This window comes from Musca vetustissima, unplaced genomic scaffold, assembly GCF_032173495.1.
Source record: "Musca vetustissima isolate MV318-11 ecotype Yass unplaced genomic scaffold, APGP_CSIRO_Mvet_v1 utg17853, whole genome shotgun sequence".
In the NCBI taxonomy this organism is placed as follows: domain Eukaryota; kingdom Metazoa; phylum Arthropoda; class Insecta; order Diptera; family Muscidae; genus Musca; species Musca vetustissima.
Window position 1 is genome coordinate 45,822 of NW_026874124.1, and position 72,089 is coordinate 117,910.

General features: G+C 33.9%; 3 protein-coding genes across 3 annotated transcripts in view; 1 reads left to right on the top strand and 2 right to left on the bottom strand.

Annotated features, from left to right (window-relative positions):
• Positions 1 to 19,789: 19,789 nt before the first annotated feature.
• Positions 19,790 to 29,261, top strand: LOC133330953 (uncharacterized). The gene is made up of 3 exons (XM_061539354.1): positions 19,790 to 19,853; positions 28,656 to 28,785; positions 28,877 to 29,261. Exons 1-3 carry the CDS (start codon positions 19,793 to 19,795, stop codon positions 29,259 to 29,261), a joined length of 576 nt encoding a protein of 191 aa, XP_061395338.1. The 5' UTR covers positions 19,790 to 19,792.
• Positions 29,262 to 30,600: 1,339 nt separating this feature from the next.
• Positions 30,601 to 51,225, bottom strand: LOC133330993 (CAD protein). The gene is made up of 7 exons (XM_061539399.1): positions 50,240 to 51,225; positions 47,188 to 50,177; positions 47,020 to 47,124; positions 34,132 to 34,271; positions 32,202 to 34,062; positions 31,749 to 32,132; positions 30,601 to 30,811 (listed from the first exon to the last, which is right to left on the bottom strand). Exons 1-7 carry the CDS (start codon positions 51,219 to 51,221, stop codon positions 30,611 to 30,613), a joined length of 6,663 nt encoding a protein of 2,220 aa, XP_061395383.1. The 5' UTR covers positions 51,222 to 51,225; the 3' UTR covers positions 30,601 to 30,610.
• A 10,090-nt stretch (positions 51,226 to 61,315) lies between these two features.
• LOC133330964 (uncharacterized) overlaps positions 61,316 to 72,089 on the bottom strand; it is an 11,601-nt gene continuing 827 nt past the window's right edge. The window contains exons 2-10 of the mRNA XM_061539365.1: positions 70,751 to 70,870; positions 70,128 to 70,208; positions 66,786 to 66,894; positions 66,603 to 66,726; positions 63,978 to 64,113; positions 63,653 to 63,700; positions 62,846 to 63,110; positions 61,512 to 61,972; positions 61,316 to 61,449 (exon numbers count right to left, since the gene is read on the bottom strand). Coding sequence (XP_061395349.1) covers positions 61,331 to 61,449; positions 61,512 to 61,972; positions 62,846 to 63,110; positions 63,653 to 63,700; positions 63,978 to 64,113; positions 66,603 to 66,726; positions 66,786 to 66,894; positions 70,128 to 70,208; positions 70,751 to 70,870 — 1,463 coding nt within the window. The 3' untranslated portion in view covers positions 61,316 to 61,330. The remainder of the gene's footprint in view (positions 61,450 to 61,511; positions 61,973 to 62,845; positions 63,111 to 63,652; positions 63,701 to 63,977; positions 64,114 to 66,602; positions 66,727 to 66,785; positions 66,895 to 70,127; positions 70,209 to 70,750; positions 70,871 to 72,089) is intronic.

The window sequence follows — 72,089 nt, forward strand, 5'->3', positions numbered from 1 at the left end:
TCAAAATCTTAAAATATAAGTGACTGGTCACAGCTAGTTTTCTCTGTAAATCTGTAACAGCCAAGTTGCAATTTATTGTCTAAGGTCAATAATAAAATCCCCAAAAAAAACTTCTAGATTTTAGAAATCAATATTTTTGTTGTGACAGCATTGATTTGTTTTCAATATTTATTGTCAATGTCAGTCACACAGACACCACACCAAAGGCAAGCAAACAAAAAGTGTTCTAGTTTTCAGTGAATTCTATGAATTGAAATCAAACAAACAAAAAATTATTTGAAATCAATTAACTGTTGTTGTTTTTCCAGAAAAATTAAACAAAAACACATTTATAAATGTTTTTTTCAGATTAAATTCTAATTCTAATTTGTTGTTATTTTTTTAGTTATTACAGAGTAATGTTTGAAATAACTTAATTAAAGAAAATAATGTTGTTAATAATGGTTATTGTTTTTATGTTTTCCAAAGAAAAAGTTAATTTTGTTATCGGAATTGTTGTCAGGCTTTTATGTGAAATTAACAACAACAACAGCACGGGAATTTCATTACAAGTGTTTTCTTTTTTTTATTATATGACGTCGTTCAATTTTATTATTTTTTTTTTGTGCAAAAATGTTCTCATTCCCAATTAAGTTATAAATTTAGGCTTCTGTGCAATTTCGAAATTGAAACGATAATCTTTTTAATTACTTAATGACAAGTGTTTAACAACACTGTGTCGGTATCATCATCACAACACAGGCACAGTGTTTAAAAAGGCGTGGATTTTTAAAGAATAATTTTTCAAGGCTTACAAGAGGCGTGGATTTTTTAAAGAATATTTTTTCCAGCCTACAAGAGGCGTGGATTTTTTAAAGAATATTTTTCCAAGGCTTCCAAGAGGCGTGTATTTTTTAATGAATATTTTTTTAAGGCTTCCAAGAGTCTTGAATTTTTTAATGAATATTTTTCCAAGGCTTCCAAGAGGCGTGGATTTTTTAAAGAATATTTTTCCAAGGCTTCCAAGAGACGTGTATTTTTTAATGAATATTTTTTCAAGGCTTACAAGAGGCGTGGATTTTTTAATGAATATTTTTTTAAGGCTTCCAAGAGGCGTGGATTTTTTAAAAAATATTTTTTTCAAGCAATACAAGAGGCGTAGATTTTTTAAAGAATATTTTCAAGGCTTACAAAAGGCGTGGATTTTTTAAAGAATATTTTCAAGGCTTACAAAAGGCGTGGATTTTTTAAAGAATATTTTTTCAAGATATAAAAGAGGCGTGGATTTTTTAAAGAATATTTTTTCAAGGCTTCCAAGAGGCGTGGATTTTTTAAATAATATTTTTTCAAGGCTTCCAAGAGGCGTGGATTTTTTTAAAGAATATTTTTCCAAGGCTGCCAAGAGACGTGGATTTTTTTAAAGAATCTTTTCCAAGGCATTAATTTTTGTTCCCAGCGGGGATCAACAAAATTTATCAATATTGATATTTTTTTTTTCTACAAATAAATACATATATTCATTTTTGATCATTTGACGTTCGTAAAATATTTAAAATAGAGAATGTCACTATTCGAAAAATCATTATACTAAAAGCCAGTTATGTTTCACAGAATCCCAAGCTATTAATCTAAAAATGAAACTGGTTTAATTTTTTATCCCAATACAGAAATATCAATTTTATAACTTTCAAATTTCTATGTTATTTTTGGCTCTTGTATTTTCTACCATCCATTCAATTCTTATTTTTGAAGCTATGGAACAAGTACCTTTATAAAAATAAAACCCCCGCTTTATCATTGGCCTCAGTCTATATCAGCATCGTCATCATCTCCGCCATTATTTTTAATTTTGCGAATTGCTTTTTCAATCCACAAATCAGAACAAGTCTTTAAAAAAATAAAATTTACTTACTTAAAAAGAGCCATCTTGAGACCTTTGTATTCGCTGGTCAGGATCATAGAGATTATTAAATTCGCTATTTTGTTTTGTCTAATTCATAAAAAAATTAATTCGATGACAATTAATTTTAATTTATGACAGCCCCGGGCCGGCACAAGTCGGCATCTCACAGAGATGAAAATATTTTTGTTTTTGTTGTAGTTTTTTTTTCAAAATATTTCTTAAGTGTCGTTTAGAGCAGAATTGTAGCAATTTGATAAGTGGTGGCGTCAAGAAGAAAATTCGCCTTTTTGTTGTTATCGTTATAATTGTTGTTTGTTTTAATTTAGTTAGAAATGTTTTAGAATTCCATTTTATTTTGTAATTAAGATTTAACTATTAGTCAAGTTTAGTTTTGATGTAATAAATTGTAATAATTAGAACACAATGTCTGGTAATTTTGTTGAAGGAAAAAAATAATAGATAATATTAATTAAAAAATAAGAAATATCACGACTCTTCTGTGTGATACAAAATTTATAAATGTTAATTTTTGGTGATGATGAGCTCAGCAGCAATTTCTTAAATGGTTCTATGTTTAAAATAGGGTCCGATATGTCAAAAAATTGGGTAAAAATATGGTCTTCCGTTGAAATTATCAAATATGTGGTGCACTATCCAATATTTGGGAATTCCAAATTACATCCTAGACACGTTCAAAATACCGAAAATGAGACAAATATCAAAAATGGGAGTGTATAAAAAAGTGTATTGAAAATTTCGAAAATACCAAAACGTGAACCTACTTACTTAGCTGGCTTGTGACAGAACTTTCGTTCCATAAGCCGAGCTTAAAAATGATTTCCAGGCGCTTCGGTCTTTTGCGCAGTTTTTCCAATTTGAAAGACCATTTTCGACAATGTTGTCTTCGACTTGATCTTCCCATCGTATTCGTGGCCTTTTCCTTCTGCGTGAACCATCAACTGGTTCGCTGATAGTTCATCGATTCTCACAACATGATCTAGCCAACAATGCCGATGTCCGAGAAAAGCTGGTACAACTCATGGTTCATTCGACGGCGATATTCACCATCAACGCAGATCGGCCCATAGATCATTCGGTGAATTTTTCTCTCAAACATTTATCTCTCCAAGAGCTGCCTCATTTGCTTGCGCAAGTACCCAGACACCTGCTGATTTATTATTCATCAGATCCATATAACAACACGGGTAGTATCAGCGTCTTGTATAGTGCGAGATTAGTCTGGCGGGAGGTGGTATTGTTTCTAAACTGCTTACTTAGACCACAGTTGCATCGGTTGGCCATCACAATCCTTCTCCGTATGTCAAAACTGATGTCATTAGTTTTGTTTATGGCGGTGCCAAGGTATATAAAATCTTTAACTACCTCGAAGCTGTAGTTCTCAAGTCCCACCGTTTGTCCGAGTCTACTGGACGTCTTGCACGTTGATACTATTAGCTTGGTTTTCTCGCCATTTACTGTCAGACCCACTTTAGCAGATTTTATATACCAATTTATATACAATCTTTGACTACCTCGAAGCTGTAGTTCTCAAGTTCCAAAGTTTGTCCGAGTCTATTGGTCGTTTTGCGCGTTGATACCATCAGCTTGGTTTTCTCGCCATTTACTGCCAGATCCACTTTGGCAGACTCCTTCTCAATTTGTTCAAAGGTGGCTGTTACCGCTCGCAAAGTTCGACCCATTATGTCGATGTCATCGGCGTAGGCGAGTAACATGTGTATTTTGTGTACAGAGTGTCATTTCTTTTCACCTTTGCGTCTCGTATGACCTTTTCCAGCAGGTTGTTAAATAGGTCACAAGACAAACTGTCACTTTATCTGAATCCTCGTTCGGTATTATAGGGCTTTAACTGCTGATCTTGTGCCAGTTAAAGTTATCCTGCAATGCCGTATTAATTTTGCAGGAATGCCGAACGTAGACAAGGCTTTTCACACCTCTGAACGGATAGGGCTGTCAAATGCGACTTTATTGTCGACGAATAGGTGGAATGTGTCAATGTGTTTTTCGTGGGTCTTTTCCAGGATTTGGCGCAGTGTGAACATCTGGTCAATGGTTGATTTGCCAGGTCTGAACCCACATTGGTATGGTACAATAATGTCATTGACCATTGGCTTAAGTCTTTCACACAGTACGCTGGATAGCACTTTATATGCGATGGGAAGGAGACATATTTCGCTATAGTTGGCACATATCATGTTGTCTTCTTTTTTTGTGCACAGGACACATGATGCTGAGGTTCCAATCATTGGGCATGTAATCTTCTAGCCCAATTGTACTAATCAGCTGGTGCATGCTCCTTACATCGGCACCTGCTGCTTTATTTTTCTTCAGTCGATTGATTGCTATTCTGACCTCATCTTGCTAGGTGGTATACACTCTATACCGTCATCTATTATGGTTCTGGGGTATTCTCTTCACCGCTACTATTTCATACCAGAAGCTTTTCAAAATGCTCCTTCCAGATCCTCAACACGTTGTCTGTATCTGTCACCAGGTTTCCTTCTTTATCTCTACAGGAGGATGTGCCTGCACCAAATCCTTCGGTTTGGTGTTTTACCCGTTGGTAAAATTTTCGGACTTCATTCTGACTCCTGTACATCTAGACTTTCTCAACCTCACGTTTTTCTTGCTCCGCAGGGTTGCCCTATATGCTGCTTTTTTATATCAGTAGCATTACGACACTCCTGATCGTACCACGGATTTCTTGATGGTGGTCTTTGGTACCCAGGTTCTGTTTTGTTACAGTTTGTAGGGAGTGGGCAATTCTTCTATATTATTATCGGGACAAAGAGTGCTTTCGTTAAGCAGTTGGATAAGTTGAGCGGAGTAGGCCTCGGCTACCTGTTGTGTTTGCAGTTTTTTTAAGTCGAGTTTCCGTGTTGTGTTAGATCGCACCTTTGCTGCAACATTGAGACGAGTGCGAACCTTGACTGCTACAAGATAATGGTCCGAATCGATATTCGCTTCTCGGATCGATCGAACGTCTAATACACTGGATGAATGCCTTCCGTCTATCACAACATGATCAATTTGATTTCTCGTTGCTTGATCAGGAGAAATCCAGGTGGTCTTGTGTATATAGAGATGCTTGAATCTGGTGCTGCTAACTACCTTGTTTTTTGCTGCAGCGAAGTCAATCAACCTCATGCCGTTGTCGGATGTTTCTTCATGGAGGTTGAATTTTCCGACGGTGGGCCAAAGGTATTTTCCCTTTCAATTTTTGCTTTGAAATCTCCTAGATGAATTTTAATGTCATGGCCAGGACAGCGGTCATATGCTGTTTCTAGGCCCTCGTAAAATATATCTTTGGTCTGCTCATCTTTATCTTCGGTAGAAGAACTTCGCTTTTATACGGATTATAGCAATTCGCTCATCTACTGGAGTGAATCTGGAGATGATGTCTTTTATTATCCTATTAACCATAAATCCGCAGCCAAATTCACGTCTCGTTTCATGGCAGCTATAATACAGGGCGTAATCGTCTAATTTACTTACACCAGTCCCTTTCCATCGCATTTCCGCATCGCATTGAGATGAAAGAGGGGCCAAGATAAGCTTGGACTTTGCCATGTTAAAGTCAATCTGAGCCGTTGCTTGGTATCTATCATCCACTACGTTACCCTGTGACAAACATCACATTAGGCTCAATTCAGTTATGCCAAATTTCGTGCAGATCGAAAAATATATAGGGACTTTGGTCCACCATGATTAACTTAAATCGGTCGAAGATATATATGGGAGCTATATCTAAATCTGAACCGATTTTCACGAAACTTGGCAGACATCACTCTAGGCTCAATTCAGTACGTAATGCCAAATTTCGTGCAGATCGAAAGATGTGTAGGGACTTTGGTGCCCCATTTACATTAAATCGGATGAAAATATATATGGGAGCTATATCTTGGCCGATTTTCACGAAACTTAGCAGACATTATTCTAGGCTCAATTCAGTACCTTATGTCAAATTTCATGCAAATCAAAAGATATATAGGGACTTTGGTGCTCTATTTACCTTAAATCGGACGAAAATATATATGGGAGCTATATCTAAATCTAAACCGAACCCAATTTCAATAGGGTTCATCCTTGGGCCAAACAAATGAGCTGTGCCAAATTTCATCCAAATCGGACCATAAATGCGACCTGTACTTAGTTTTCAATTTAACATCAACAGACGGACAGACGGACATGCATAAATCGACTCAGATAGTGATTCTATGCATAAAAAAGGAATCTCGATTATTTTTGCCTGTTACAAACCTATGCACAAAGACATAATACCCTTTACCACAGTGTGGTGAAGGGTACAAATACCTGCTTAATAGTGAACTGAATCCGGTGATTTAACCAAAAGACCCCACTCCCCCGACATTAATCCCAAAAATGCGGGCCCAAAGATTTTTAGTTATATAGCAAATCTACCATATATTATGGCTCATAACGAACTTTTTACTTATAATTAAATGAAGTAAAAATGTTCACAATAGAATTCAAAGTTGCAGCGTCTAAGCGCTGCTGCAACAGCACAGCACCCAACTAGCCGATCTCAGCTTAGAATAAAGATGCTTAAATAAGCATTGACATTGTCATTCATAAAATACACCGGTAACAATAGACACATATACGTCTTGTGCGGAGAAGCCTCAGGCAAAATAAACTCGGTTATCAAAAAAAAAAAAAAAAAAAAAACTATAACAATAACAACTACACCAGACGACAAAAAAACATGTTCGACTCACGTTTTAAGTGACAAAAGACAAGCTGTCTGTTGTTGAACTAACAAAAGAAGAATAAGAGATCATCTTAATTAATAAATAAATCAGACTCAGTCGGAGTCACCCACCCAAACACCTACCCTTCGATTCTTCGAAGCACCGATTCAAAAGCTGTTAAAGATTGTAATCAAATTAAATAAAAAAGTGTGAGACTTTGTGAAATTTTTCCCTTGGCGAAATTTTCCTATTGTGGAGGTAATTTTTTTTCTGTGTTAAATTTTTATTATTGTTGTTGCTGGTGACGCAAATAAAAGACATTTTGTTAAACTGCAAAAGAAGAGATTAAAGATGTTAAGGCAATTATTCTATTAAATCATTCGATTTTTTATGCAATTTTTTTTAATGTGTTGAAAAATATAAACATTAAAGAAAAGAGAAGCAAATAACCTAGACTGTAGCAAAAAATCATCATCACCATCAAGACCACCTTACCAGCGACCAATAACCAACCATTGCCAGCCAATCTACCGACCGACTGCGACGGCCTTCTGATAACGTTTCAAATGTACCAAGACGCCGGCGCTCAGTCTGAAAAATTTTCAACGCCAATGTCTCTAGCAAAAACCATGTTCTGTTGTCTAGGCAACGTTGGCATCTCTGCCGGCGTAGCAGTCGCCAACGATCTTCGCCTCTTCGTGTATGCGCTCAGTTAACTACCATTTGCCGAAGTCATAGTTGACTGTGCAGTAGACTTCAATGGTGTTCACTATAATATTTTCAACTTCATGTCGCCGCAGCGAGGCGACAGAGAGCCACTGAATTTTTTAGTTCAGTTCAGTTATTTTTTAAAAAGATTTTCAAAATCGATTTGAAATTTCAGTCGTCTATTTGTTGGCCAGAGTTAAAGTTCGTATCTTTTGTTTCAAAAAAGGAAACTAAGAGAAAAGTGTGAGAAAATTATTTGTGAAAATATATTTTTATTTAAATAATAAAAAAGATACAAAACAAATTAAAAGTGAAAACAATAAATTGAAAGTAGTTTAAAGAACTAAATAAAAAGATAAAAACTATATAATTAAAAAAATAATAATAAACAAACAACTCGAAAAAGGTAAATAAAAATTATATAGATAAAATAATATAAAACTAATAAAATAAATATCAATAAAACAAATATTGAATTACAAAGGTTCTATAGACATAATAAAAAATTGTTAGAATACAAATAAAAAATATTAAAAATAAAAAAAAATATAAAAAAAAATAAAAAAAAAAATTTTGAAATATTGGAATAAAAAACATAACAATTTACGATTTTTTAAAGAACATCAAAATACTAATTAAAAGTATAATAAAAAGGAATCGAAAAAAATTAATAAATTGGAACAAAGTAAATAAGAAAAAATTAGAACTATATATATATATATATATATATATATATACAAATATAAAATATAATAAAATAACAAATAGACATTTAAAAATAAAATAATTAAAAAAACATTCTATAATAATTTTATTAATTATATCAAAAATTTAAAATTCTGCAAACATATAGCGACACTACTGAAGACACACATAAATTAATAAAAGAAAAAATTAAAAATTGGAAAAAATAAACATTATTAAAAATTGTGTTTTAGTAAATAATAGAAAATATAAGATTTATTTTTATATAAAAGAACATCAAAGTATGAAACGAAAATATATTAAAATGAATGAAAAAAGAAAATAAATTGGAACAAAGTAAATAAAATTATAGAAATTAAAAAAAATAAATAAACACAACATACATACACAACATAAAAAAAATTAAAATTGAAGAAAAAAATTTAAATAATTTTATGAAATATTAGAAAATAATAACAAAAATAGTAAAATAAATATATAAAATAAATAGTTTTTTTTATTAAAGTTCATCCACGTTTTAAATAAAAATATAAAAATTAATCAAAAAATAAATAAATTGGACAAAATAAATAAAATTATAAAAAATAATAAAATAAAAGAAAAAAACAATATATAATAATAAAATAATTAAAAAAGCAATTTACAAGAATTTTTTATTATTTGAAATATTTAAAATTCTGCAGACATAAAGAAATTAAAAATGAGAAAAAACATGTTTAAAAATGTGTTTTAATTAAAACAATAACAAAAATATTAAAATAAATACAAATACAATAATTAGATTAATTTGTCTTTAAAACAACATTAAAGTAGTAAATGAAAATATTATAAAAATGAATAAAAAACAGAAAACAAAATTGGAACAAACTAAATAAAAACCAGTAAGGAAAGTAGTAAAGTCGGACGTAGCCAGTGTTGCCAATTTAGCACTTTTAGTGCTAGATTTAGCACTTTTTAAACTCGTTTAGCACCAAAAAATTGATCTAGCACCTAGCATCTTTTTTAGCATTTTTTTTTCTGGATATTTTCAAAATTGTCCGTCTATTTGGAATTATACCAAAAAATTTGCCATTTTTCGATTCCACATAGACCTATTGATTTTTTTTTTATGTTTCAAGCTATGAGCTTTATTTTTAATATTAAAGTGGCAGTAAATCAGTTAACAAGTACAAAAACCCGACCCGGCCGAACTTGTTGTAAATACCACCCTGCATCAGGTAATGTTTATTAAAATTTTCTTAAAACATGGTTCGGTACCCCATATGGTGACTGTGACATTGTCTAGTGTTAGGTTGTGTATTTGGGAAAATGAAAAAAAAATCATGAGGACGGACATTTTATATGGAGTATATGATCAAATATAGAAATTGTCCGCATAAATATTTTCTACCCTAACAGAGCCCAGAGAATACGGCTAAACCCCTAAAAATACCGAAAATAGGTCGGTAGTTTAAGTCAGCCTTTAGAAAACGCGCAATGTGATATTACAAAATTAACAAAATGTTAAAAAATGTCCCCGACCGCTCTCTGGGGGCTACCCCGAAACATGGCCCAATATTGATAATTCTTGTTATGGAGATTTCTAGCCTAATGAAAATCCAAAACATCAAATTGAAACCACTTCGGTTGAATAACGTGCCTAAAACCTGGATCCATATTGATAATGTTCGGTAGACAGTTTTAACATACATGTTTCTTTGGACCAAATCCGTTTCAGAAAATTTGGAGTCGATTTACGCATGTCCGTCCGATCGTACGTTGTCCGTCTGTCTCGCTGGTGTGCACGATAACTCTCGAAGGGAATAATCGATTTCATCCAAACTTTGCAAACTTTCAAACTTTCAAAATCAGTTTAACTTCGAAGATGGTGAATATCGGTCCACTCCTACTGGTAACTTCCCCCCAAAATCGTTAAAATTATGCTAAAAATCAATTTCATAAAAACAGGCAAACGTACCATCCGATTTCAACGAAACTTTGTACAACCTATTATATTTACCAAGCCTAGATTAAGTATGAAGATGGGACCCATTGGTCCATTCCTTCTGGTACCTACCCCACAGAGGGTCAACATTTTCTATATTAGTAAATCCAATATCAGGCTAATGGAATTTGAACGATTTGAACCACACTTTGTTCAACCTATTATCTTTCTCAAGCCAAGGTCAAGTAGGAAGATCCGAAACCTCTTTGATAAAAACATATTTCTTATATAAAGCTAATAATAAAATCTGTCCGAAGACCTCCGCAAACCATAGGCTGGGGGTATATATCTGTCGGCAACACCGACTGACACTTTTTTACTTGTTTCCAATGAAAATCCAAAATATCAAAGTATAGCTAATTCGGTTGGGGCTACCCTAAAAAGGACACATATATCCCGTCATCCTAGGAATATACCAATATCATCCTAGGAATATTAGCAATGTGCAGAATTTCAAAGATGTGTCTTCAATATTGCGTGCTATATGCACATGGCTATATAGATATAGAATTTTATTCTGATTATGAATAAGTAGGATATCAGGTGAATATTCCAGATTTTGCATGTACATTTTAATAAATACAGATTTCATTATTAGCTATAAGCGAAATTTCTTCTAAAAACTTTTTAGCAATTTTATTTGGCACGTTTTTAAATTTTTTAGCACTCTCTAGCAATTTTTTAAGCAAAATCTAGCATTTTTTTATTGACTAAGATTTGGCAACACTGGACGTAGCCGACTATATGATACCCTTTACCACTTTGGGTATATTCAAGATATGTATCCTCAAAGACCGAGCATTTTTGGTTGGAATGGTACTAGAAGGAGTTGACCAATGGATCCCAAGTTCGGACTTGATCTAGGGTTGGTAAAGATAATAGGTTGTGGAAATTTCATGTTATTAAAAAATTATTTCTAACACATTTTTCAAAACGGACATTCCATTAGCTTGAAATTGGTACTATAAATATTGAAAATTTTGAGCCACTGTGGGGAAGGTACCACAAAGAGTGGACCAGTGGGTCCCATCTTCTTACTTGATCTATGCTTGGTAAAGATAATAGTTTTTACAAAGTTTCGTTAAAATCGGATAGTCTGTTTGCATGTTATTATAAAATTAATTTTTAGCAAAATTTTGACCATCTTGTGGAGGAGGTACCAGAAGGAGTGGACTGATATTCCCCAAACTTAAACTAAGTTTTGAAGAAATATTACGATGTGCAAAGTTTGGGTGAAATCGATTATTCCCTTTGAGAGTTATCGTGCGCACAGACAGACGGACGGGCGTACATGAGCTATTCGACTCCACATTTTTTTGTAACGGGATCTAAACCAATATATTCACCGTATCAAAGTGTATACCCTCAGGGTATAAAAAATACACTTTATTTTCAGTTCTAAAAAAATATATATAGAGAAGACATTTTCTTCGCACATATATTTCTATGCAAAATTTTACAGACCAATAATCATGGAATTTTTGCAATGTTTTATTTTCCTCAATTGTCACATAGGTATTAGTTATAAATTTTAGAAGAAAAAAAAAACTGCAAATTAAACTACATTTTCGTTTGTTTTCACTCCTGGTGACACATTGTTGACTAGCATCCACATCGTCAAGCAGAATTTGTGTTTTTCGTTTTTTTTTTTTTTTTGCAAATATCCAGAATAATTAGAAATGTTTATTGACTCTATCAAAGTGCATTTAAATGTTTTAAATATTGAATTCTTTAATTTGCAACTAAATCAATATGTTTATGTTTCGAGTTTGTCACTTTGTTTTTTCATTTTGCAAAATTTATTTTTGTAGACAGAAAAAAACATTTCTCTTGACGCAAACGTATTTGATGACTGTTTATGTTCTCAATTCTAAAAAAAATATATGTATATCAATTGGTTTATTTAAACATCTTTCACATTCAGATATGTTTTTAAGCTGATCTATATTTGTTTACATAAGATGAGTTTTATAAGTTCATAAAGGAAAAATTGAATCTCTTAAAAATAATATATACACGCCTTTTGCAGTGGTTCTTTAAAAAATCCACGCCTTTTGTAGTGGTTCTTTAAAAAATCCACGCCTTTTGTAGTGGTCCTTGAAAAAATCCACGCCTTTTGTAGTGGTCCTTGAAAAAATATTCTTTAAAAAATCCACGCCTTTTGTAGTGGTCCTTGAAAAAATATTCTTTAAAAAATCCACGCCTTTTGTAGTGGTCCTTGAAAAAATATTCTTTAAAAAATCCACGCCTTTTGTAGTGGTCCTTGAAAAAATATTCTTTAAAAAATCCACGCCTTTTGTAGTGGTCCTTGAAAAAATATTCTTTAAAAAATCCACGCCTTTTGTAGTGGTCCTTGAAAAAATATTCTTTAAAAAATCCACGCCTTTTGTAGTGGTCCTTGAAAAAATATTCTTTAAAAAATCCACGCCTTTTGTAGTGGTCCTTGAAAAAATATTCTTTAAAAAATCCACGCCTTTTGTAGTGGTCCTTGAAAAAATATTCTTTAAAAAATCCACGCCTTTTGTAGTGGTCCTTGAAAAAATATTCTTTAAAAAATCCACGCCTTTTGTAGTGGTCCTTGAAAAAATATTCTTTAAAAAATCCACGCCTTTTGTAGTGGTCCTTGAAAAAATATTCTTTAAAAAATCCACGCCTTTTGTAGTGGTCCTTGAAAAAATATTCTTTAAAAAATCCACGCCTTTTGTAGTGGTCCTTGAAAAAATATTCTTTAAAAAATCCAGACCTTTTGTAAGGCATGAAAAAATATTCTTTAAAAAATTCACGCCTCTTGTATTGCTTGAAAAAATTATTCTTTAAAAAAGCCACGCCACTTGTATTGCTTTAAAAAATGTTCTTTATAAAATCCACGCCTCTTGTATTGCTTGAATAAATTATTCTTTAAAAAATTCACGCCTTTTCTGAACCTAGAAAAAATAATGAAGTGGTCCTTGAAAAATTTTTTCCCCACAATTCCTAAAATTTCTCTGAAATAACTTTTCATCACTATTATTTTTACGACTTTCCAAATAACAACACTTAAACACAAACTATCCATTTTGTAATTTTTATGACCTGGCCAATTAAATCAGTTCAAATTGTCATTATTTTTTATTTAAAGCTGCTACTGCTTGCCACCTAAAAACAACTCATAAATAATTTATTGAGGAAAAAAATATCTGAATAAAAAAAATTAAATGGTAATTAATTAATAAAAATGTAACAACAATAAACCAATTCGCAAGTCGTTCGTTCATTCATTCATTTATTGTAGGGTAATTATGGCGAGTTTATAAAAAAGGCGTTTAATACAAATTTACATAGCCTAGGAGGAATAAGAAAAATCGAATCTATAAAAATGCATGGAAATATCGTATAATTCACAGTAGATTAAAATTGTAAATCAATAATAGTTGTCCAATAGATCAATGAAAAGGGGTTTTGAGAAAAAAAAAATAATTACAATTAAAAAAGTGATCTATTTTGTTTTTCAAATTCTTAAGAATTTGTAAATATTTAGAGGAATAAAATTTACATTTATTTTTTTTCGTTATTGCAAAATATTTACACATCTAAAAACCATATAATTTTCTAATAAATAAAATGAGTATAAATCGTGGGCTATAAATTTAGTTGTGTACACAACATCTCATTACAAGTCAATCAATGTCATTGCCTTGTAATGAGCTAATAAATAAATTTTTGTAACTATATAAATTCACAAATCAGCCTAATTATTAACCCCTTATTTTTATATCATCTTGAGGTGAAAATGGAATAAAATAAGTTGCGAGGACAGATTACAAATTCTTGATGGTTTTTCTAAAGTAAAATATATTTTGAACGAAGTTGTCATTGAAAATTTCTACTGTCCAATTTAATATTTAAATAAAATTGTCATTTCATGGCCCACTGTAAAGTGAAATAATTGTAGTAGCCTTCTTGATAAGACATCTCAACAATTATGGACTTTCTTAATAATGATGATCACACACCTAGCGATGGAGGCGTGTAAACAAACTGCAAACAAGACTGGCTGACCACCGACCGACTGGCTGAGTGATTTGTTTTGCAAATCTCGTGCCATGGAAACAGTTTGTGGTCTATTTAATTGCAATAAGTGGATCGGCACAAATACTTGAAAATATTAAATAAAAGTGTCTGGCTTGATGACAATCTAATACCATACATAAATTCAGAGGGTTCTCAGAATACATAGGGAATCCGAAAGATTAAAAAAAGAATACGAATAGACAGATTCGTCATAGAACAATATGGTAATATTTTTGCGACATAATGAATCTAGAATATATAATTTAAAGTATTTAAAAGAGTTTTCCGCAAGCAGTTCTCAGTTCGTATGGGTTTAAATCTAATACATGACGCCTCTATTTAACACTTTGAGCCCCGATTTTTTCCACAATCTTAGAACAAATTTCTGTTCACAGATTTAATGCAACTATCCTTAATAGGATATGCACAAAGTTTGATATCGCTACATCCTTGCATTCCGGAGTACATTCTTTCGGAAAAATTAAAGCCCAATATCAAGAAAATGAAATGAAAAATCGACATAAAAATCATTTTAAATTATTCTCTATATTCATTTATACAAGAATCAAAAATAATTCTGATGGCAGAATTCGTAAAATTTGAATACGAAGCGATTTAAATAATTTGGACTGTATACACAAATTAGTACTGTACACAAATTTATACTCTTCTCTATATTGAAAAGCTTATAACTTTACCAACATTTTGAATTTTTGTATTTTTCTTTGGATTTGTGTCGTCTATAATCAAGTCTTGACATATAATATCCAAATATTATATATCTATTAGCTGCATTTTAAATATAAGCTCTGAAACATTTTGTTGACTGTGGGCAACATTGAGCCACAAAGGGTTATTATTTTTTTTTTAAATCCACGCCAATTAAATATCTTCCTCTGTTCGACCTTGACAAATATTTTTAACAAATCAACACTTGGGATGGGCCCAAAAAGTTGTTCCTAATATAAACCACCAACTTCCTTCAACCAACTGTTTTGAAAAAAAAAATTTTTCAGGACGTCAAAAAACAGCTTAAAAATTATGCCTAGAAAAATATTTCCACAAAAATAACTATAATAGAGTAAATATGAGAGATGAAGCAAAATGGTGACAAATTACATCTAAGTTCAGACAATAACTGACGTACGATACATAGACACGAACCATGTATACTGAGTTGTAGATGTCACCCTGGCGGTTATTGTAATGACCATGAAAAAAATCCACGCTTGTTATAGACAAATATTTTTTACATGCATTTGAAGGCTTAAGGGGAGCTTATAAATTATGCAGCTAGTAGATATATGTATATTCTTTTGGTTTCATATGTCAAGACCTGATCATAAACGATACATATCAAAAGAAAAATCTAAAAAAATCAAATTTTTGATATAGAGAATAGGGCAATAATATGTACAGTACGAATTTAGGCATGCAGTCCAAATTATTTGCACCGCTTCGTGTTCTCCGTCGATTTAGTTTTTGGTTTTCTTGATATTGGTCTTTTATTTTTTCAGAAAGAATGTACTGTATCTGCCGATATCAAATATTGTTCACATCCTGTTCTGTGCTTACGGTAAAACATTCGGGACTCAAAGGGTTAAAGAAAAAGAAAATAAACTGACAATATGTTGTTTGTTGTTGTCTTGTTGTAATTAAAGAAAATTGTTTCTTTTCGACGGCAGGCATGATTACCGATCACTGCAACATCTGAATCACAAATTTCCAACGTAATTAGAAAGAGTTTTCATTAATTGGCTCATCTATTCCACAAAGGGTCAAAGGTCACATTTTGAAGAAAATTAAATCTCGTATTAATCCCAAGGAGTCTAGTTTGATCTAAACTCTACAAATCGGAATATTTTAACAATCCTATATTAAGCTCGATCGGTCCACTCTTTCTGCTACTTTCCTATAATATTTTTATAACAAGTAAAAAGACAGTCAATCTTCTACGAAGAACATTTTTACACACCAAGAACTTGGAATGCCAAATTACAGCCAGCCACATAGTTTGGAAAATACATTCAATTGCAGAAAATGTGGCGAAACCTCATATGGGGGCTATGTTTAAACGTGGTCCTATATTTTGAATTTCTAAAAAAGGTGGCGAAACTACAATTCCCTCACCTCGTGGATGATAATGCAATACCCTCATGCCTTATTGAAAAATCGGGTGTAACTTCGAGATCCTTTGGAACTTTATGGAGTCTGCCGATCGAACTTCGACAGTGAATTAAACACTTGTCTATTTTACTATAATTTCGATTAGAACTTTTAAATATTATTTGAGACTTAAGGGAACCCCCCCCCCCCCCATTCTCGATTTTTTCCAAGATTTGCAATGGGCTGGTAAATGAATACAAACGCTTGTTAAGGTTTGTAACTTTGCACATATATAATTGAAGATTTAAAAGAGAAGAAAAATAATTTACAAAAAAATTTTGTTGTTGTTTTTTGTAATTAAAGAAAAGTCCTTATTTATGATGGCGGGCATGATAACTCCTCACTGGAACATCGAAATCCGAAAATTCCAACGGTGTTAGAAAGAGTACATGTCTGGCTCTCGTATGAACTAGGATTATTGACTTCGCTCTAAAATTAACAAAATGGCGGACCTTTGAAAAAATATGTTTGAAAAATCGCCGAATTTTGACCAAAAACCAAGTTAAAAAATAAGGAAGATCTTCACCGATTGGCTTTATCCTAGTTCATACGAGAGCTATACACTCCCAGAGAAACGTTGCAAAATTTATAACCGATTGTATTATTAGTTTTTGAGTTATCGTGCCCGCCATTCGCAAAAAAATGTTTAGAGAAAAACGCGTTTAAAGTTTGAGAAGCCCTTCAGCCGTCACTTGATGCTGACACAATAAATCGGCTATATCTTCAAGAGTTCTTGAGATTTTCACTTGAAATTTTGTAGAGACATTCTTTAAACAGTGTAGATTCAAATTATATCAACAAAAATTTTGACCCCGAGAATGGGGGGGTCCCCTTAAAACACTTTAAAACCTGAGTGTGTGAGCGGATCAGTATAGTTGGACATAGCCGACAAACTACCACTGAACTTTAAATTTCTGCAAGCCTGGACAATATTTTGTGATATTTGCCTCAACTCTTTTTACCCCGCCATTTTCAAATTTTGCCATTTTTCACACAAAAGTGTGGGTTCCCTTTCATCCATTAAAAGGGGTCATATTTGTTCCTTGGTCGGGTCACAATTGTGATTTCTAGAGCGAACAGAAGACCAGATAAAAATAAAGATTTTGGTTCATTAATCCCCTAGATATTGACCTATCATTACCAAAATTGTAGGGATTTTTATTGGCCCGAACCGAACATTTCGTTACAGTTTGTCCATAACTGTGTAATTTTTTTATACTATTTAATTTTTTATGAAATAAAATTTTAATATTTATATACATATTTAAAACGGTATAATGTAGGGTATACCAATATTTTTGAATTGTTTATTAATACTTATGTCTACTTAACAGCCAATAAGTTCTCCTCCCGCCTCATTCCAAAATTATCATGTTGTTTATTTTACTTTCTTTTTTTTACCCGTCCCAGTGATTATTAGAAAGTGATAAGCGGGCAATATTGTTGTGATTTTTGTGAAAATTTGATTTTTTACTTCAAAACAAATCATTATTACAGACAGGTACCTCTAATAGACAATATTTTTTATTTAAAGTTTTTTTTTCACAATGTGGTTAGCAACTACAATATTTTCGTATTTATTTGTTATTAATATATAAAAAAATTGTTATTGTTTATTTAAGTCGGTAGGGTCTTTGTTTTTCAATCGAATAAAAAAAACATTTGTTTTTGAAATACAGACGAAATGGGTTCTATTGATTGGGGAGAGAAGATTGGTCAATTTTGTCTGAATTAATAACACCTGTTGCTCTTTATCCATATAAGTCTCATATAGGTTTATTCACAAAAACTATTTCAAACAAATCACAATGCCAGATTTTTTTTTAAATCCTTCCATATTTATTTCAGTAATATATGTTAAATGTTTGTAGGGGGTTACATGCGGAATTATAAACTTAATATACCATTTATACAATATCAATTTAATATGTATCGATTTTCAAAACCATTTCTTTACACCGAAACCGCAAACTAAACCAGGCCCTTATCGAACACAAAAAACCAAACGTCATAGAGAAACCTGCCCGCTCAATTGCATCAGAAATAATATTCCTTATAAAAAAGTGTTTAAATTCTTTATAAAACAAACTTGTTTATGACATATTTAATTTTGTATTAAATTAGCTTTTTACTTTAAATGTTTTACATTAATTATTTATAAATTTAATATGGAGCAAAAAAAAAGTGTGATACCAAAATAAATTCTTGAATATATTAAATTTTTTTCACAAAGAAGGATGGGTGTTCAAGGCAACAACGTAGATTAATAAATAATCCGCTTCACATTGGATTAAATAATAACAAAAAAATAATCTTCAAAAAATCCATGGACTTTTTTGTAAGCCTTGAAAAAATATTCTTTAAAAAATCTACGCCTCTTCTTTAAGCCTTGAAAAAATATTCTTTAAAAAATCTACGCCTCTTCTTTAAGCCTTGAAAAAATATTCTTTTAAAAATCTACGCCTCTTCTTTAAGCCTTGAAAAAATATTCTTTAAAAAATCCACGCCTCTTCTTTAAGCCTTGAAAAAATATTCTTAAAAAAATCCACGCCTCTTCTTAAAGACTTAAAAAAATATTCTTTAAAAAAACCACGCCTCTTCTTTAAGCCTTGAAAAAATATTCTTTAAAAAATCAACGCCTCTTCTTTAAGCCTTGAAAAAATATTCTTTAAAAAATCCACGCCTCTTCTTTAAGCCTTGAAAAAATATTCTTTAAAAAATCCACGCCTCTTCTTTAAGCCTTGAAAAAATATTCTTTAAAAAATCCACGCCTCTTGTATTGCTTGAAAAAATATTCTTTAAAAAATCCACGCCTCTTGTATTGTTTGAAAAATATTCTTTAAAAAATCCACGCCTCTTGTATTGCTTGAAAAAATATTCTTTAAAAAATCCACGCCTCTTGTATTGCTTGAAAAAATATTCTTTAACAAATCCACGCCTCTTGTATTGCTTGAAAAAATATTCTTTAAAAAATCCATGCCTCTTATAACCCTTGAAAATTTTTCTCTTAAAAATCCACCTCTCTTATAACCCTTGAAATAATATTCTTTAAAAATCCATGCCTATTGGTGGGCCCTTTGGTAACCCTTTTAAAATATTCTTCAATATTTATTAAACCCTAATATTGCACAGAAATTCCATACGTCATCTTTTTATTAAAAAAATATTATTATATATGTATATATGATTCTAAGAGATGATTTAAATCCCTTATCTCATCTACAGGTTAGTGATGCAAATTATTTACAATATTACACTTGTTGATACGATCTGAAAAAATAACAACAACATCAACTAATCCAAAGCAAATATTGTTTTCTTTTTGTTGCAGTGCTACCATCCACCTCTGCCCACCCCACCCAACAGCCAGCCACACACACCATGAGTAGTAGTCCAAGTCTGGCTTTTAAAACCATCAACCCAGTATAAAATTTCAATTAGAAGACATTAAACTGTGCAACCATTAACAACGCCTCCATTGAGGAAGATCCAGAACAGAATACTGTGTGATACCAGAAATAACTAAAAAGTGATCCCATACCACCACAACCAGCACACCTTTGGACTATGGACACTTCATCATATGTAAAATCATCGAATGCCAAACGTTTCGTCATCGAAGATTCGAGTAAGTAGAAAAAAATAAAAATTCTTAAAAAATTCCCTCTCCGGTATGCAATTCCCTCTCAGTCTCTTAATTTGTATTCATCCCATTTGATCAGCATTTTTATGGGGAATAATTCGATTTTGAATTTTTTTCCACTTGACATTTTAATTACCATCTTTACCTGGCCTTCCTTCCATACAAAATCACCTCCGAAGTGAGTGAGAAAAAAAATCGATGTGATAATAATGGCCAATTAATTGAATTATTTATTTATTTTTGAATATATTTCCATTAGAATTTTCTAATAAGGCGACATGCCAATGCGAAAAAAAATCGTCACTTGTTCTGCAAATGCGTTTTTGATATGACGAGACGTTATTATCGATATGGTTATTTAATGCAAATTAAATATTTGTATATACATATATATTTTTTTTTCTAATATGGAAAATGTTCTGGAAATATTTTCTCGTCTTAGAAGTCTATTTAATATTTTCTATTGACTTGAAAAAAATGCTCCAAGTTTATACTTAAACCTTAGGGAAATAGGGTTCCATTATGAAATATTTGTTAAAAAATCCAATATGCGCTAAATCTAGTCCTAGTAAAAATATTCATTAAAATGCTCTGACTTATTGTACCTCTTGAAATATATTCCATAAAAAATCCACACCTATTAATGGATTATCTAAAAACACATTATTTATTTTATCCACGCCTTAGGGACTACCAATTGGCTATAAAATTCGTTTAAAAACTCCACGCCTTAGGGCCTACCAATAGGCTATAAAATTCGTTTAAAAACTCCACGCCTTAGGGCCTACCAATAGGCTATAAAATTCGTTTAAAAACTCCACGCCTTAGGGCCTACCAATAGGCTATAAACGATACCCTACACAACTACCAAAGCCTGGGCAACATTTCGTGATATTAGCACCCGATTAGAGCTATACAGCACCTCTTCCTTACACTGACATATTTTCCGAATATTACTAATATTCAGTACAGCCCTTCTAATTACTTATCCAGATCCTTCCCTTCACCGTGGGTTGTATTGTGATGTTCGGCTTATAATTGTGGCCTATAGATCGACTCGAAATAATACAAAAAAATAAGATTTTAGTCCACATCATCCTAAAAATTTTATCTGATCATCGCCGAAAATTATATGCGACCGTAACTGGAACCTGATGGAAAATTTCAAAGCGATCAGCGCTATATTCCCACCACCTAGTGTGGTAATGGGTTTAAGTGGTGTTTTGATAAAGATTATCAAAACAGGTATGCCTATTCTTTGGCCTGATACCCATCTCGCGATGTTTGGACCATAATTGTGACCTCTGGAGCGACTAGAAAAACCGACAAAAATTAAATATTTTGTCCATGTCTTCCCTAAATATTAACCGATCTTTACCAATAACAATAGGGGTCTTCATTGGCCAGAACACATCCTACATGCAAAATTTCATGAAGATTGGTCCATAACTGTGGCCTTTGTCGTGTTTACAAATTATAATGGAAAGACGGACACTCATGTCTAGATCGACTCAGCTAGTCGAGATATGACGATTGGTTCACATAAAGGGGGTCTAAAACCAATACTTCACGCCGTTACAAACTCTTGGGGCTGCACAAAGCTGTAACACCCTAACAACGTAGTTGTGTAGGGTATAAATATTTTAAAAATTCCTGGAAATTATTTTCTTAAAAAACCAAAGCCTATACTGTTTCAAAAAATATTTGTAAACATTGCAAGTAGTCCTGGAAATCATTATTCAAATACGCTTAAATCCTTTTATTTTTCAAAAAAATACTTTTGATTTGAAATCATGGTCATGAATTCAGGTTTTTCATAAATTCTGCATTCATGGCTCGAATAATCATTGAATAACATATATTTTATGATTCCATGCTTATGGCTTCGAAATATATTCCGAAAACCCTCGTTTAGGGTTATGGAAGTCCCGGGTACATATCTTTAATTTCGAGAATTTCTATTGTTGCTAATGAAACTATGTATGTCTGAATATTTCATTATTACACATATTATTTCTATGACAGCTTTGATCACGCCATATTTGTTTTTTTCAACTGAGTTTTTTATTTTTTCATATATTTTTATTAGTCTTATCTTAAAATAGGGAAATGACTTTCACATTTTTAGGTGAACTCTGGGTCATGAATCTAGCCCCTCCCTCTAATATATATAGGCATAATAACAGAAACAGTTAACAAAAAAATGTCGCAAGGGCATTACTTTCAAATATTATCCTATTGCGTATTTTTTTTAATTTATTAAAATTATTAAATTAATTAATTATTAAATTAAATTATTTTTCAACACAGAATTTAAAAAGTTAGAAAATAAAAATATATTTAACATTTCTTTACATTTTAATATTTTATATAGAAAACTAGAAAAATATAAAATTTATTTAATTTGGGAATGTGTATCTTTAAAAAATCGATTTTTAATTCGATTTTTAAATATTACAGTTATAATTTGGAATTCGAATTATTTAGGATCAAAATAACTATACCACATTCGTATTCACACTTTTTGTAAATTTTATATTTAAATTATGAATATTTATTTCCATATTTTTTTAAACCCAAATCGACTCACTACCCACTTGACGACGTTACATAGTTACCAAGTAGATCAACGCAAGCCCGTGGGGGCTAATTACGGAAATATATAGTTTACTGACTGAATGATTGACAGTTTTGTAATGAGATTACTGGCTGACATACTTAGTTACGTGAGTATGATGTCAACGTTTTAGGAAATGGAAAAAACAATATATATATTTTTGAAAATAACATGACAATCGGAAGCCAACATTTTCATCATCATCACCGACTGATAATAAATAGACGCAGAACGAAAAAAAAGTGAATGAACGAAATTTTATGGGGAAAAAACCAACGATCTGATGATTAATTGCAATTCGGCATAGAAGTTGCGCCATTACATTTAAATGAACTCTGCGCCTTTAGTGTTTTCTTGAAAAAATCTTTAAAAAATCCACCTTTATTCTAGACTTTGTTGGTCTTTGAAAAAGTATTCTTTAAAAAATCCACTCCTATTTTTACCCTTGAAGTTAACGTCTTTTGATGATCCTTGAAAAATAAAAATCCCCGCCTTTTTATGATCCTTGAAAAATATTCTTTGAAAATCCTAGCCTTTTGTTGATACTTAAAAAAATCTACTCCTTGGAAAAATATGCTTAAAAATCCCGCCTATTGTAACAATTGGAAAAATATGCTTTAAAAGATCCAAGCCTATGTTGAACCCTTGGAAAATATGCTTTAAAAGATCCAAGTCTATGTTGAACCCTTGAAAAAATATTCTTTAAAAGATCCACGCCTATATTGAACCCTTGAAAAAATATTCTTTAAAAAATCCACGCCTATTTTGAAACCTTGAAAAAAGATTCTTTGAAAAATCCACGCTTATTTTGAAACCTTGAAAAAAAGATTCTTTGAAAAATCCACGCCTATTGTTATTACTTACTTAGCTGCCTTGTGACAGAACTTTCGTTCCATAAGCCGAACTTAAAAAAGATTTCCAGGCGCGTCGGTCTTTTGCGCAGTTTTTCCCACTTTAAAGGCCATTTTCGGCAATGTTGTCTACGACTTGATCTTTCCATCGTATTCATGGCCTTCCCCTTCTGCGTGAACCATCAGCTGGTTCGCGTTTAGATGTCTTCTGGGCTGGGGCATCTTCATCCATTCTCACAACATGACGTAGCCAACGTAGTCGCTGCAGCTCAATACATCTAACAATGTCGATGTCCGAGAATAGCTGGTACAAGTCATGGTTCATTCGACGGCGATATTCACCGTCAACGCAGATCGGCCCATAGATCTTTCGGAGAATTTTTCTTTTTGTTTTCAAAATAGACAGGCTTAATCCCAGTTTCTTGTTTTTATAAAAAACAACATTGCAAAAACAAAAAATAAATGGTATCCCAAATAACCCGCCAAACACTACTGGAGAATTTTTCTTTCAAACACTCCAAGAGCTGCCCCACCTCCTTGCGTAAGTACCCATGCTTCAGATCCATATAACAGCACGGGCAGTATCAACGTCTTGTAAAGTGTGAGTTTGGTCTGGTGGGATGTGGCCTTACTTTTGAGTTGTTTGCTCAGACCATAGTAGCATCGGTTGGCCATCACTATCCTTCTCCGAATTTCAAAACTGATGTCATTCGTTTTATTTATGGCGGTACCAAGGTATACAAAATCTTTGACTACCTCGAAGCTGTAGTTCTCAAGTTCCACAGTTGGTCCGAGTATACTGGACGTCTTGCGAGTTGATACCATCAGCTTGACTTTTCGCCATTTACTGCCAGACCCACTTTGGCAGTCTCCTTCTATTGTTACTCCTGAAAAGATATTCTTTATAAAATCCACGCCTATGTTGAACCCTTGAAAAAATATTCATTAAAAAATCCACTCCATTAAAAATGTATTTAAAAAATGTCTCTCCTCTAAATTCGCTTGTTTGTTATTTTGTATATCATTTAACGGATATTGTGTTTGACAAGACTTAATTCGGGAAACATTTCAAATAATTTCCGTCATTTGACATTATTGCAAAAAACACAGAGTGTAAGACAAATGACCTGTAATTAGCTATCATTATCAAAAGAATATTGAATACCACACCCCCTAACCAGTTTCCTAGTGATATTTAAAAATAAAAAAATCACATAAAACCCGGTAAACAAATCACTTACGACCATAATACGTTTAAAATTAAATCAATCTATTTAACCCAATAATTAAATACGTAAGGTCGTCAAGGTAACTTTCTCGAAAAATTTCGAAAAAAAATTCCCAGGCTTGCACATTTCCAGATGCCAATGTTTGTGTATCGGAAATGCGTCGGCATTGCTGAAATAACCTTGAACAAGACACACAAAACTACACAAGTTCAGCTTATATGGCGGCCAGATATCCGATTTGTTTGAAATGCTCGAAAAAAAAAAACAAAATCACAACGAACACCAAAACGCACAATAAATTAAAAACAACTTTCAAAACAATTACAATTGCAAAAACAAACAACAATAATAAAAAAATATTTTGAACGCATAAAAAACAATTGAATGTTTACAAAAATAAATAATAAATTGTTGCACCAAATAAATAAAAATAGAAACAACAAGAACAACAACAAAAATAAATAGATTGATGTTGTTGTTGACCAGACCAAAAACACCGCCAGATGTTGTGTGGCCCCCCGCCATACATATAAAGAAAAATCTCGAAATACGTCATACCCAGAGAGGTGCGGCGTCGGGGTTTTTTTTGTGAAGAAAAGTAAATTTTGCAAAACATGTTTTGTGTAAATTGAAAACAACTAAACAAATTAGAAACAAATGTTTCTTCAATTGTTTTTTATTTTTTTATTTAGAAAAAATATTCAAATGTGCAATTCTATCATCGACGTTCTCATTACGTGGATCCGATCAAATAACAATTATCGTAACTACTTTGGGGTATACATCCCAACCTCAAATAAATATAGGCGGCAAAAGTCTGTAACAATTGATTATATATCTACATTCGTACGTAATTTCAAATCCCAAAAAATATATTTGTCAACAAATTGCACATTCGTTTGTTGTAATTAAATAAAAATTGATGTCGCATGCCGGCGGCTTATGACGTCCGACAAAATTTTCAATACTCTTACATTCACATTGTAAAGGGGTGTGTACGCCAACATTACATGAATGCAATTATCCAAAACAGCAAACAAAAAATACAACAACTACAAACAAATATGTTCCGCCTGAAAAAAAAATAGTGAGACACGGAAATGTGCAAAGTCTACTACTCATCGTTAAAATAATTTTTTATATTTCATTTTGTGGTTTCAGAAATTATTTTTTTATTATTTTTCAAAAGGCTACCAATAGGCGTGGGTTTTTTTAAATATATACTTTTTAGATCTATAATAGACGTGGATTTTTTAAATAATTTTTTTGAGACCTACAATAGGCGCGGATATTACATTTTGAGCCCTACAATAGGCGTGGATATCTTTACAAATATTTTTTGAGCCCTAAAATAGGCGTAGATTTTTACAAATATTTTTTGAGGCCTACAATTTAATTTTTAAAATGGCGAATTTTTTAAATATTTTTTTTGAGACCTGCAATAGGCGTGGACTTTTTAAATATTTTTTGAGCTCTAAAATAAACGTGGGTTTTTTAAATAATTTTTTTAACCCTAATTTAGGCTTAGATTTTTTAAAGAATGTTTTTCCAAGGTTTACAATAGGCGTGTTTTTATACCCTTTACCACACTGTTGTACATGGTCTTATGTCTTTGTGCATATGTTTGTAACAGGCTAAAGTAAACGAGATAGACCCATGGTTCATTTTAAGAATATGTATGGACAGACTGTCCGTCCCTCTGTCCATGTTAAATTCTAAACAAAGTGCAGGTTGCATTTATTATCCGAATTGAATGAAATTTGGCACAAGTCACTTATTTGGCCCAAGGACGAACCCTATTGAAATTGAAGAAAATCGGATCAAATTTAGCTCCTGTATATAGTTTCGTCCGATTTTATGTAAATGGTGCACCAAAGTCCCTATATATCTTTCGATTTGCATGGAATTTTTCACAGGGTACTGAATTAGGTCCAGAATGATGTGTACCAAGTTTCGTAAAATCGATTCAGATACAGATAGAGCTCCCATATATATTTTCGGCCGATTTTATGTAAATGGTGCACCAAAATCCTTTGTGTGTTAAATTTCGTGAAAATCGGTTCAGCATAAGATATAGCTCCCATATATTTTCGTCCGATTTTAAGTAAATAATGCACCAAAGTCCCTATATATCCTTCGATTTGCACGAAATTTGACATAGCGTACTGAATTGAGTCTAGAATGATGTGTGATAAGTTTCGGAAAAATCGATTCAGATTTCGATATAGCCCCCATATACCGATTTTACATAAATGGTGGACCAAACTCCCAATGTTTGTCCGATTAATACGAAATTTTGCACAATGTATCAAATTGAGACTTGAGCATGATTTTATTGCGTTTTATTCAAATTAGTGCAGATGCAGCCATAGCTTCTATATGTTTTTCGAATTTTGATTAAAATTAAATTTTTAACATCAATTTTGCTATAAATCGTTTTATATAAACTTGACCCATGGTAAGAAGACGACTCTAAATCTAGCCGAATAAAATTAAATGTATCATAGGAAAGACAGGAGTATGTTTCTTCGAGAAACTTTGCCATGTAATTGTAAGGATACATACGTACAATATACCCAAAGTGGTGAAGGTGAATCATATAGTCGGCCCAGTCCGACTTTACTATTTTCCTTACTGGTTTAAAGAATATTTTTTAAGGCTTACAAGTGGCGTGGATTTAAAAAAATGTTTTTAATTGAATTTTTATTATATTATCCCCTTAAAATCCCATCCGAATAATTCAATCCATCTATGTTATTCATAGCGGTATTTGCTACGAAGTCGTTGAACGATAAATTATTTAAAATACACGATTTCGTTGAACAATTATAAATGAAAAAATCCCACAACAACAATAATTGCGAAAAAAAAACTGTTAATAGATAATGTTTTTGATAGTTTGTAGCGTTGGCGAAGCTTTTAAATTGCAAAATAAGTTGAGGCAGCAGCAACCGCGCTGGATATTTATTACAGCATTTACTGTTGTTGTATGCTGTTGTAACGGACGGACGGATGCATGAATCTTGTCTAGTCACCCCACACCGTCACTACTTTTGTTAAGCAGCCCGTCAGTCAACCACCCAGCCAGCAAACCCATTCAAAGGCAATTTGTCGGATTAGCTGCGGTTTTTATTTGCCACCAGACAGACAGCTGCCGTTTTGAACTTCAACTTGACACTTGTTCAAGTTTGAGCAGTGCAACAATGCCAAGACAGGTTCAAATGTTTTGTTTTCGTTATTTTGTTGCTCTCTCTCAGCTATATCTATTAGGCATGTCAAAAATGTCACATGTTGTGACAGACAGTAGCTTAAATATATGCACAGCAGAATGTGTGTGTGCAAATCAAGGTAGCTGACGACGATGATGATGACTGCTGACTGGCCGAACAATTGTTTCAAAATCGATTATAGGGATAATTGTTTTAAATATTTATTTACAATTTATTGCAAATTAAATTAATTTGATATTTTAATTTGCCCATAAATAGGGAGTTTCCAAGCATTTTGTAAGCCTTGAAAAACTCTACTTTAAAAAATCCACGCCTATTGTAAGCCTTGAAAAACTCTACTTTAAAAAATCCACGCCTATTGTAAGCCTTGAAAAACTCTACTTTAAAAAATCCACGCCTATTGTAAGCCTTGAAAAACTCTACTTTAAAAAATCCACGCCTATTGTAAGCCTTGAAAAACTCTACTTTAAAAAATCCACGCCTATTGTAAGCCTTGAAAAACTCTACTTTAAAAAATCCACGCCTATTGTAAGCCTTGAAAAACTCTACTTTAAAAAATCCACGCCTATTGTACTTTAAAAAATCCACGCCTATTGTAAGCCTTGAAAAACTCTACTTTAAAAAATCCACGCCTATTGTAAGCCTTGAAAAACTCTACTTTAAAAAATCCACGCCTATTGTACTTTAAAAAATCCACGCCTATTGTAAGCCTTGAAAAACTCTACTTTAAAAAATCCACGCCTATTGTAAGCCTTGAAAAAATATTCTTCAAAAAATCCATACCTTTGATGAACCCTTGAAAAATATTTTCTTGAATACTTGAAAAAATATTAAAAAAAATTATTTTTTTTTCTTTACAGTTACCAAAGTTACTTCGGATGGCGAACCCCATGGCATGATGACCATGATTGCCGGACTCTCTGGAGTCCTGGCGGCCGTGGTTATTCTAACAGTTCTGATCTTTTTGGTGGCCTGTAAGAAATCCAATAAGTAAGTTCTGCGCCGTAATTCTCATTCACTTCGTACAATTTTTTAACATATTTCACTCTCTCTCTCTCTCTCTCTCTCTCTTTCCCTTTAGGAAACATGAATGTGATAAATGCTCTGAAACGGGATCCACCAGTGGCGCCTCAGGCAAACGATCATCCACTCTCAGTGATGGTGATCTAATAATCGATGGCCATAGCAAATGTTCATCCATTGCCACGATTTATGAATGCAATGGCAAAGTGGAGAGTAGCTGCCGCATTGATGGTGGCGGTATTTGCAAAACTGGACGTTCCGTTTCCACGCCCATCATCCACAAATGTGGAAATCTGCAAAGTAATCTCAACAAGGCCTTTGAATCGAGTGAACTTAGCTTGCAGGGTAATTTGGAAATGGGCAAGAAGCAGAAGCGAACCCATTGGCAGGATGAGGTGATGAAGACCCAGCATGAGACCACCATAGAAATTGAACGTTATTAATCGCCAGCCGGAATTCGGGGAGAAGGAAGCGAAGGAGTATTGTAAGATAGGCTATTGCTGGAGCTGAGAAAACGAAATGCAATTTTTGTTGCTTTTGTTTTTTCTGTATTTTTTTATCAAAAAAAAAAAATATATATATATTGAAAATTGTAAACGAGAAGACTGAACGGAACGTAAGGCGATTGCAGGTTGACGTCTGATGATTTCGTCTTAGATATTAAGTTGTTTTTTTTATTATAGGGAACCATAAATCACAAAATGCAAAAGTATATTTGTTATTATTATTATTTTTATATTATTATAATATATAACACCAGTAGTCTTTATATAGAGAATATATATGAATGTAGATAGAAATAGAATGCACTCTCTAATATTTTAGTAATGTAATTTGGTTGTAAAAAAATACTAACCATACCAGAGAATATATTTTTTAAATTAAGAAAATACACATACAAAAATAAAAGTTATATAAAATGGATATATTTAAAAAAATAATGTTTATAAATCTCTCTCTTCTAAACCATGAAAAAATATTCTTTAAAAAATCCACGCCTATTGTAAGCCTTGAAAAAATCTTCTTTAAAAACTCCACGCATCTTGTAAGGCTTGAAAAAATAATTTTTAAAAAATCCGCCATTTGTAGAAGGCGAATAGCATGACACCTCTAGGTATTTATTATTTTATATCTACAAGCATGCTCGGGTACGTTTCTCGTTTCACTGCGGTGCTTGGTGGCGGATTTGTTTTTTCATTTTCAATTTTGGGCAAAACTCTAAAAATTCACTGAAATACCAGGCCAACAGAATCGTGTAGCAAGGGGTTTGGTTCTCAGCTGAACTGTACAAACAGAAATACAGAATATACTGAACAAATACAACTGACATATACTGTACAATCACTCTTTTGAGTAATTATTTAGGCTTCAAAGCATACTTTCAGGCGCTAAATGTAACCCATCCTAGATCTACCACCAAATAAAAAAGAAAAATACGCATATTTTTGAATTTGACGAGTTAAACGTTTGTATATTTGAACTCTTTTTCTTCTTCTTCTTTTAATTAAAAACATTACAAATATGGGTGTATGTATCAAATGTAATATAGTAGTAGATTATTTCAATATATGTTATAACTTATATTTATAGTTAGATATAAAAAATGTAGAGATATAAAAAATAATAAAATAACAAATGCGTTGTTTTGTCCCTCAAAACACCCCGGGAGATTACTTTTGTAAAGTGTTTTTGGGGTGTTTGATGTTGTTTCTGTTATTTCAATGGTTGAACGGAAATTTGATAACCGTTTGTTTGATGCCAGTGTTCAATATTCAACTTCTAGTTTTTCATATCAATTACGACAACCACAAACCATGGCCAACAGCGCCATACGAATATACATTCCATATTCAGCTTGACGGAAATATGCAGCTCTAGGATCCGAATCGAAATCTTTGCTAATTTCAAAAACTCTGGGCAGCGGATGCATAACAATGGTACGGCGACTGGCACGGGTCATTAGTTTGGGTGTGACAATGAATTTGCCGCAGCACTGAAAAAAAATAATAATTAGAAAATTTTAAAACTTAATTAAAAATATTTTTAAATTAAAAAAAAAAATAAATGTCCTCTCTTATAATCAACAGAAAAACCTCTTGGGATTCTATAGGCAATTGGAGGTCTTCGAACTTTTAGACCTCTAAGTCATCTATAGACCAAATAAACCTTCTTGGCCTTCCATAGACAATAGAAGACCTTTTGATCTTCTTCAGGCATTAAGTTTTCTTCTAGGGTATATATGTCTTCTATAGACTATAGACGACCTATAGGCCTCCTGAAACCCATAGATGACCTATAGGTCTTCTATAAACCATATAGAAGTTCTATAGGAAATAGAGGGTCTATAAAAGTTCTATTGACAATTTAGGACCCATAGGTCTCCTATAGACCGTAGAGGACATATAGGTCTTCTATAGACAATAGAGGACATATAGGTCTTCTATAGACCATAGACGACCTACAGATCTTTTAAAGACCATAGAGGACCTTTAGGTCTTCTATAGACCATAGAGGACCTATAGGTCTTCTATAGACCATAGAGGACCTATAGATCTTCTATAGACCCTAGAGGACCTATAGGTCTTCTTTTTTTATTTGTCCCAATAGACCCTAGAGGACTTATAGGTCTTTTATAGACCATAGGGGACCTATAGATCTTCTATTGACACTAGAGGATCTATATGTCTTCTGCAGACAATAGAGTACCTATAGATCTTCTATAGATTATAGAGGACCTATAGGTCTTCTATAGAAAATAGAACACCTATGGGTCTTATATAGACAATAAAAAACTTCTAGGTCTTATATAGCCAATAGAAGATGTGAATGTCTTCTATGGGCATAGAAGACCACTAAATCTTTTATGGACAATAGAAGACGGAAACGCCTTTTTATAGGCAACACATTTTTTGTCTGTTCGCAACACCTACCATTTCATATTCCTCGTCGCTGGCGAAACGTTCTTTCTGAATGCGTGTCATATACAAAACATCGGTGGTGGGTAGTGCTTCTTCCAAACTTTGCATAGTTTTCTGGCTAATACCCTTCGAATTTAGATAACGGACGATGTGATCGGGCATACCCAAATTATCTGGACTGACATATTGTATGGTGACATTATACAAGGTCAATAGGCGAGCCAAGGAATGCACAGTGCGGCCATGTTTCAAATCACCAACCATGGTAATGGTGAGACCGTTAACAGTACCAATTTCCTCACGGATTGTAAAAATATCCAACAAAGCCTGGGTGGGATGTTCGCCAACACCATCACCGGCATTGATCAAAGGTTTGCGGGAATGTTGGGCGGCACGCTAAGGGAAAAAAGAAGGACCATTATTTTATATTGCTTAAAAAATTTAAAAAAAGTATTGAGAACTTACCGCCACTGCACCTGGTTCTGGATGCCGAAGGACCACAACGTCTGAATAACCAGCCATAACGGCAATACTATCCTCCAACGTTTCACCCTTTTTCACCGAGGAACTTGTCTGATCCATATAGATGACACGACCACCCAAACGTTGCATAGCAGCAGCAAAACTGCATGAGGTGCGGGTACTAACCTCATAGAAAACAGAAGCCATAATTTTACCTTTCAGCAAATCGTCAACGGGACGATCCTTGACCACACGACTCTTTAACATTTGAGCCAAATTGAAAATATCATTCAACTGTTCCTTGCTAAACATATCCACAGAGAGGACATGACGTCCGAGTAGTGTGGGTGCCACCGGCGAAATGGGAGCACTTGCAGACGAAGTTCTTTGTATCAACTCCTTCAGAGTGGCATTACTAGCTGAATCACAACGCACACGTGGCAATGGTGAAATGGGACGCAAGAAACTAGGATCGCCAGAGAAATGTACCTTTGATGGGGTCTCCGATAGTAGTTTTGTGAAGGCTTCATTTGTCTGCGAATCGGATACAAATTCAGCACTGCGATCCAAAACTTTGATGGTATCCAAATTATCATACGATGTCTTGATTTCCAAGGCATCCATTGGTTTCAAATTATATTGACTGCGTACATTTTGTCCGAAGCCAGGTTGGACCAAAACCTCACCATCAATGAAGGCCACCTCACCGCGTAAGACCACACGATGTACCTTACCCTTTACTTTCATACCCTGGAAGGGAGTCCACTTGGCCTTTGAATGCATACAATCCTTGGATATCACCCATTCCTCATCCAGATCCACCTCTACATAGGTATTTGGCTGCTCCGGCAAACTGAAAATTCTCTTCGGGTTACGATAGAATTTATTCTTAATATCATCCAGGGTTAAACGACCCTCATCCACTGCCTGCAATAGAAGAGGTAAGATGGTTTCCAAACCAGGGAAACCTGGTGGTGGTTTTTCGGAATTCTTTTCCTCCCATGTGTGGGGAGCGTGATCGGTGGCGAAGACATCGATATATTCCATATTATCCCACAATGCTTTTTGATCTTCGGGGGAACACAGAACCGGTCTTACTTCAGCCCGTCCAGAGCCAATTGAATTGATATCCTTGGTGGACAGGAACAGATGGTGGGGACACACCTCACATGTAACCCTCATACCCTTCTCCTTGGCAGCACGAACAATCATCATCTCTTCTTTACGTGCCAAATGGCAAATGTGAACCGAACGATCCATGAGGTGTGCCATCAAAATAACCGCCGCCATGGTCTGTTTTTCGGCATGACACACAATAGGTGCCCGCTTTGGCCAATTTTGCATATGTTTCTCCCAAATGGTCATATCGGTCATTTTCAGCGTACTGAAGGTATCATTCAAATACATTTTCAAACCGGCCGCCTGGGCAGCCAATTCATTGACATGTTGCCAGTTGCTATCCGAAGCTCCCACAAACAGGGCATAATCACAACGTGCTCCAGCCTTGGCCAATTCTTGGAAAAGTGTAAAGGTATTGCGATCCACCACGGAGGGGTTGGTATTGGGCATGGCGCAGACCATAGTGACACCACCAGCTAGCGCAGCTGCTGTACCACTTGCAAAATCTTCCTTGTGTGTGGCGCCAGGTTCCCTCAAATGGGTATGGACATCAATGAAACCGGGCAAGGTTACCATACGTCTCGAAGTCATACAATCTGTGTGTGTCTTCATGGCCGGCTTGCGTCCCGTCACACGCATAGATTCTACCAAAAGTTTAGTACATTTCACATCTGTTACCAGTGGAATTGAATAGTCTACAGCCAAACGGCGGGTACGATAGCCGTGAGTCATGAAACTCGATACTCTGCGGAAAGATATAGGAAAGGGAGGGGGTAAGTAATCGTTTTTAAAAAGGAGTTTTTTGTTTCATTACCTTCTAGCTCCACCTCCCCGCATGGGCAAATTGATAATCATATCAAATTGTTTCTGCGACAAGAATTCAGCCAAATGCATCAGTTCGCCATTTAGATCATCGGTTACATTTTTATCGAAAGTCCATTGGACACATTCAACCTGAAAAGAAAAAAAAACAGGGTTAAGAACTGAGGTTTCGATTTTTTCATATATAAAAAATTGTTCAGAACTGAGGTCTGAATACAAAAAAAAAGTCGGAGCAGACTTCTGATTTTCTATAGGAACAAATCATCAGCAGTAGGGTATGATATTTTTCGGTTGAAAAATATCAACCAATCGTAGACCTTTAACAGAAAAATTTTCCAGAGGATTTTTGTTTTCTATAGAAACGTTTTTTAGACCTGATATATCAGGAGAAGTTCGATATATATGTATATTTTAAAGCATATTTTAGGTAGGACCTTTCGATGAATAAGCTTGGAGTTTTCAATATTTTTTTGGGGAAAAACACCTGAGCAATAATCGTGGATTTCAAAATAAATGTCAGAGAAGATCGACTGAGATAAAAACGTGAATATGAAAAGAATATTTTTGGAAGTGCCATCTATGCTTTAAGCGGGGATATTTAAAGAATATTTTTGGGAGGAATATCTACACTAAAAGCATAGATTTTCAAGCATGCTTTTAGGATCATCATCTGTGATACAATCGTGAATTTTAAAGAATATTTTTGTGAGGACTATCTAAGGTATAAGCGTGGATTTTTTTGGGAGGACTATCTGAGCTATAAGCGTGGATTTTTAAACCATATTTTTGGCAGGACTATTTGAAGTATAAGCGTGTATATTCAAAGAATATTCTTGGGAGCACTATCTGAACTATAAGCGTGGATTTTTAAAGAATATTTTTTGGAGGACTATCTGAGCTATAAGCGTGGATTTTTTGAAGAATATTTTTAGGGAGGTCCATCTGCGATAAAAGCATGGGTTTTAAAGAATATTTTAGGTAGGACCATCAGAGCTATAAGTGTTGATTTTTTAAAGAATATTTTTGGGAGGACTATCTGAGGTATAAGCGTGAATTTTTAAAGAATATTTCTTGGAGGACTATGTGGGTTATAAGCGTGGATTTTTAAAGAATATTTTTGGTAGGACTATCTAAGCTATACGCGTAGATTTTTAAAGAATATTTTTGAAATGACTATCAGAGCTATAAGCGTGGGGTTTTAAAGAATATTTTTGGGAGCATAATCTGATCTACAAGCCTGGATTTTTAAAGAATATTTTTGGAAGGACTATCTGAGGTATAAGCGTGGATTTTTAAAGAATATTTTTGGAAGGACTATCTGAGGTATAAGCGTGGATTTTTAAAGAATATTTTTGGAAGGACTATCTGAGGTATAAGCGTGGATTTTTAAAGAATATTTTTGGAAGGACTATCTGAGGTATAAGCGTGGATTTTTAAAGAATATTTTTGGAAGGACTATCTGAGGTATAAGCGTGGATTTTTAAAGAATATTTTTGGAAGGACTATCTGAGGTATAAGCGTGGATTTTTAAAGAATATTTTTAGGAGGAGAATACGAACTATAAGCATGGATTTGTGGAGAATAATTTTGTGAGGATCATCTGAGCTATAAAAGTGGATTTCATGGCCATATTTTAGGGGAGATCATCAGAGCTATAAGAGTGGATTTCATGGCCATATTTTAGGGATGGCCATCAGAACTATAATTTCGGAGTTTTCAATAATATTTTTGGGAGGAACATCTTGGCTTTAAGAGTGAATTTTTAAACGTTATTTTGAGGACTGACATCTGAGCCATTAGCGTGGCTCAGATGTCAAAAGAACGCTTTTGGGAGAACCGTCTTTACTATAAGCATGCATTTTTTGTCGGAACAATAATATGAACTAAATTTGTGGATTTTTTAATAATTCTTTTTAAGAAATATGCTTGAAAGACTATCAGAGCTATATTCGACTATAAATAAACATGCATTTTTAAAACATATTTTTGAGAGGGCAGTTTGAGCAAAGAGCATGGATTTCTCAAGAAAAAATTTATATTACTTATGCCATGAACGTGGAATTTTTGATAGAAGAATCTGACCGTCGATTTTCAAAAATATTTTTGGGAGGACCATTTGAGCTAAATGTTTCGATTTTTTAAGAATATCTTTGCGAGGGTCATCAGAACAATAAGCTCGGGTTTTAAAGGAATATTTTGGGGAATACCTTCTTCATTATTAAAGCATATTTTTGGGAGGTTCATTTGAGCTATAAAGTAGATTTTTGCAGAATATTTTTAGGAGCACCATTTAAGCTACAAGTGTGGATATTAAAAACGTATTTTTGGGAGGACCAACCGAGCAATTAGCGTCAATTAAAAATATATTTTTTTTTCTTTTGAAAAAATCCTCAGACCTGTGCTAACTAAGAATTGAATTTAATCATTCGTATTGACTAAGTGATTAATGGCGCTTTTTATTTACACTGAATTCTATTGACATATAAAGGCATAAAATCAAGTTCAGTTATCTGCAATGTTGTAGCTCCGTTTCAAGGTTTAAAAATATATAAAATGACAGGTCCAACCAAGAAAAATATTCAATGGCACCCATAAAGAAAATACTGGCCAATGTCAACAAAATGACTTTCTCTGCGAAGAACCTCAAATAAGAAGATAAACAATATGAAATGTTCCAAGGTAAATTCTTTGTCAATACGGACAGACAGACTAAGGGACATGTAATCAATCACTCAGTCAGAACAACTACCATCAGATAACACATTAAATATGTTATTCTTATTTTCACAATTCAATTGTTTATATAAAAAAGAAATGTGAAATAAAAAATTATAAAAAAAGAATATTGATAAGAAAAATATGCCTCACAGAGGAGTTTGGGGGGAGGAAATGATCTACAATGAAATGGTCTGAAGTTTCCTGCCTCCAGCAAAGTAAAGGTGGAAAGTTCTGCATGCATACGTTGAAAGGGGGAGACAGACAACAACTAAACAGCAATTCTTTGATAGCCGCAAAGATATGTGCTGTGCTGATGATTGATAGCAGCAATCAGTTCCGATCTGATACTGATTTCTAGTTGCTGTTTTAGTTCTTAATTGTCCGTTCAACGTTGTGCGTGTTTCCGAAGAGACGAACGAACGAAGATAAAAATAACAAAAAAAGAAAATACGGAAGAAAATTTTTTGTTATAAATATTATGGGTCGTTCTAGTTCAAAATTTCTACCGAAACCCAATAATCCCCTACAGGAGTTACAATATAAAGAAACGCAAAGAGAACGTTCCCGTAAGCAACAGGAGAAGCAACGTAAACAAATTGCCCGGCTGCAAAAGAAACAGGCAAAACGTCAACGTAAAATGTTAAAGAAAACGAAGAAGAAAAATCGCAATAGCATTGATGGTGACGGTTCACCAGGACGTGCACGTCGTCGGGTTTCTAGAGAAGAATCGTTCGCCAGCCCAAAAATTCGGTTACGCGGTAGTGATGAATTGTCAACGGGTGGTGCGGATATTCGAATGCGTTATAATTTTCGTCGTGACGAATTCAATCGACAATTGGAGACAAAAATCCAAAAGGAGCTGAATGAAAATTTATGTGGATTTATTTTGAATCAATGTGTCCTGACAATGCAATTTTTTAAGAATTATGAGAGGTGAGGAGGAGATTTTTTGTTTGTTTTAACAGATAATTGGAAATACCACAAAACTAAGATATAATTTTTTTTTGGTATAGGAAAATACCTTAGACTGAAGTTTGATTAAAAAAAACTTTTGAGAGGGCCCTCTGATTATTGGGAGGACCATGTAAGCTATCAGCTTGAATTTTTATAGAATATTTTTGGAAGAACCATCTGATCTTTAAGCCTGGATTTTTATGGAATATTTTTAGGGGCCTATTGGCTTTATAAAAATTCATATTTTAGAATGATTCTCTGAGGTATAAACGTGGATTTTTAAAGAACATTTCTAGGAAGATTCTCTGAGGTATAAGCCTGGATTTTTAAAGAATATTTTTAGGAGGATTATCTGAGGTATAGGCGTGGATTTTGTAAGAATATTTTTAGGAGGATTATCTGAGGTATAAGCCCGGATTGTTAAAGAATATTTTTGGGAGAACTATCTAAGCAATAAGCGAGCATTTTTAAAGAATATTTTTGGGAGGACCATCTGAATATAAGCGTGGATTTCTAAAGAATATTTTTAGGAGGACCCCATCTGAGGTATAAGCGTAGATTTCTAAAGAATATTTTTAGGAGAACTATCTGAGGTATAGGCGTGGATTTTTAAAGAATATTTTTGGGAGGACCATTTGAGGTATAAGCGTTGATTTTTAAAGAATATTTTTAAAATGATTCTCTGAGGTATAAGCGTGGGTTTTTAAAGAATATTTTTGGGTTTTTAAAGAATATTTAACGTGGATTTTGATTAAAAAATATTTTTGGGAGGACTATCTGAGGTATAAGCGAGAATTTTTAAAAAATATTTTTGGGAGAACTATTAGAGCTGTAAGTGTGGATTTTTATAGAATATTTTTGGAGGATTCTCTTAGGTATAAGCGTGGATTTTTAAAGAATATTTTTAGGAGGACCATCTGAGGTATAAGCGTGGATTTCTAAAGAATATTTTTAGGAGGACCATCTGAGATATAAGCGTGGATTTCTAAAAAATATTTTTAGGAGGACCATCTGATTTATAAGCGTGGATTTCTAAAAAATATTTTTAGGAGGACCATCTGAGTTATAAGCGTGGATTTTTAACGAGTACTTTTTGGAGGACTATCTGAGCTGTAAGCGTGAACCATCTGAGGTATAAGCGTGGATTTCTAAAGAATATTTTTAGGAGGACCATCTGAGATATAAGCGTGGATTTCTAAAAAATATTTTTAGGAGGACCATCTGAGTTATAAGCGTGGATTTTTAACGAGTACTTTTTGGAGGACTATCTGAGCTGTAAGCGTGCATTTTTAGGCGTGGATTTTTAAAGAATATTTTTGGGAGGACTATCTAAGCTATAAGCGTAGATTTTTAAAGAATATTTGTGGGTGGACTATCTTAGCTATAAGCGTGGAAAAAAATTGTCAAGTTTTCGAGGATTATCTGTTTCTATAGAAAAAAAAATTATCCTCAGTATTGAGAACTTTTTTGTAATCAAATCATTAGTTCTTAGAATTAGTTTTCAATAGTATTTCCCATTTTCAACTACCTAGAAATATATGTAATCTGTCTGGCTACCTGTGGGAAGTTATTGCGTTATCAAAACACTATTGACACCAATCACACACACCAGCAGCATCATATCGTATCATTAAAAAAAGTAGCTAACTGGAAAAGAAATGTAGTCGCACACATTACATGATTACAAGAAGGAAGTCAGTCAAGTTGCTAGGCTGTTATCGATACGATAAAAAAAATAGCACGCACTGAAAAAGTGTTATCTGTAACAAAATAAAATCAAATACCTTTCTATACATATCTAATAACTAAAATCAGCCAGTTATTAATAATACCAAGAACACTCGTCTTATTTAATAATTTTCAAATAAAATTCTAAGGGAATCCACCCTGAAGCAGTAGACACAATGTCTGCTGCCTTGAATTGTTTTTTATAAACAGGAAGGCTTACTAATCATTATCATGAATATGCGAAACTGGTGACCGACAATGGCACTCACATATTTATATCAATTTGTACGCATCTGCGATTTTGAAAAGGCTCGCCACAAATCTTATCGTATTGAAACAAACTGTATTTCGTGACTTTTATCAGATATACAAAACACTGAACATCTGGTTAAAATTTAGGAGCACTTCATTAATTGTGTTAATTTGTAAGTGCTTTCTACAACTATCATAAAATATGAGGGGGTTTTCTTTATATATTATTTAGATGTATATTTTGAGTCATTATTAACAAATTTAGTTGTTATCAAAAATAAAAAAAAAAACAAGAGAAAACAAAGAAAGTTCCCATATTGAACAAATAGATATTAAAGTGAAAAATTCAATCTTCAATTCTGAGGGTTATTTTGTATGGAAAAAAAATCAAACCTCACTTCTGTGGATTTTTTCTATAGGAAAAAATTAAAAGTCAGTTCTGTGGATATTTTTCTATAAAAAAATTTTTTTTTTTCATAGAATAAAAATAAACAAAGACATAAAAGTATAAAGATAGGACAATTGATACGTATACAATTTCCAACATATGGTTTTTCCTATGTTGTTACGATATCATAACAACAGAGAGAACAATATTAAACGTTTTTAAAGCTATATCCTAAGCTTATTAAATAAAAAAAAATATATTTTGAGTGCAGATCTCTGATTTTATTTACATTTTATAAACACATTATAGCGTATTGGCGTTTTTATTGTTAACATGCCTCTGTTATACCTGATTCCCCCTGGATATTTTTTTATAAACTATATTGTCAAAATGCATTTTGTCGAGTCTTTACGGTTTTTATGTCTTTGAAATAAACGAGACCTCTGTAGAATTTTTGCTATAAAAAACAAATACTTTTTGTGAATTTTCTTCAATCCATAATTCTGAGAAATTTTCTAAAGGAAACAAATATTTCTCAGCACTGAGATTTTTTCAGTTGAGGAAAAACATTCTTCATGCTTATAACTCAAATAGTCCTCCCAGAAATATTCTTTAAAAATTCACGTTTATAACTCAAATAGTCCTCCCAGAAATATTCTTTAAAAATTCACGTTTATAACTCAGATAGTCCTACCAAAAATATTCTTTAAAAATCCACGTTTATACCTCAGATAGTCTTTAAAAATCCACGTTTATACCTAAGATAGTCCTCCCAAAAATGTGTTTTAAAATTTCACGCTTATACCTCTGATAGTCCTCCCAAAAATATTCTTTAAAAAATCACGCTTATACCTCAGATAGTGCTCCCACAAATACTGTTTAAAAATTCACGGTTACGTCGCAGACGTCGTCTCTTCGAAGGACAATTGACATGAAATTGAACGAACTTACATATGTGATCTTTATCTATATGTAAACCGACTAACATCAATCCCTACACATGCAATTCTGCAACCTAAACTAAATTTTGTTAACATGAATAGGTCGAAATTATATATGGAAGCTATGCGCTACATCTATATCTGAACCGATTTCACGGAAACATGCCACAGATTAATTTATATATTATATTCAGTATGTTGTGTCAATCGGCCTAGCTATGGATCTTTAGTGCACCATTTACTTAAAATCGGACAAAAATATATATGGGAACTATATCTAAATATAAACCGATTTTCTTGAAACTTAGCACACGCCATTTTACACTTAATTCAGTACACTATGCCAAAGTTCGTGCAAATTTAAAGATTTTCAGGGACTTTGGTGTACCATTTACCTAAAATCGGGCGAAACTATATATGGGAGCTATATCCAACAATTATTTTCAAACTTAGCACACATCATTCTAGACTTAATTCAGTACGCTGTGCCAAATTTCTTGCAAATCGAAGGATTTATAAGGACTTTGGTGCATTATTTACCTAAAATCGGACGAAAATATATATGGGCCCTATATCAAAATCTGAACCGATTTTGACGAAACTTAACACACATCATTCTAGACATAATTGAGTACGCCATGACAAATTTCGTGCAAATTTAAATATATATAGGGACTTTGGTACATCATTTACATTAAATCGGACGAAAATATATATGGGAGCTATATCTAAATCTGAACTGATTTTCACGAAATTTAATACACATCGTTCTAGGCTTAATTCAGTACGATATGGCAAATTTCGTGCAAATCGAAGCACATGTAAGGACTTTGGTGCACTATTTATTTTAATCGGACGAAAATATATATGGGAGCTATATCTAAATCTGAAGCGATTTTCACGAAACTTTACACACATCACTCTAGACTTAATTTAGTACGCAATGCCATATTTCGTGGAAATCGAAAGATATATAGGTACCTTGGTGCACCATTTTCCTTAAATCGGACGAAAATATATTCTTTGTTTACAGTTTAACATGGACAGATGGACGGACGGACTTGCATGAATCAACATAAAAAGTGATTCTATGCATATTCTCAAAAGGAACCATGTGTCTATCTCGAATCCTTTTGCCTGTTACAAACATATGCACAAAAACATAATACCCTGTACCACAGTGTGGTGAAGGGTATAAAAATCCACGCTTATACCTCAGATAGTCCTCCCAAAAATAACCTTTAAAATCCCACTCTTCTAGATCAGATGGTACCCCTAAAAGTATGCATTAAAAATCCATGCTTATAGCTCAGAGAGTCCTCCCAAAAATATTTTTTAAAAAATCAACGCTGGTCCTCTCAAATTATTCTTTAAAGTCAATATTTGTAGACCAAATGGTGCACCCAAAGATATTCTTTAAAAATCAACAGTTCCTCCTAAAAATATTCTTCAATAATCTGCGCTTATGGTTTCGAAGGTGCTGCGAAAAATATTCTTTAAAAACTCTTTCAGATAGTCCTCATAAAATATTCTTTAAAATTCACAATTTCATCGCAGATTGCCCTACCGAAGATATCCACGTTCATAGCTCAGATGTTGCTCCTAAAAATATTCTTTAAAAATCTACGGCTACAGATCAGATGGCGCTCACAAAAATATTATTAAAAAATACACATTCTATGGCTCAGATCACCGTCCCAAAATATTCTTCAAAAAAATCCACGATTATAGCTCAGATGGCGCTCCTTAAAATATTTTTTGAAAATTCCACGCTTCTAGTTCAGATGGTACTCCCAAAAGTATGCATTAAAAAATCCACGCTTAAAGCTCAGATGGTCTCTCAAAAAATATTGTTTAAAAATCAACATTTTTAAGTACTTCTGTGTGATTCATCAAGTTATTGCGCTATATAGTTCTTTAATAACATTCTAAAGAATTCATTAATTATATTGTTGGATTTCTTGGAAATTTAGAAGTATCGGCAAATTTGTATCTTGTCGCGCTACAGTAAAAGAAATCTTATCACAATTGAAACACAAGTAGCTTTTAATTTAAAATAAATTAAACAATGGATATTTAGAAACTGTGCCTATACCTCGTTTCGAGTGGAAAATTGTTGGGTTAGGTTAAGGCAAAGTGGACGATATAATAGTCACATGTTCAAAATTAATAAAAATCCACTGCGGTCTTAACGAATTATTATTTTTTTTTAAATCCACTACAATTTGCGGTTTTGAAGAAATATTTTTTTAAAAATCCACGCATTAGTGTATGCTTTGAAATAAATATAGGCGCGGATTTTTTAACAAATATTTTTCAATGCCTAAATATAGGCATGGATTTTTTTAAAGTATTTTTCCAGTACCCTTATTTGGGTCTAGATTTTTTAAAATATTTTTTTTTTCTCGGGTGTATTTTTCAAAAATATTTATTTCTTATTAAATTCTTATTTTTTTCCAGCGAACTTTCAAACATCACCGAACATTTGCTGACCCAGGAAAAAGATTTAAATCAAAATTTGGAAGAACATTCAATATTGCTGACAAATCCTTTGGATGTGGCCGTGGCCAAGTGGATTAAATATAAACCAGTGTAAGTGAATATTTTTATTTTATTTAAAAAAATCGAATATTTTTTCATTTTTCTTGCAGTCACGGTCCCGATAAAAACCACCCCCAGTTGCTGCAAACCCAAACAATTTATATGGTTTTTGAAAATATCGATATAGCACGGCCGAATGATGCCAATTATGATTCAATATCGCCCCTCTGTAAAGTTGATATGGAAATGGATTTTCGAGAAACGACACCCTGCAAGGAGGATTATGCTAAGATGTTAGGCGATATCAAGTGGAAGGGCTATGTGCGCCTGAGATTACGAGAAGATACAAATAACGCGGCTTCAAAATCCTCACCACACGATGATGATATTTATAGCGAAGGTAGTTCGGGTTATGGCACCACCAGTCCATATGGCAGTAGAGCCATGCTAAATGTTATGGGTAGTGGAAAACCGGGTCGGGATCCTGAAAATGATTATGATTATGCATTTATTACACACTTAAATACTCAACATCCTCTGAAGGAATTGAAAATGTCGAATGATCGAGATCGCCAGAAAGTGGATGCCAAAGTTTTGCCTGATTCTTGTATTTCCGCATTGGGAAATTTTGTTCAACCCCTGCAAGAAGATGAGTTCACCGATGATGAAGAAGAAGATGAGGAAAGTGATTTCAGCGATGATGAAGAAAATCGGAAACGGGAAGATTGGCGAGACTATGATACCTTGCAGGCAATAAAGCTATACCGCATAGAATTGGAAAAACGAAGAAAACTATTGGCCCAACAATATCTAAATTCTCGCGAATTTATGAGATATTTTGGTGAATTGGTGCGCAAGAAGTTAGCCCAACAATTGCAGATCGATGACAACGAATTGGATATGGCCACATTTAGAGGAAGTTCCATTTATACCGAGCAATATGAATTAATTCCGGCAATTTATGTCGCCCAGAATGTCAATGAGTGGCCCAAGTGTGCTTTCGAGTTCCGCTTGAGAGATAGACCCTTGTCCACAAACCCCCAAACGGGACAACAGATCCAATGGCCTACACGAGCCATGATAAAACGCATTGAAACCTTCGGCTTTCACGTCATCCCTCTAGGCTATGCACCGAAAAAGAAACGTAACCCATTTCGGGATATTGAATGGCGTATTGTATTCCCCAAAGCGGAACGTTACCTGGAACAACATTTAACAAATACTCAAATTAAGGTCTACATGATCACCAAGGCCCTACTCAAATGCTTCGTTGAGCCAATGGAGAAAAATAAATCGCTAATGTTCGCTTTAGATCATTTACGAGCCCACCTATTTTGGGAATGTGAAAAGGATTACAATGCCTGGCCGGAAGAATTTCTAGGAGAGGTACTAATACGTTTTGTGGACTCTTTCAAGCAGCGAGTGCGAGAAAAACATCTCAGTGATTATTTTATACGAGAACGTAATCTCTTCGAAAGTATACCGGAATATTCACTCAACACTCTCTATACCATATTGGCAGATATTACGGCAAATCCTCTCATGCATTTAATGATCACTTTTCGTAATTTGGAATTTATCGAAGGATATTTTCCAAAATTAAATTTTAAAAAACTTTTTGAAAATCTTGTGGAGAATGATATGTTGAAATTGAAATTATTGGCAAAAAATGCCCGCTCCTTGATGGATTTAAACCAGGCTGAGGGTGATGAGGAGGGTACGTGTTTGATGCCGGATGAAGGTGCCAAAGGTCTGCTCGGTATGAAACAACATCATGTTCGTACAAATGGTAAATTGCGTAGGAAAACTCAGCTGCTACGTCATAACATCGAATTAAAAAAGCAGGAAATGGTAGCCAAGCGGAGATCTGTGGAATCAATTGATGTGGAGGTAAGAAAAATGTATTTTAAAAATATTTAATAAAACACCAGTCATAGGCATTGAAAAATATTTTAAAAAATCGACACCTATGTATAGCCCTTGAAATTTTTTTTAAATAAATCTTAAAAAACAAATCTATTTTAAAATCCCTACTAATAAAAAAATATTTCTCTTCTCCTTCCACAGTTCTTTTTCAAAAAGGATTTGAACAACCCCAATCAGCGACAGCTCAATCAAGGTGTTGAAAATCTAAGACGGACCAACATTTTGGAAATTGTTCTCGATCATTTAATTGAAATGTCCACAAAAGCTATCGAATTTCAATCAATACCGGTGACCAAAACCTATCTCTCACAGGCGAGGCGTCTGTGTAAGGTCTATCATAATTATGGTTGTGACATTGGTGCCAAAGAATATCTCAATAAAATTCAGAGTCTCGATGAAGAACTGCAAATTCTATGCGATAAGGAAGATTTTCCATTGACAACAACACCACCCCCTATACTACCGGTACGCATTAGTCTCGAATCAAGTTCGACACCTACAATTGTCCGGGTGCCAAGTAATGATTTTAAAGAAAAAATGGGCGAGAACATTAGAAATTTCCAGGAAATACAACCCTATAATTTATATGAAGAAATGGGGGAACGAATGGAAAATGTTCCCGAAAATATTGAAAATGAAACTACTGAACCCTCATCATGGGACAAGGAAAGTATTGTTGAGGAGGAAGAGGAGCAACCCATTGTCGTCGTACTACGTCCCCCAGAAACACCACGAAAATCAATTAAATTTAATAATGTTGTCATAAAAGTCCAGGAGGGTGATGTAAATCCCATACAAAAGCCGGAATGTTATAGTCCTGTTAGTATTTTACGATCAAAGGTGGAGAGAAGTGAAAGTCAAGAGGATACGGATTGCAATGAAAATGAAAGAGATGATGGTGAGGAGGAGCAGTTTGATAGTCCACCGGCGGCATTACCATGTGATGCCAATAAGGAATCTACGAAATTCTTCCCCTCACTAATGAAAAGTTCCTCTGATTTTATAAAATCCTCACCTCTGGGTAACACTGAATTATTTCAAAATCTATCACAAAATACTGATAAGTTTATACAGAATTTAACCAATGAAGAGAAAAAAGCTCAAATACGTGATATGTTAAAACGTAAAACATTACAACTTAAAGGTGTATTTAATCAATCCTCGGAAAGTTAGTCGGAGGAAATAAAATGTGATTATTTATAAAAAAATATTGTTGTTTTTCTTTAAAAAATATATTTAAAAAAATCCACGCCTATGTTGAACCCTTAAAAAATATTTTTAAAAAATCCACGCCTATGACTTGAACTTAAAAACACAATTTTGAAAATCCACACCTATATTGCCCCTGATTTTTTTTAATTCCCGACTCTATACACGTTAAAGACATAGTTCTAGAAATCTAATTTAAAAATATTCATTTGACTCTACTTACATTAACACCATGTTCCACATAGAAATCACCAGTACCCATGGAAGCATATAATTTGTAACCCATCTTGGCCAAATCTCTAATTGAGGGCAATAGTTCCATTTTGTGCTGTAAAATTTGAAAATAAAAAATATTTACATTTTTCATTTTCAAAATATTCCATTAACTCACCTTGAAACTTCCAATAGATAGTAAAATAGCCTTCTTGGGAATTTGGAAACCCGTTGACATCATACCCTTCAAATAGGCCTCATAACGATTATCACCGAAACAAGCAACCTCTCCCGTCGAAGACATTTCAACACCCAATTGGACATCAGCACCAGCCAAACGTGAAAAACTGAATTGTGGTACCTTGACACCAACCTTGCCGACACCATGTAAAACATCGACAGGTTCGACGGGAAGGCCAACAATAGCCCTCGTTGCAGTGGCCACAAAATCATGATTCAAAGTTTTCGACACAAATGGGAAGGAACGTGATACACGGACATTACATTCAATAACCTTCAGTTCGTTGTTCTTAGCAATAATTTGCATATTAAAGGGACCCGTCACATCCAACAATCCCGCCACATCACTTGTAATACGTTTAATATTTTCCAATGTTTCTGCATTTAAATCTTGTGGTGGTGTTACCAATGTGGCATCTCCTGAATGAACACCGGCATTCTCCACATGCTCGGAAACGGCCATACATAAAATTTCACCATCAGCAGCAACGGCATCCACATCGATTTCCTTAGCTTCTTGTAAGAATTTGGAGATGACCACAGGGTGTTCTTTGCTAACTTGTGAGGCAGCTGTTAAATATGTCATTAGATCTTGATCGGAATAGGCTACATTCATGGCAGCGCCGGACAACACATATGAAGGTCTCACCAAACATGGATAACCAACTTCGTGACAAAATTGTATGGCACTTTCATGGTTGATTAACTCCTTCCAACGTGGCTGCAAAATGCCTTTGCGATCTAACATACGAGAGAATTTGAAACGATTTTCAGCAGAATCAATAGATTCCGGAGAGGTACCCAAGACCTTGGCTTGTTGACGATGTAAATCCATGGCAATATTGTTGGGTAATTGACCACCCATGGATAGGATAATACCATCCGAGTGTTCCATTTCATAGATGTCCATAACAACTTCAAAGGTTATCTCTTCGAAATATAGACGATCACACATATCATAATCGGTGGATACGGTTTCGGGATTATAATTGATCATAATGGTGGATTTGCCCAAGTTGCGTAATTCCCTAAGGCAACCTACGGCACACCAATCAAATTCCACCGAGGAGCCAATGCGATAGACACCTGAACCGACCACAATGGTATAACCTCCAGGGAATTCAATATCATATTCCGAGGCATTGTAGGTAAGATACAAATAATTGGTGGCAGCTGGCCATTCTCCTGCCACTGTATCGATTTGTTTGACATATGGTAAAATGCCAGCCTCCTTTCTCTGTTGCCTGATTGCCAATTCCGTAACCTTAATAGCTTCAGCCAATTGTTTATCTGAAAAGCCCATACGTTTGGCCTGCAACAGCTGGCTGTTACTCAACGAACTTCCCGACACCTCAATTTCCTTATAGAATTCAATAATATTTTTCATTTTATTCAAAAACCAACGATCGATTTTCGTTAGGGAGTGTAACTCATCTACGGTGTAATTGGCTTTTAGGGCAGCAGCCAAAACAAATGGCCTCTTATCGGTGGGTTCCTTCAACTCGTCGTTGTTGACCTTTTGCAAATAGGGATCAAAACCGGTCACAGCATTATCCACCATACGTAAAGCCTTTTGGAATGCCTCCTCGAAATTGCGACCAATTGCCATAACTTCACCCACACTTTTCATGGAGCTGCCAATATTTTTGCTGACCCTAATGAATTTGGCCAAATCCCAGCGTGGAATTTTCACCACACAATAATCCAAAGAAGGTTCAAAGCAGGCAGTGGTTACACCGGTTACGGAGTTTTTAATCGAAGGCAATGCAACACCCAATGACAACTTGGCAGCCACATAAGCCAAAGGATAGCCGGTGGCCTTGCTGGCCAAGGCGGAACTACGCGACAAGCGGGCATTCACTTCAATAATGTAGTATTCCTCCGAATAAGGATTCAATGCATATTGTATGTTACATTCACCGACCACACCAAAATGTCTTATCACTTTCAAGGCTGTACTTCTCAGCATATTATATTCCTTGTTGTTCAAAGTTTGCGATGGAGCCACCACAATACTCTCACCGGTGTGAATACCCAAAGGATCCAAATTTTCCATATTACACACAGTAATGCAATTGTCAAAGGCATCACGCACCACTTCATATTCCACCTCCTTCCAACCCTTTAGGGATTTGTCAATAATCAGCTGGCTGGAATGGGCCAAGGCATGCTTGGCCAAGGTTTCTAATTCTTCTTCGTTGTCAGCAAATCCAGAACCCAAACCACCCAAAGAGAAGGCGGCACGAGCCATTACTGGATAACCAATACGTTTGGCAGCCATAAGAGCCTCCTCTACGGAGTAAACAGCCTCTGAGGGTGCCACCTTTTCACCAATTTCATTTACCCGTTCGGCAAAGATTTTACGATCCTCTGTTTCAATAATCGATTTAATGGGAGTACCCAAAATCTTAACATTATATTTGGCAAAGACACCAGACCGTTCCAGCTCCACACCACAATTTAAGGCAGTTTGACCACCAAATGTCAATAGCACCCCATTGGGACGCTCGGCCTTGATGACATCTTCAACATATTCAGGTGTCAAAGGAAGGAAATAACATTTGTCAGCCAAACCTTTGGAGGTTTGCACCGTCGCAATATTGGGATTAATCAAGACTGTTTGGATTTTCTCCTCTTTCATTGCCTTAATGGCCTGGGAACCGGAATAATCAAATTCACCAGCCTGGCCAATGGATAAACCACCGGAACCCAAAATCAATACTTTGCGGGGTCTCTTCTCCAACAAGGATTCTGGTTTAGGCGTATACATAAGACGTTGTATTAATTGTTGGCGTAGGCTAACGGTATTTGCCGGTGTCTTGATGGCATCCAGGAAGACATCGAACAACAATTCCAAATCTTCAGGACCGGCGGTGTGCTCCGGATGGAATTGTACCGAGAAATAGGGTTTGTCCTTGTGGATAATACCTGCAAAAAAATATATATTTCAAAAATTTGATTTTATTTATATTAAATTCTCATTGACTCACCCTCATTTGTATTGTCATTGGCATTGGTAAACAATGGCTCCCACTCGGCCGGCAACGTTTCCGTGTCAACAGCAAAACCATGATTCTGTGAGGTCATAAAACACCGCCCAGTACCATGATGTATACATGGCAAGTTGTGACCACGATTGCCATATTTCATTTTATAGGTCTTACACCCAATGGCCGTCGATAGCAATTGATGACCCAAACAGATACCAAATATGGGTTTCTTACCAGATTTCAAAATTTTCTGAACCTGCACCACGGTGTCTTTGCACACCACCGGATCACCAGGACCATTGGAAATGAATAAACCATCAAAAGTGGATTCATCCAAATTATGATTCCATGGTACCAATTCGACACGGGCACCACGCGATACAAAACATTTAATTTGATTCAATTTCAAACCACAATCAATGGCACAGATGCGTGGTGAACCGCCCTCATTGAAGATCATTGGCTGCTTCACTGAACACTCGGCAACCAAATTACGACTATTTGGATCGGCAAATTGCAATTCTTTAATATTTTCCGGATATTCATAGACAATACGACCCAAAATGGAACCATTTTCACGTATTTTCTTTGTCAAGGCTCGGGTATCGATGCCACTTATACCGGGTACACCATGAGATTCCATCCATTTGGAAAGAGTTTCTTTGGCACGCCAATGTGAAGGTTGTTCACACACCTCACCCACAACTAAGGCCGCGATGGAAATGCCCTCGAGCCATTCGAAATGTTTCGGCAAGCCATGCTCATCTTTTTCATTAAAATCGGGCACACCGTAGTTACCAATCAGGGGATAGGTGAGTACCAATATTTGTGCACGATATGAACGATCGGTCATCGATTCGGGATAACCAACCATACCAGTTTGAAATACAACTTCACCGTCAACAGGTGCCTTAGCGCCAAAATATTGACCGGGCAAAATGGTTGAGTCTTGCAAGACTAAATAACAATTGGGTTCTGACATGATGATGGTGCTTGATATGTGGGGCGGTGCGGTGTAGATCTGATTAGTTTAACTGTAATAAAGTGAAAACAAAAGAAAATAATAGAATTGTTTTTATACCCTTCACCACACTGTGGTACAGGGTATTATGTCTTTGTGCATATGTTTGTAACAGGCAAAAGGAAACGAGATAGACACATGGTTCCTTTTGAGAATATGCATAGAATCACTTTCAAAGTCGATTTACGCATGTCCGTCTGTCCGTCCATGTATTTTTGTGAACAAAGTACAGGTCGCATTTATGATCCGATTTGGATGAAAGTTGGCACAGGTCACTTATTTGGCCCAAGGACGAACCCTATTGAAATTGGGAAAATCGGTTCAGATTTAGATATAGCTCCCATATATATTTTCGTCCGATTTAATATAAATGGGGCACCAAAGTCCCTATATATCTTTCGATTTACACAAAATTTGGCACAGAGTAATGAATTAGGCATAAAATGATGTGTGCTGAGTTTCATGGAAATCGGTTCAGATTTAGATATAGCTCCCATATATAGTTTCGTCCGATTTTATGTAAATGGTGTACCAAAGTCCCTATATATCTTTCGATTTGCACGAAATTTGGCACAGCGTAATGAATTAGGCATAGAATGATGTGTGCTGAGTTTCATGAAAATCGGTTCAGATTTAGATATAGCTCCCATATATAGTTTCGTCCGATTTAATGTAAATGGGGCACCAAAGTACCTATATATCTTTCGATTTGCACGAAATTGGACACAGCGTAATGAATTAGGCATAGAATGATGTGTGTTAAGTTTTCTGAAAATCGGTTCAGATTTAGATATAGCTCCCATATATATTTTCGTCCGATTTAATGTAAATGGTCCAACAAAGTCCCTATATATCTTTCGATTTGCACGAATTTTCGCACAGCGTAATGAATGAAGTATAGAATGATGTGTGTCAAGTTTCCTGAAAATCGGCTCAGATTTACATATAGCTCCCATATATATTTTCGTCCGATTTAAGGTAAATGGTGCACCAAAGGCCTTATACATCTTTCGATGTGCACGAAATTTGGCATAGAGTACTGAATTAGGTCCGGAATTATGTGTGCTAAGTTTTGTGAAAATCGGTTCAGATTTAAATACAGCTCCCATATATAGTTTCGTCCGATTTAAGGTAAATGGTGCACCAAAGGCCTTATACATCTTTCGATTTGCTCGAAATTTGGCAAAGCGTACTGAATATACACTAGAACGATGTGTGTTACGTTTCGTGAAAATCGGTTCAGATTTAGATATAGCTTCTATATCTGACCAAATGAAAAATTTAGTATCGGTTGTAGAATGAAATGTTTATGTATCTAATTTCATTTTACTGGTCCTTTCAAAATGCGACGTCTGTTAGGATTCATCGGTTGAATATACCCAAAGTGGTGAAGGGTATCATATAGTCGGCCCCGTCCGACTTTACTACTTTCCTTACTGGTTTTTTATTAATTTCCTTTCAATGGCTGCATATTTTTTTCATGACTATATGAGGTGCGGATTTATAAAATATTTTTTTTTTTTAAGACAAATTTTCAACCATCTGTGGACCCATAAGTGTGGATTTTTTAAAGACAAATTTTCAACAACTTGTGGACCCATAAGCGTGAATTTTTTAAAGACAAATTTTCAACCACCTGTGGACCCTTAAGAATTGATTTCTAAATCCAAATTTTCAACCATCTGTGGAACTATAAGCGTGGATTTTTAAAGACAAATTTTCAACAGCCTGTGGACCCGTAAGATTTGATTTCTAAAGAAACATTTTCAACCATCTGTTGACGTGGATTTTTTGTAAGTGGTCCTAAGCTCCATATGAACCAGTAGACGGTATAAAACATCACGATATAATATGGAAACCCAAACATACATTTCTATTAAATTTTGTGTTTATATTCAGAATTGAATTTCGATTTCATGGACACTTATTAAAATCAAGATTCCATTTTATTATTGGACGTGCCAATCAAAACAGACAACAAAACTAATCACGTTTTTATTAGCCAATATTTATGTATGTTAGACAAACGATACCCTTCATAGATGATGCTCTTAAAAAACGTAATAATACTTTGTCAAATAAATGGCAATACTATAGATAACGAGAGAGAGAGGGGTAGGAGGTGTGAGTCTAATATAAGCGAAATGTAATTGCAATAAAATTAAAGGTGTAAAATCGAATTCATTGACTGACAGACTGATAAGAATAATAATGTTGATGATACCGGCAGCGGTGGTGGTAGTGTGGTGGAGAATGTTTGCATTTCATACATGTGGTCATGATGTATATTAGGAGACTTATAGTTAGAAGTGATGTCAGGTGGTTGAATTTTCAAAAAAAAAAAAAACATTATGATAGGAAATTTTGATTTGTACCTGAAATAAGATACTACTCTTAACATATGTATATTCAATTAGTAGCTCTAGTAAAATTTTAATCCTCATTCCGCTGATAGAAGGTAACATCAACCGCTTCAAAATTTTACCCAATACTGCCTTAAGTTTTTATTTAGTTTTATTATTTAGTTTTTTCGAATCTAAACAAATTCAGGAATGTTCCTACAACATTTCAAGTGAAAATCTCAAGAACTCTTCAATGTATAGTCGATTTATTGCCATCTTCACTATTTTTAACTTAGTTTGTGGTAAAAATAGCCGTTTTTTTGAGCGATGTCAATAATCCTAGTTCATACGAGAACCAGATATTTTTAATCAGTAAGGAAAGTAATAAAGTCGGACTGGGCCGACTTCACCACATTGGGTGTATTGTACATATGTACCCTTAAAATTGCATGCCAATGTTCCCTCGAAGGAACATACTCATGCCTTTCTGAAACCTATGCTAAATTTAATTTCAGATTTAGAGTCGTCTGCGTACCATGGGACAAATTTATAGAAAACTATGTATAGCAAAATTGATACACGATATTCGGTACGTCGCACTGTTAAAAATTTTATCTCAATCATGCACTCGTTAGAAACACATATGGAAGCTATGACTACATATGCACCAATTTCAACAAAACACAATAAAGTCATTCAAGTCTCAATTTGATACTTTGTACAAATTTTCGTGCTAATCGGACAAACATTAGAAGTTTGGTGCACCATTTACATAAAATCGGACTAAAAAATATATTGGAGCTATATCTAAATCTGAACCGAAATTCAACACACATCGTTTCTAGGCTTAATTCAGTATGTTATGCCAAATTTCGTGAAAACCGATGGATATACAGGGACTTTGGTGCATTATTTGCTTAAAATCGGACGAAAATATATATGGGAGCTATATCTAAATCTGAACCGATTTTTTCCAATTTCAATAGGGTTCGTCCTTGGCCAAATAAAAGGGCTGTGCCAAATTTCATCCAATTCGAATCAAAAATGCGACTTGTACTTTGTTTACAATTTAACATGGACAGACGTGATTAAAAAGTGATTCTATTCATGTTCTCAAAAGGAACCATGTGTCTATCTCGTTTCCTTTTGCCTGTTACAAACATATGCACAAAGACATAATACCCTGTACCACAGTGTGGTGAGGGGTATAAAAATACACTACTAATTAGTAGTAGTAAGTAGTTTAAGTTTTGGCTCAAAAAATATTAAAAAAAAAAACACACACACACACGCATTATAATATGATCGGTAAATTATTTTAAAAAAATCTTAAAATCCAATATGATAACAAATTTTAAAATCCACGCTTTTTTATATCTATGACTCAAAAATTATTAAAAAATCAACGCATTTTAATACGACTCTAAATTTTGAAAAATATACGCTTTTAATATGCATGCACATTTTTGTAACATAGAAAAACCATATTTATAATACCTCAATTTTTTTTTAAATACTATTTTTTTAATAAGATTAAAAATATATATTTTTTTTAAATTCCAAACCATTTAACATTATTTTTAAAAATTCACGCAATTCAATTCACCAGTACTCGGCATCAGTTGTATTGAACTTCAAATATTTTTAGTTATTTGAAGTTCAATACAACTGATGCCGATCCTTTCACTAAATATGAAACTGTATTAAATTCAATAATATTGCCAACTATCTCTGTGTAAAATTTCATAAATCTAAGTTAATCTATTAAACCGTTTAAGTTCTTTCACCACTAGCGACAGTGCATGTTTCTTAAGAATAAATTAGTGAGAATGCCGATTTTAAAAGACCCGTAACTTTATTAAAATTATATATTTTTCACCCGGATTTTCTTCATAATTGTAAGGAATGCCACCCTTCCATAATTTTATGGATATCACCCTTAGGAACAAAAAAATACAATTTTCCTATAGTCTGCATATGGTTGATAAATAAACACATTTTCAATCATTTTGGCTCAATATTGGGATAAATGTTAAATAAATATTCTAAAAGCTGATTCATTTATAAAAAAATCAATTTTGAGTGGGTTTACACAATATTAGGCATGGTTTTATTCACAAACATTTTTAACTTATAATGTAAGTGTATAAGACATGCCGAGTATTGAATAACTGTTTCCTAAAGCCGGCAGCAAAATTTATAATTGTAATATTTTCATAAAATAAATCAATTAGTTTTACTTTTTTGGCTCAACAAAGAAAGAAAAGTATTTTAATAACCATTTATTTAAGAAAATAATAAAAAAAAATCAGTTAACTATACCATTTTTCTTCAATTACAATACGACATGCCGGCTATTGGAAACTCGTGCCGACTATTGGCAAAAAAAGCAACATTTTACCTAATTGTCAATTTGCTTCAATTATGATTTAAAAAGCGTAAAAAATCTACAACTTTTTACAAAATTCTACAACTTATTATCTAAGGAGTTATGGACTTCCGCAAGAAATGGAATAACATCATTGTAATCTGGAGCTCGATTTCTACTTATAAACAAAAATTCAAAATTATCCACGATCGGGTCATAATTTAAAATTTTAACTCTCACACAATTTGGTTAATTTTTGTCGGACAGAAAAAATCAACATTATATATTGACGCAAGGGTTAAATGGAGCCACTGTATTTATTTATATTCCTTTGTTTTTATTTTTTAGACACACTATCCATGTCGTCTCGTTTTGTTTTTATTTTTCTACGTTTAAAAAAAAAACTCCCAACACGTTAAGGCACAATCACAGCTGTAAGCCAGCAGCAACAGCATGAATACTATACTGGGCCGCGGGATAACCGCTGTAGGAGAACCGGTTCGACACAAAATAAAAAACAAATCAGACATAGGCCTGGAGCTTTTAATTAACATAACAGACAGCAATGATTCTTGTTGTTGTTGTTGATACGTTCTTACAAATGTCTGGACGACGACAACGACCACGACGAAGAAAGTAATCGACGACAAGCAACAAACGACAGGCAGACAAACTCAATCCAAATTAATCATGAAAATCAGATAGAAGTTCTTTCACAAACTAAAAATGCACTTACAAAATCAAAAATAAAACACTTTTTGATGGCATTTTAGTTGTAACGACACACTGGGCAAACATAATCATGTCTGCAGCAAAAAAAAAAACTAAAATAAAATAAATCAAAAAAAGGAGACATCCCCACACATGTGTCTGTGTGTATGCAGGTTTGTAATACAATCCAACACTTGAGTAATTTGATATCCTTAATAAATTGTAAATCTTTTTATCGCAAAAAAATCACTTCAATATTAAACAAATATGTATGTTAGAACTCACATTTCTTTTACGTTGTTATTTAAAAAAAATAACTAAAAAACAATTCGTATTTCAAAAAACACACTTTAAATTGCCAGTTTGAATTTGATTTTTGTAAAACCCACGTGGCTTTTGGAATATTCCTTGGTTAAACCGTGAACGAAACAGAACAACCTTCTGAATTGGCCGCTGCTAAACGACTAATTCACTCTTTGGAATTGTCATCTTATATTGGTTGCTCCATCTCTGCTCACACGCACACTTGTGCTCACCAATACGCATCCAAATGGTTTGCCTGGCTGCCTGCCTGTTGCTGCTTGCTCTTCATCCCAGCCGACCTTGTCAACCGAGGCATTGCCGGTGAGTTTAACATTTGCACAAAACAATGCTCAACAGCAAGAACAAAACAACCGACTGAGTGTGGCAAAGCAAAGCATGCAAAGGGGGCTCGTTAATGGGGGTTTGTGTGTATCATGGACATGGTTTTGTTGTTGTTTTTTGGTTCGATTGATTGGAAAGAGATTAAGGGAGAGAGTTAGTGTTTGAGAAATTCCCCCAAACGAGAATAACAAACACGAAATGAGACATGATTTTTTTAATTGAACAGAATTGTTGTTCTTTTTTATCGCCTCCGAGACAGACAATCCACTGAGAAGCCAGACTGATATGTTTTGATTTTGTTTGTACGGGAAATGTTTTAATTTTTTATCAGAATTTTTAATTGATTTCAATATCAGCAACCTTTTTATGATTCTGTTGTGGGCAATTGATAAAAAAAGCCGGTCTCATTTTTTCTGGGAACCGGCATTTTTGGTTGGATTTCTCTTAGTGGGGATTTCTCTTGCAAAGGGGAATTGTAAACACCCAGAGAAAAAATGTGTTTTTATATTTAAATTCTAATGCAAATTGATTATTAAAAAAAAATATTGATTTTTAACTACAGTCAAAATCGCTTACAACTACGGTCAAGGGACCGGCGAAACTGGTCATTATAAGCGATATGTCGTTATAAACAATATCAAATGAATGGCTTGTCTCGGGACTTTGGATACAGACGTTATAACCGATATGTCATAAACGATTTCGACTATTTTTTGGTTATGAACAGCGAAATGTTATATTTTATGATTTGATATAGTTGTTAGGTTCCAAAATAGGCAGGGACTCAATTCCAGTTTGTTGTTTTAATAAAAAAACATGTCAAATCATCGTTAAGTTCGACCGACTTTTTATTTAGACTTATTTTTTAGAAATTCAAACTAAAGGGAACAGAATACTCCCTATATTGTACCAAAGGGGATACAATTAGGCAATCTTTAAAAATATAGAAAGAGCTAGAGCTTTTGAACGTCGTTAAATTCGGTCCGGTCGATTTTTTTTAGAAAATCGATCGGAACATTTATATGAGGTAGAAAATTACTACCATAATCACATACACTTAGATTTAAATTGAAAATGTTCTCTGAAAAAGTTCTTTACACACCAAGGCCTGGGATGCCAAAATCGCAAACACTTCGTAATGCTAAAATTTAGTCACTTCGGTTGAAAAATATAACTGGGGCAATCAAAATACTTATAAGCGTCAGGACCTTTATATGGAGGCTACATTCAAAGATCGACCGATATTTATAATTTTTGGTTGGGAGATTTGTCAGCCAATGAGAAATCAAAATTTCATATTAGAGCCAACTCGATTGGAAGAACTTGCTAGGGCTATACAAAACATGAACCGATATGGATAATTTTCGGTAGGAAGATTTGACCGACCATGTGAATCCAAAATAAATAATTACTGCCAATTTGGTTGAAAAAAAAACGTGGCCAAATTTTTCAAGACATCGAGATTTGGGAGGTTCAATGGGGGCTACCCTTAAAAGGGGATCAAAACTGTTAATTTTTAATAGGGCGATGTGTTTCCGAATTTTGGTTCAATATTAATAATTTTTTGGGAGGGCGAATTGTTAATCAATACGAATCCAAAATGAAAAAAAATTTACATCCAATTCCGATGAATAATATGTGATGACTATAATTTCGATGACTATATTTTCGAAAATGTGGGCCCCGGAGGGTTTTGTATCCACTTATAAAATGATGATTAATGAAATTTAAGGTTGAAAAATTGGAACACCTCCATGAAAATGATTAAATGGGATGGAATTTTATATGGACTATGCACAAGAATTCCAAATTGATGCGAAACCTTTACGTGCCAAACATGGACCCATATTAACAAAATGTTCAACAATAAGTTATTTACTCAGAGAATATTCCTACGACTTAGGGAACTAATAACAGAAACTTATATTTAAAAAATGGCTAGGACCTTGAAATGACCGAAAATGACAAAAACAATGACTAATAATTAAATGTTTATACCCTCAGCATTATAACTAATGAGGGTATATAGATTTTTTGGTGTAGTTCATGTACTGTCGTTTATAATGTGATGAAGTGATATACTGTTTTAAACTATTGGAGTAGTCCATGTAATGGGCTAGCTCGTTCATGAAATAATGGTTAGTCCCCTTCCAGTATGTGTGTCTGATGATGGGGAAGAGTAATACCTCGAGGGGCTTCACTACTGTGAAGTAAAATATGCGCCGGTAACGGTACTACCCCAACCATTTTTCAGGCTTAGTGAACGATGAGAGCGACTATGGACAAATCTAGCAATTATTTGGAAATGCCTAAAAGTATGCTACAAAAAGTGATTTACTTACAAACTCCTGCTATAATTATTCTGTTATTTATAGCACACGTTAATGGTAATGCCGTGCGATTATTGTTTTCAAATAGAAGAAGACAAAACATGAGGATGTTCTCATTTCATGTAAATATAAAATAATTAATATAAAATAATATAAAAAAAATTCCAATAAATTTAACTTACTCTACTGCATGGATTGTTGGTAAATTCACGCTCCAGATATTGCGCATATATTTAATAATCTCGGATATAATTGTTTTAAAATTTCAATGGGATTTTAAGAGAACTATTCTCGAATATATTTCCTTGTTCAAAAATAGAGATTAATAATTTCAGATGAATCTCGACCGTTATGAGTTTCTCATTAGTTAAATTTGTGGATCATATCGCTCTTTTACTTCAAGACCGGCATAAATCAAAAAATTTATTTTTTCAATTAATGATGTAGAATTGTTTTTCAGATGAATATATCTTCAATAATCTGCTTGAGAAGAAGTTCATCTGTTCCTTGTAAGGTGTGAGTAAATTGAAAAACTTAAAGTGCATTTTATGCAAAATCAATTTTGTTGATTTATGCCCATATTGCAGCAAATAAGCAATGTATCCTTGACACTGATTACATTTTCGATCAACAGTTTAGTATTAATATAATTGAATACTACATTAAATACATACATATATAGACCATTTAAAAAATAATTACAAAGTCATTTCATTACTAATATAAATTGTTTTATTTCATATATATATCGCAATAGTAATCAATATAAAATAATTTAATTTATATATGTATTTTTTAATGTTATATATAATAAGCATATATATATATATATATTATGGTATAAAATTTATTAAACTATTTACATAAATATTTGATTTGATTGTTTGTTGTTTGTATTTATTTTATATACTATATAATAAAAAAATTTGATTGATTCATTGGTTGATATCAAATACACGCACACAAAGATGTATCTCGATTTTTTTGGGGGGAAATGGTTTTCTTGTAAAAAAAAAAAAGAAAAACTAAAAAAATAACAAATTAAAGAAAAAAACTTAACAACAAAAATAATATTAAAAAAATAAGTATTAGTATTTCAAAAAAGAGCGTAAAAAGCCAATGAAGACCTAAAGGGTCCTTACAATCGGATTTATGGTGATAGATCACATAATTCAGATTAATCATTGGCCTAGTACAACAAATACAAAAAATGGAAATGCAATTGGTAGCATAATATATAAAAAATTCTTAGGTAATGTTCCATATGTTGGAAGTCAGCCACATTAAGTTTCATGTCAATTAGAAATTGAATTAATTGGGGGTTAGGAATTTGAATTAGGGAGAAAGTTTGCCTAATAAATCTTTTGTCATCCACCTCTCCTCTTTGCCATGTACATAGACTTCTTTCAATTCATTTTCAAAATTTGCTACGAAGTTCATCAAACTCCCTTCCTTCAGCATGAAACTTCGTATGACTGCCTTCCAATTAAAAGTGAAAATTGAAACATAAAAAAAAACACTGATGACTGACAAAATTTTTCTCTTACTTAATTCTAAAATTTGATTATTAGTTTTTGAATTTTAATTATAGCATAACATATATCCTTAATAGAAGAAAATGCTTGAAAACACCGCTTAACTTTGGAGAGAGAGGGAAGGAAACCCTCGAAATTCTTAAACATTGGTTGGGGCATCCATGCCACAGATTATTGATTTGACAACAGAGGCTGCAGCCAAGGAGGCATAATTTTGCCATTTGCGGGTTGTGGTGCCATCCTTATAGTCGGAAATACCTAAAATCAAAAACAAAACATTATTTTTCCATTTCAAAATAAATTTCCCTTCCCCAACTTACCCTTAACCAAAATAAAACTTTCCCGGCAATTTCCAATAATACTATCCAACACCGAACTCATTTCCAAGTCCGTGGCCAGCAGACCATATTTCTTGGCAAATTGTATGCGTAGATCATCGTTACGCACCAAATCACGACCCGAACCAATTGGTCCCAAATGCAGGCGGGATTTGGGTATACCATCTACGTTATCGGTGCCAATGGGATGTGATACCTCAATCACCTCATTGTTACCAATATTCATAAATAGTTTATCGGAATTGGCGGCAGGTCGATTGAAATCACTTTCAGTTTTTTGTTGCAACAATTCAAAACCTTCACTCATATAGGTTTCCCAGGGGCGTTTCACTTCCATGTTGGCTTGAAGATTTTCCGCTATTTGTTGGAGGCAATCATTTACGGGGAAATAAGTTTTGACATCTTCACCGCTTTTGTAGACATAGACATAGGGTTTTTCGGAGCTGGAAAAATTAAAAAAAGAAGAAGAGGAAGCATTTAGAATTAAAGCAAAAACTATTTAAAAAATCCAGGTCTAAGGCTGGTAGAGTCCTTAAAAATTGCTATTTAAAAGAATCCACGCCTAAGGCTGGTAGAGTCCTTAAAAATTGCTATTTAAAAAATCCACGCCTAAGGCTGGTAGAGTCCTTAAAAATTGCTATTTAAAAAATCCACGCCTAAGGGTGGAAGAGTCCTTAAAAATTGTTATTTAAAAAATCCACTCCTAAGGCTGGTAGAGTCCTTATTTAAAAAAATCCATGCCTAAGGCTGGTAGAGTCCTTATTTAAAAAAATCCATGCCTAAGGCTGGTAGAGTCCTTAAAAATTGCTATTTAAAAAATCTACGCCTAAGGCTATGATAGGCATTGAAAATTTCTATTTAAAAATTCTACGCCTAAGGCTATGATAGTCCTTGAAAATTTCTATTTAAAAAATCCACGCCTAAAGCTATGATAGGCATTGAAAATTTCTATTTAAAAATTCTACGCCTAAGGCTATGATAGTCCTTGAAAAATTCTATTTAAAAAATCCACGCCTAAGACTATGATAGTCTATGAACAACTCTATTTAAAAAATCCACGCCTAAGGCTATGATAGTCCTTGAAAAATTCTATTTAAAAAATCCACGCCTAAGACTATGATAGTCTATGAACAACTCTATTTAAAAAATCCACGCCTAAGGCTATGATAGTCCTTGAAAAATTCTATTTAAAAAATCCACGCCTAAGGCTATGATAGTCCTTAAAAAATTATATTTAAAAAATCCATGCCTAAGGCTATGATAGTCCTTAAAAAAATCCAATTCCACATAATTTTATATGCAGATTTTTTACTTACCCATTGGCCAAAGCCCTTTGTTTATCCACATATGAAATGACCACATCTCCGAGACGTACATGCTTCTTGTAATCCGTGTAATGGGGTACACCACCAGCCACGCCCACAATAAAGACATAATCAACCTTTTGGAATGTTCCCAGCAAACGGGTGGTAGTATTGCCAGTTGCCGTCATGGCCTCACGGGTACTACCCACCGATGGTAGTTTTGTGCTGACAATGCGATGAGCACCAATATTACCCAAAGTATAGACATTCGATTCGCCTAGATAACAAAAATAAAATTCAATTTAAAAATTAAAAAAATGTAAAAAATAAATTCAAAATTAATTCACCAAAAAAATAAAAATTTTCAGGTGGTTGGTGAGACAGGTGATTCTATGGACAATGATAATGGTGTATAGTTATATCCCAAATGGTGCTTAAAAATTACAACAACAAAAATATGAATAAAATGTAGTTTGACAAAAAAAGACGGATCGCCTTGAGGGTGGAGGTGTGTGTGTAAGTTGAAAGGGGGTGGGGGCGAATCATATGAACTTGAACATTAAATGTAGTGGAGACAGGACACAACAACAATAATTTTTTTCACTTTTTTTACAACAAAAAATATTCCCAAATACCAAAAATATATAAAAATGGGGGCCAGTACACATCTACAACATAAAAAGCTTGACAACAAAAATGTCTCTAATTTTTTTCGGTGATTGTGGGGGTTTACAAGGACAATATTGACAGGATAATAATATGCTATTATTTATGCTAGCCTTTATCGTATTTCTTACGAGCGAGCATCAGCGTTCTTACCAATACGTTTTCTCTTTTTCTTTTTTAAAGAATCTTTAGTAAGAGTGTCTGTTTCGATTTGGAGGTTATGTTTAATGGATTAGAAGGGCCAAGAGGGGGGATAATGTTTTGTAGTGGCAGTAGGTGTTTGTTGTTGGTGTACAGACAAGGGTTTGTTTATATATATATCGAGAGAATAAAAGAAAAACAAATGAATTAATTGGTTAAACTTCTGTTGAGTAGCTGCAGGGTTTTGTATTATATTTATAATGGTCCTTCAAAAGAGTCCTATTCTTTTGTTCTGTAATTGTTCAAAAATGTATATACAAAATGTCTCTTAACTTACCAACAGTGGTGTAACGTACAAAGGTCTCCTTATTCTCCAACATGGCATCGACAGCCAATTTTTCACAATACTGGGCCGTAATAATGGCAATGGTCGGCTGTTTGTTGGAGGCAATTGTGGGCATTTGCTTGACCACCTGAAAATGGAAAAGAAAATTAAATATTAAATTCAAAATTTCAAAGGAAATACCAATACCAACATGACCTTTCATAAATTTCCACAATAGCCTAAAAGTATGCAACACTTTTTCATATTTTCATGAATAGGACATGCATTCAGAAGAATCATTTTAAAAAGAATTTTTCAAGGACTATCATAGCCTAAGGCCTGGATCATAGCCTAAGGCGTGGATTTTTTAAATTGGAATTTTTAAGGACTCTACCAGCCTTAGGCGTGGACTTTTTAAATTCGACTTTTTAAAGACTCTACCAGCCTTAGGCGTGGATTTTTTAAATTGGAATTTTCAAGGACTATCATAGCCTAAGGCTTGGATTTCTTAAATAGAATTTTTCAAGGACTATCATAGCCTAAGGCTTGGATTTCTTAAATAGAATTTTTCAGGGACAAAATAAGCCTAAGACGTGGATTTTTTAAATATAATTTTTCAGGGACAAACTCAGCCTAAGGCGTGGATTTTTTAAATAGAATTTTTCAGGGACAAAAGCAGCCTTAGGCGTGGATTTTTTAAATAGAATTTTTCAAAGGACAAAAGCAGCCTTAGGCGTGGATTTTTTAAATAGATTTTTTCAAAGGACAAAAGCAGCCTTAGGCGTGGATTTTTTAAATAGAATTTTTCAAAGGACAAAAGCTTCCAAAGGACAAAAGCTGCCTTAGGCGTGGATTTTTTAAGTAGAATTTTTCAGGGACAAAAGCAGCCTTAGGCGTGGATTTTTTAAATAGAATTTTTCAAAGGACAAAAGCAGCCTTAGGCGTGGATTTTTTAAATAGAATTTTTCAAAGGACAAAAGCTTCCTTAGGCGTGGATTTTTTAAATAGAATTTTTCAAAGGACAAAAGCAGCCTTAGGCGTGGATTTTTTAAATAGAATTTTTCAAAGGACAAAAGCTGCCTTAGGCGTGGATTTTTTAAATAGAATTTTTAAGGGACAAAATCAGCCTAAGGCGTGGATGTTTTAAATAGAATTTTTCAGGGGCAAAATCAGTCTAAGACGTGGATTTTTTAAATAGAATTTTTCAAAGGACTATCAACACCTTAGGCGTGGATTTTTTAAATAGAATTTTTCAGGGACTATTCTCACCTTAGGCGTGGATTTTTTAAATAGAATTTTTCAGGGACTATTCTCACCTTAGGCGTGGATTTTTTAAATAGAATTTTTCAGGGGCAAAATCAGTCTAAGGCGTGGATTTTTTAAATAGAATTTTTCAAAGGACAAAAGCAGCCTTAGGCGTGGATTTTTTAAATAGAATTTTTTAAAGGACAAAAGCAGCCTTAGGCGTGGATTTTTTAAATAGAATTTTTCAAAGAACAAAAGCAGCCTTAGGCGCGGATTTTTTAAATAGAATTTTTTAAAGGACAAAATCAGCCTAAGGCGTGGATGTTTTAAATAGAATTTTTCAGGGGCAAAATCAGTCTAAGACGTGGATTTTTTAAATAGAATTTTTCAAAGGACAAAAGCAGCCTTAGGCGTGGATTTTTTAAATAGAATTTTTCAGGGACAAAATCAGCCTAGGGCGTGGATTTTTTAAATAGAATTTTTCAGGGGCAAAATCAGTCTAAGGCGTGGATTTTTTAAATAGAATTTTTCAAAGGACAAAAGCAGCCTTAGGCGTGGATTTTTTAAATAGAATTTTTTAAAGGACAAAAGCAGCCTTAGGCGTGGATTTTTTAAATAGAATTTTTCAAAGAACAAAAGCAGCCTTAGGCGCGGATTTTTTAAATAGAATTTTTTAAAGGACAAAAGCAGCCTTAGGCGCGGATTTTTTAAATAGAATTTTTTAAAGGACAAAAGCAGCCTTAGGCGTGGATTTTTTAAATAGAATTTTTCAAAGAACAAAAGCAGCCTTAGGCGCGGATTTTTTAAATAGAATTTTTTAAAGGACAAAAGCAGCCTTAGGCGCGGATTTTTTAAATAGAATTTTTCAAAGAACAAAAGCAGCCTTAGGCGCGGATTTTTTAAATAGAATTTTTCAAAGGACAAAAGCAGCCTTAGGCGTGGATTTTTTAAGTAGAATTTTTCAAAGACTATCATAGCCTTAGGCTTAGATTTTTTAAATAGAATTTTTCAAAGACTATCATAGCCTTAGGCTTGGATTTTTTAAATAGAACTTTTCAGGGACAAAATCAACCTAAGGCGTGGATTTTTTAAATAGAACTTTTCAGGGACAAAATCAACCTAAGGCGTGGATTTTTTAAATAGAACTTTTCAGGGACAAAATCAACCTAAGGCGTGGATTTTTTAAATAGAACTTTTCAGGGACAAAATCAACCTAAGGCGTGGATTTTTTTAATAGAACTTTTCAGGGACAAAATCAACCTAAGGCGTGGATTTTTTAAATAGAACTTTTTAGGGACAAAATCAACCTAAGGCGTGGATTTTTTAAATAGAACTTTTTAGGGACAAAATCAACCTAAGGCGTGGATTTTTTAAACCTGAATAGCTGCTCACCTTAATCTCCTTATCTTCATGATGAATTCTGGTATAGGAATTATATTCCATTGATTTGATGAGTCCTCTTTCCTGGAGCGACATAAATACCAATATGACATCCTGTTCTTCCCAGCCATAGTCCCTAAAAATGAAAAAAATCCGATTAGTTTGTCAATAAAATTTTAAACAACCTTCACTTACTTGGCCAAATCCTCTGGGGTAATGGGATTTGGATAGGCCTGTTCAATTAGTTCGAGCACCTTTTCCGGTGTCAACGGTGGAGATTCGAATTGATTTTCATCCATGGACACTGTGAAGTAGAAAATAAAAAAATAATTAAAAATCAAATGGAATAAAATTTAGAAAAATTAATGCAAACATTTATTGTTGTTATTTTTAATTAAAAAAGGGGCATGGTTAAACAAGTTTAAAGCTTTAAAACGAAATTTCAACAAAATTTTAGAAAACACAGATTTTGCCTTCTTATATCTTTTTTAAACAGGACGCAACAATGTAAGCGTATTCTCCAAAGATGTTAATGTGTTAGTTCGACAGAGGAGGAGCGTCATTCCAAAACGATGATTTTGTTTTTAATGGATGGATATGGAAGGTAGAGATTGTTATTTGCTGTGGAAGGATAATTCTTCTAGAGAACACTTAGCGTTAAATGCTTGGTGTTGTCGTTCGAGGGCCACAATTATCATGAAATTTGTGTGTGTACACTTATGAGAGGGTAATGATTTCCTTAAAAGCCGTTATAAATGGTTATGAAACACGTAAAAAGCTTTCCCATCCATCCGGTAACGTTGGCTGGTTGGTTGGCATGCAGGACACAACAATTTATGGTTTGGAGAATTATAGAGAGAAAGGCAGGCAGCAGAGCAACTGGATAGACAAACTTTAAGCAGACAGTCGAAGAGGAGGATTTTAAGGTATGCAGGAATTTTCTAGAGGAAATTTTCTATATAGATGTTTCTCTATAGATGTGGATTTAAAAAAAAAAAATATTTTGGAAGCCTATCAAAGCCTATCCAAGATTTAAAAAAAAAAATATTTTTGGAAGCCTATCAAAAGCCTATCCAAGGCGTGGATTTTTAAAAAATATTTTTGGAAGCCTATCAAAGGCCTATCCAAGGCGTGGATTTTTAAAAAAATATTTTTGGAAGCCTATCAAAGGCCTATCCAAGGCGTGGATTTTTAAAAATATTTTTGGAAGCCTATCAAAGGCCTATCCAATGCGTGGATTTTCTAAAGAAGATTTTTCAAGGACCAGTTACCAAAGGCGTGGATTTTTTAAAGAAGATTTTTTCAAAGCCAATCAAAGGCGTGGATTTTTTAAAGAAGATTTTTTCAAGGCATATCAAAGTCGTGGATTTTTTAAAGAAGATTGTTTCAAGGCCTACTAAAGGCGTGGATTTTTTAAAGAAGATTTTTTCAAGGCCTATCAAAGACGTGGATTTTTTAAAGAAGATATTTTCAAGGACCAGTTACCAAAGGCGTGGATTTTTTAAAGAAGATTTTTTCAAGGACCAGTTACCAAAGGCGAGGATTTTTTAAAGAAGATTTTTTCAAGGACCAGTTACCAAAGGCGTGGATTTTTTAAAGAAGATTTTTTCAAGGACCAGTTACCAAAGGCGTGGATTTTTTAAAGAAGATTTTTTCAAGGACCAGTTACCAAAGGCGTGGATTTCAAGGACCAGTTACCAAAGGCGTGGATTTTTTAAAGAAGATTTTTTCAAGGACCAGTTACCAAAGGCGTGGATTTTTTAAAGAAGATTTTTTCAAGGACCAGTTACCAAAGGCGTGGATTTTTTAAAGAAGATTTTTTCAAGGACCAGTTACCAAAGGCGTGGATTTTTTAAAGAAGATTTTTTCAAGGACTAGTTACCAAAGGCGTGGATTTTTTAAAGAAGATTTTTTCAAGGACCAGTTACCAAAGGCGTGGATTTTTTAAAGAAGATTTTTTCAAGGACCAGTTACCAAAGGCGTGGATTTTTTAAAGAATATTTTTTCAAGGACCAGTTACCAAAGGCGTGGATTTTTTAAAGAAGATTTTTTCAAGGACCAGTTACCAAAGGCGTGGATTTTTTAAAGAAGATTTTTTCAAGGACCAGTTACCAAAGGCGTGGATTTTTTAAAGAAGATTTTTTCAAGGACCAGTTATCAAAGGCGTGGATTTTTTAAAGAAGATTTTTTCAAGGACCAGTTACCAAAGGCGTGGATTTTTTAAAGAAGATTTTTTCAAGGACCAGTTACCAAAGGCGTGGATTTTTTAAAGAAGATTTTTTCAAGGACTATACCAAAGGCGTGGATTTTTAAATGAAGATTTTTTCAAGGACCAGTTACCAAAGGCGTGGATTTTTTAAAGAAGATTTTTTCAAGAACCAGTTACCAAAGGCGTGGATTTTTAAAAGAAGATTTTTTCAAGGACCAGTTACCAAAGGCGTAGATTTTTTAAAGAAGATTTTTTCAAGGCCTATCAAAGGCGTAGATTTTTTAAAGAAGATTTTTTCAAGGACCAGTTACCAAAGGCGTGGATTTTTTAAAGAAGATTTTTTCAAGGACCAGTTACCAAAGGCGTGGATTTTTTAAAGAAGATTTTTTCAAGGACCAGTTACCAAAGGCGTGGATTTTTTAAAGAAGATTTTTTCAAGGACCAGTTACCAAAGGCGTGGATTTTTTAATGAAGATTTTTTCAAGGACCAGTTACCAAAGGCGTGGATTTTTTAAAGAAGATTTTTTCAAGAACCAGTTACCAAAGGCGTGGATTTTTAAAAGAAGATTTTTTCAAGGACCAGTTACCAAAGGCGTAGATTTTTTAAAGAAGATTTTTTCAAGGCCTATCAAAGGCGTAGATTTTTTAAAGAAGATTTTTGAAAGCCTATAAAAATGAGGTTTTTTGAAGGGCTATCTCAGGGGTCTTTTTGGGTACTAGAAGCGTTTTCAAAATAACGTTACACCAACACACATTCAAACTTATTTTATTTTTATTCTTTTTTATAAAAAAAACTTGTTTTGGTGCTTAAACTCAAAAAACCAAAAACAAGTTTTTTTTCAAATGTGAACCTTATAATTATGTGGAACGCCGTTTGCTTCCTTCCCACCCATTGTGAGGTAATTCGTATTGCCAAATTTTCACCTTAAAATTTCATTACAAAATTTGAGGGGGTGGTGATTAAATTTTCATTCATTCAAAATTGTTGGGTTTGGTTTGAATGGGTTTTTTTATTGTTAGCTCGGGTTAGGTTAGTTAGGAGCACAGAATGGTTGGTTAGATGGATGAATGGACGGGCTGACTGACTGTTGACTGCCTGCTTTGCTAGCTGACTGTTGCCTTGTCTGTCTATCTGTTGCTCTTGTTTTTTATTTTAATTCCAATTGTTTTTGAATGTTTGTCGGATTGTTTGTTTGAGGGAGGGTGAGGAGGTTATTATCATTTCCGCGTTGTTGCAATGGCATTTGCTGTTGTTGTTGTGGAGGTTGTTGTTAGTTGCTCATGGTAGATTTCAAGCCATATTGCCTTCATTATTTCATCGCCATCACCTGTTTGCTGTTGGGCCTGTAAGGCCTCCTCGAATTTGCGATTGCAGTCACCATAGCAGTAAATAATGTAACCGTCACGAGCTGTAGTACCGAACACACATCAATCACATCATCATCATTATCATCGTTACCATGCCACGATGCCAGAATTTTGGTGCAAAATAAGATGAGCGATGTTGAGGAATAGGAAGCAATTCAAAATTGTAATTTTTTTTGGATATAGTTGGCCAAAAAGTAATGCAGTAGTAAAGAGGAGAAGATGAAGGAGGAGTCGAAAGGTATCATTTTCGATGGTGATCCATTGTTGTTGTAGTTGTGTTTTTTTCAGGAATAGAAAGAAGAAGTTGTATGAAGATTTTGGATGCAGTTTACATTGTTGTTGTTGTGGCATAAATCAAAATTCGAAATGGTGTTGGATATTTTTTTTTGGAGAAGAAAAATGATTAGGAGTATAGTAATATAATTATAAGAATCTAGGTTATAAACTGTAACATGATTCGAGGTTTGTTATACACATAATCATCACAGTTGTAACCTTGAGTGTGTGTGGTTGACTTCATATTTCAAATTTATTTGATGATGCCTCCACCATCATCATCGTCGCTGTTTATATTTATACTTACGTGGTCTGGATGGCGGTTCTGCGGTTTCTTCTAATATTCGCAATTCAATTTCTAGCGATTGGATTTCATCGTAGCCCTTTTGCAATAATTTCATAATCTTCTTGATGAAGCCAACATAGTCTGGAAATAAAAAAAAAAAATAATAAAAATATTCAAATAAATATTTAAAAAATATTAATATTAAAGGATGGGTTTTTTTAAAATAATTTTTAAAGCCTACAGGCGTAGATTTTTTGAAAATATTTTTTCAATTTGTTCAAAGCCTATTTACAGGCGTGGATTTTTTAAAGCCTATTTAGAGGCGTGGATTTTTAAAGCCTATTTACAGGCGTGGATTTTTTAAAGCCTATTTACAGGCGTGGATTTTTTAAAGCCTATTTATAGGCGTGGATTTTTTAAAGCCTATTTACAGGCGTGGATTTTTTAAAGCCTATTTACAGGCGTAGATTTTTTAAACCCTATTTACAGGTGTGGATTTTTTAAACCCTATTTACAGACCTGGATTTTTTAAACCCTATTTATAGACCTGGATTTTTTAAACCCTATTTACAGGCGTGGATTTTTTAAACCCTATTTACAGGCGTGGATTTGTTAAATCCTATTTACAGACCTGGATTTTTTAAACCCTATTTACAGGCGTGGATTTTTTAAACCCTATTTACAGGCGTGGATTTTTTAAACCCTATTTACAGGCTTGGATTTTTTAAACCCTATTTACAGGCTTGGATTTTTAAACCCTATTTACAGGCGTGGATTTTTTAAACCCTATTTACAGGCTTGGATTTTTTAAACCCTATTTAAAGGTTTGGATTTTTTAAACCCCATTTACAGGCGTGGTTTTTTAAACCCTATTTAAAGGTTTGGATTTTTTAAACCCCATTTACAGGCGTGGTTTTTTAAACCCTATTTACAGGCTTGGATTTTTTAAACCCTATTTACAGGCGTGGATTTTTTAAACCCTATTTTTAAAGCCTATTTACAGGCTTGGATTTCTTTTCACTATTTTTCAAAGCCTATTTACAGGCGTGGATGTCCCAAAAATATTTTAAAGCCTATTTACAGGCGTGGATTTCTTTTCACTATTTTTCAAAGCCTATTTACAGGCGTGGATGTTCCAAAAATATTTTAAAGCCTATTTACAGGCGTGGATTTCTTTTCACTATTTTTCAAAGCCTATTTACAGGCGTGGATGTTCCAAAAATATTTTAAAGCCTATTTACAGGCGTGGATTTCTTTTCACTATTTTTCAAAGCCTATTTACAGGCGTGGATGTTCTAAAATTTTTATAAAGCCTATTTACAGGAGTGGATGTTCTAAAAATATTTTTAAAGCCTATTTA

Excerpts from the sequence above, each read along its gene's own strand:
- LOC133330993 (XM_061539399.1), bottom strand. The coding sequence starts at position 51,221 with ATGTCAGAACCCAATTGTTATTTAGTCTTGCAAGACTCAACCATTTTG. Across the intron at positions 47,125-47,187 it reads TATCTATTGGAAGTTTCAAG|CACAAAATGGAACTATTGCC; the intron begins GTGAGTTAATGG and ends CAAATTTTACAG. Across the intron at positions 34,063-34,131 it reads CGGGGAGGTGGAGCTAGAAG|AGTATCGAGTTTCATGACTC; the intron begins GTAATGAAACAA and ends ATCTTTCCGCAG.
- LOC133330953 (XM_061539354.1), top strand. The coding sequence starts at position 19,793 with ATGGACACTTCATCATATGTAAAATCATCGAATGCCAAACGTTTCGTC. Across the intron at positions 19,854-28,655 it reads TTTCGTCATCGAAGATTCGA|TTACCAAAGTTACTTCGGAT; the intron begins GTAAGTAGAAAA and ends TTTTCTTTACAG. Across the intron at positions 28,786-28,876 it reads GCCTGTAAGAAATCCAATAA|GAAACATGAATGTGATAAAT; the intron begins GTAAGTTCTGCG and ends CTTTCCCTTTAG.